A 70,481-nucleotide genomic window follows, 5' to 3' on the forward strand; every position below is an offset into this window, starting at 1 on the left:
CTGTTGCTGTGCTTGGAGGCTGCTGTCCTTGAGACCAGATGAACTCACTCCTGCCACCCTGCCTGGCAGTTCATTCCATCCGTGTCACAGCTCTGTCTGCAGCACTGACAGCTCCAGCTCCCCAGTCAGGTCCCTGGCTGAGGACATGGCCTCACATCTGGGCTGAAACGCTCCAGCTGTGGCACCAGCCCAGCTCTGACCTGCCACAAGAAACCTGGTACCAAGTGTCCAAGAGCCCTTGTGTGCAAAGGCTTTGCTGCAGAGTACAGACATGACGTCCAAAGACTGATTAAAGTCTCTCTAGACCTAGGAGTATAAAACCAGAAAAAAAATGCCTGAATACCTGAATTTATTCAACTGAAGATATTCCTCCCTTGTTTGGAGTTATTAGATGCTTTGCTGTAATATTGCCGGTGCCCTGTCTAATGATGGGACAAGAAAAGTTGCTTCTCATACTAATTCATTGTTTAATACAAAGAACACAATGACGTGTCTCTGAAGAGGAGAGAAAAATCAACATCACTGATTAATTGAGGTTGTCTCAAAGGATGTGCCTCTGGAGCCCCAGGGACACCTGGAGGAGCCCAGAGGGGACAGAGAAAGGGACATCATGGGCTGCTCCTGTGCTGCTGAGCTGGGCTGGGCTCCTGGGACACAGGGAGCTCATGGCAGCGGCAGCGCTGCAGAGAGACAGCTCTGCCCAGGAGCAGCTCCTCTGCACACGCAGCAGGGCTGAGGGCTCTGCCTGCAGCACCGAGGGCACAGGAGCCAGGCACAGAGAGGGAAACGCAGTCTGGGCTGGGAGGATGCTGAGAGGTCACTGGAAATGAAATCCTCTCTGATATGAAGCCTGTGGCTGCAGGGCATTGCATCTGCAAATCTTGGTAGGATCTCAGAAAGCTGTCACATTGCAGAGTCTGCGAGAGATGTAAGTAGAGCTCTCAGAGGTTCTCTGATCAGAGGGGAGGATGTGCTGCAGAGCAGGGATTGCCTTCTGCACTGTCAGTGACAAGACGTGAATGCTGCGTTCTCCCCAGGGTGGCTGTGGGGTGTAAATGTCAATGTGCAGGCAGGGGTGCCCAGGGCTGTCCTGCAGAGCAGGGTCCCTGCACCCCAGGGCTATGCCGGGCAGGGACTCTGCCGCCTGCCAGGGTCAGCGCTCAGCCTGCCCGGGAGATCCCAGCAACACTGAGGGGAGAAGCTGTGGTGGAAGGAGCAAACCCTATTGGGCAGGAAAGATCCTTCTGCTGTGGAGAGGGTGCTGTGTGGGTCAGGGCTTCTCACACATCCACACATCCAGATCACACCCAGGATTTTTCCAAGGGGATGCCTCAACAAGATGATCAATGCAAGGATTAGCAGACAGATAAGGAGCTTTGCTGAGTCTGTCTTTTTAGTTTCTTCTCCCAAGGGGTGGGGGGTGCAGGAAAGGATAAAATAAAAATGAGCCCTCATGCTGAAACAAGTCACTGAGACTCCTGAACTGCAACTCTGAGTGATCAGTACATCTGCCAGAAGGCTCATGACATCCCTTCCCCACCCCTCTGCCTGTGCACAGCAGGGTCCCCTTTGCTGGGCCCATCAGCCTTAGTCTGACCTGTCCTGTTTTCCAGCCTGCAGACAGGAAGATGCCCCCAGGCAGTGCCCTGTGAACAGGCAGGATCTGTAGGGCCAGGGGGAGGGCACAGAGGGTGGGATGGTCTGTGAGCACTGACAGGGAACAGACATGGACAGGGAAACACCTCCCAGGGGGAGAATCTCCAGGCAGCAGGGATACAATCTGGGAAGGAGAGGAAATCTAATCCAGATATATTGTGGGAGGGAGAACAGAGACAATTCAATATGATCCCCTGCAGGTCAGATCCCTGCTGTGAGCAGCCCCCTGGCCTCCTGTCCCACCCAGCAAAGCCTCTGCCCTCAGGGCCGGGGGCTCCAAGGCATGAAGCATCTCCTGTGCAGCCAGAGCTGCAGTTCCTCTGCAGAGCACAGGGGCTGAGAGCAGCTGCCCGGCACTGTTGGTGTCTGGGAGGTGGCTGCACAGCTGGGGAAGGGGGACGCTGTCTGAGTGCCCGGCTGCCTCTGCCCTGGCCTCTCTCACCCCCACCCTCACCGCATTTTCCTTCTTGCTCCCCTGCTCTGGGTCACTGCTCTTGGGATCTTGTTCTTGCTGTCAGGCTCTCTGGGGATGGCAGTTTCAGCTGCAGAGTCACAGCCTGATCTTGGGGATCCTTTCCTGCAGGTGTGTCCATGGGCACACGTGTCCCAGCTTTGCTCTCACCTGTGGGCTGTGGGCAATGCAGTCTGTGGGGCTGGGGACTGAGCTGAGTCTCCCTCAATCAAATGCCATCATCTGTCTTTACTATCGCCTTGAGGTTTCCTTCCAAGCTGTGAAATTCCCTCCAGGATGCAAACTTGTCTTACAGCATCTTTGTTTTATCTGAAAGCCCTATAGAGGAGCAAAGAGATGCTGTGCAGAGAAAATAAAAGGTTTTTGAAAGGAGTCGTGGGTGTCGTTGGCCAAACATGGGGTGCTCAGCCCTTAGGAAAGGTGATACATGTTGTGGCTCCATCTGACAAAGCTGAACCCCAGTTTGGTCCCCTGCCCCCCATTCCCATGCCCCCTGCTGCAGAGCAGGGGTGACTCCTCGGCAGGCAGCGGGCACAGGCCCTGCTCATCACGGCATCTCCAGCCAGCACCACCCAGGGCTCAGACACCGAGCTGGAGGAAGGTCTGGAAAAGGACAAGGGGGTGGAGCAGGGGAGGGTGTGTGAGAAATGGCTTTGATTTTGCTCAGAGAAATCTCCCCTATCTAGTCACTGTCTCTTCTTCTTTGGTCAGTGCTCTGTGTCCAGAGGCTGCAGATGTCCAACAGCAGCTCCATCACCCAGTTCCTCCTCCTGCCGTTCACAGACACACGGGAGCTGCAGCTCTTGCACTTCTGGCTCTTCCTGGGCATCTACCTGGCTGCCCTCCTGGGCAACGGCCTCATCATCACCACCATAGCCTGGGACCAGCACCTGCACACCCCCATGTACTTCTTCCTCCTCCACCTCGCCCTCCTTGACCTGGGCTCCACCTCCACCACTCTCCCCAAGTCTATGGCCAATTCTCTGTGGGACAGCAGGACCATCTCTTACATAGGATGTGCTGCACAGGTCTTCCATGTATCTTTCTTCTTTGGTGCAGAGTATTCTCTTCTCACCATCATGTCGTACGACCGCTACGTTGCCATCTGCAAACCCCTGCACTACGGGACCCTCCTGGGCAGCAGAGCTTGTGTCCACATGGCAGCAGCTGCCTGGGCCACTGGGTTTCTCAATGCTCTGCTGCACACGGCCAATACATTTTCACTGTCCCTGTGCAAGGGCAATGCTCTGGGCCAGTTCTTCTGTGAAATCCCCCAGATCCTCAAGCTCTCCTGCTCACACTCCTACCTCAGGGAACTTGGGCTTCTCATGTTTAGTGCATCTTTTTTTGAGGGATGTTTTTTGTTCATTGTGGTGTCCTATGTGCAGATCTTGAGGGCCGTGCTGAGGATCCCCTCTGAGCAGGGACGGCACAAAGCCTTTTCCACCTGCCTCCCTCACCTGGCCGTGGTCTCCCTGTTCATCAGCACAGGCATCTTTGCCTACCTGAAGCCCCCCTCCATCTCCTCTCCATCCCTGGACCTGTTAGTGTCTGTTCTATACTCGGTGGTGCCTCCAGCAGTGAACCCCCTCATCTACAGCATGAGGAACCAGGAGCTCAAAGTGGCGCTGAAGAAGCTGATTCAGTCATTTTTCTTTCAGCAACAATGAGTTACTCATGTCTCTTCAGAAGTGACTTCCAGTTCATCTCAGAAATCTCCTGTGCATTGAGCATTTCATCTGTGATAACCATGTTGGTCAAGGAATTTCTTCACCCACGACACTTCTCCAGAGCAGTGACTCAGAGGCCTGTCTACCTGTTTCTGGGGCCCTGTTACAGCTGGTGTCCTGTGTCACATCTCTGTAATACAGGTGTGGACCCATTTTGACATCACTGTATTTCTGAAATTGGGGCCATCTTTTTGAAACACCCCACAAAAGGGGATTTCCTCAGTCTCAGTATTTGGAGCTTGGGCTCTTCTTCCAAAGCTGTGGTCAGCCTGAATAAATTTCCCCCACAAGGCCATGCTGCTGTGCTTGTGTTTTTCATGGCTCAGGGGAGGACATGGGGCACCATGTTACGTCATGGTGCTGGTCTGAGTGTCCATCTGTGGGTGCCCAGTGTTCCTGGAGATGGTGAAGGACCTTCCGTGATCTGTCTTGGACTGTCTTGCTGTGGTTTCCAGGCACCACAGCCTGCTCCCTGTGCTCTGTGCTTCAACAGGGGAATGAATGACCCACAGAACCCTGTTTCTGCATTCCCCAGCTCAGGGCAGGCTGCTCTGTCACTGCGGTAGCAGGAGCAGCATGAAGAGCTCCTGGCCAGGAGTCGTGTGCTGATGAGAGGGGCTGGCACAGGAGGAAACCAGAGCAGAGGACAAAGTGAGGCTGGCCTTGCTTCCATCATGCCATGGCTGGCCCCAGCACTTAGGCTGATAGGCTGATCCCCCTCTCTGTCCCACTCCATCTATCTATCCACCCATCTGTCCATCCATCCATCCCAGTACTCCATCTGAGAGAGCTGCCCCCTGCCCCATCACGTTTCTCATCCCAAAGAGATCATATAATAATTTAAGTTGGGAGAGACTCTAAAGATCATTGAGTCCAATTATTAACCTAACTCTGGCACTAAACCATGTCCCTAAGAACCTCATCTATATGTCTTTTAAACACCTCCAGGGATGGTCACTCAACCACTCCTTGGGCAGCCTGTTCCAATGCCTCACAAACTCTTCCATGAAGAAACTTTTCCTAATATATGAACTGAATATTCCCAGGTGCAACTTGAGGCCTTTTCCTCTCCTTTTATCACTTGCTACATTGGAGAACAGACCAACACCCTCCATGTTCCAACCTCCTTTCAGGTAGCTGTAGACAGCAATAAGGTCTCCCCTCAGCCTTCTTCTCTCCAGGCTAAATAGCCCCACTTACCTCCACTGCTCCCCGTCTGACTTGTTCTCCAGATCCCTCACCAGCTTAGTTGCCCTTCTCTGAACTCACTCCAGCACCCCAAGGTCTTTCTTGTAGTGAGGAGCTCAAAACTGAACACAGGATTTGAGGTGCATCCTCACCAGTGCCAAGAACAGAGGGATGATCACTTGCCTGGTCCTGCTGGCCACACTGTTCCTGATGCATGCTGGGATGCTGGTGGCCTTCTTGGCCACCCGGGCACACGCTGGCTCATGTTCAGTCACTGTCCATCAACACCCCCAGGGCCTTTTCCATTGGGCAGATTTCCAGCCGCTCTTCCCTGAGCCCGTAGTGCTGCCTGGGGTTGTTGTGACCCAAGTGCAGGACCCAGCACTGGGCATGAAATTGAACAAGTCCAAGAGTTGGATTGTTCACCTGGGATAGAGTAACACTGAGTGCAAGTGTAGATTGGGAGAGAGCGGCTGGAGAGCAGCCCTGCAGAAAGGGATCTGGCGTGATGGTTGGCCACAGGGTCAACAGGAGGCAACACTGTCCCCCAGCAGTCAAGACAGTAACCCCCATCCTGGGGTGCATCAAACACAGCATGGCCATGTGGTCAAAAGAGGTGACTATGCAGCTGTATTCAGCATTAGTGCGGCCTCATCTTGAGAGCTGTGTGCAGTTCTGGGCCCTACATGTTTTTACAACAAGGACGTAAAGGTCCTTGAATGCATCTAGACAATCCCCAAGCCCATTGGAGGCCCTTAGGAAGAGTTCCTCTCTCCAAATATCCAGCCCAGCTTGTTGCTGCATGAACAACCAGGAGAAACTGCCCCTGGACCCTCATTCCAGACTCCATCTCCTCCACCCCACACAGGCAGTGCTCTCCCCCTTGGCACTGAGGTGGTTCCAGGGACCCAAGAGACACCTGTAGGAGGAGATGTTGGGTGGGGATACGGTGTCCTTCAGTGCTCCTCATGGTGCCTCCTGCTGGGCTTTGTGCCACTGGTCACAACCCTCTGAGCCTGGATGTTCAGCCAGTTCTCAGTGGTGCTGAGCAGGAACATGCCCACGAGCACATTGGGCTGCACTGGGAGGAGCGTGGCCACCCAGACAAGGGCAGTTATTGCCCATCGTGACTCAGCACTGGTGTGGTCACATCTGGAGCCGAGTGTCCCAGTGTGAGGTTCCCCATTCTGGAGGAACAGGAGGAGCTGTCGTGTGGCCAGAGAAAGTCTGGGTCATGTGTGGAGTAGTAGTAGTAGTGTGTACTACTGGTGTACTACAACCAGTGTGTAGCCTGGTTAAGTGGAGCGTGAGGAAACGTGCTGTTTCTACTGAAATTGAGTTGATTTTCTTCATGGATTTTGAACCACTGTCCTTCACAGCCAGTACAGTCTTTTGTTTAGATTTACTATGAGAATAATGAGGTTACGCTGTTTCTTCCCTGGGATAGAGTTCATTTTGTCTTTTAGCAGCTTTACAGTGTTTGCCATTTGCTATGAAAGGAATGTCAGAACTCACTGGTATCTCGGCTGTTGTCAGGAAAACCAAGGACTTCTTTGGCCATCCAGCTGTGGATGCAGATTGGCGGGAGGGGACACAGACAGGACAGCACCTGGATTGACATGCAGGTCAATCAAGGAGCTATTCTCTACCATTAGCGTCATGCTCGGTATAAAGCTGGAGATGCCGTTTCCAGCCCATTAGTTTTGGTTTTCTCTCTGCTTTGCTTAGCTGTGTTCGGAAGTTCCATTCTATTGGGAGTTCAGTGTTAGTTCAGTTTTACGATGTTTTCCAGTTTTTCAGTTGGCCCTTGGGCCTCTCTGCCTTTTGCACTTGTACTTTCTCTTGCTGGGATCAGCTGTTCAGGACCAGGGTGCTCTCTTCTTTTGGGCTGCCTCTTCAGCACAACTGGAGTTCTATGGGGGATTGCACTGAGTGTCATATACTTAACTTTGTGTATTTTAGTATAAGTATAATATTACTAGTAGCGTATTATTTTCATTGTCTTATTATTTTTTTTTTCTAAATCCACAAGTTTCTCCCTTCCTATTCAGTTGTCTCCCTTATCCCACTTGGGGACTGGGAGCAGGATGTGAGCAGCTCTCATGGTCTTGGTTGGTGGGTGTGGTAAAACCATGACAAGAAAGGGCAGTAGTAGCTTCAGAAATCTTGAAAATCACTTTCCAAGATGATGGGAGCAGAGAAACAGCATGAGGAAGGAAACCATCAGAAACTGCAGCTCTGGAGGTCCAGAGTGTAGCTCAGGATCAAGAAATGTCATTCTGAGCGCAGTCCTGTGGTCATTCAGAGGGACTCTGGATCAGTCATGATTCTGTGTTTCCAGGAACAGCTGGTGAGGATGGAGAGACAGCAGCACAGGTGGGGACACACTGGGCTGAGAACAAGGTGGGGAAGCGCATGGGGTGTCTGCAGCCTGTGGGGAAACAGCCACAGGCCTGGGACAGTGCAGGATGGACCATGGTGGACATGGCCAAGGGCGCTGGCAAGGCTGGATGTCCCTGAAAGAGCCAAGGTCTTTGTCCCCTTGGCTATGGCTGATGTCCCTGCCAGCGAGGCCTAAGAGGAGACACATGGTTTTCATGGCCATGGCACCCCATTGCCTCCTTGCACCCCCAGGGAGTGTCACACCATTGTCCTGCACTGGGCATCGCACTCCCCACAGCCCCAGGAAGAGCCCTGAGCCACACGTGAGGGACAGGATCTCCCTTCCAGGGGCAGGGGCTCAAGGCTTGGCCATTGTCCTTCATCAGACAAACCAAGAGCTTTCTCAGCATCAGAGCTGCTGCACTTGGCCTGTGCCTGATGCAATCACTGCCTCCAATTATCTGCTCTAACGAGTCCCTGGGAGGCTTTGTCAGTAACAGCCCTCAGTGGGGCCCATTAATGCTTCAAGGCACTTTGGAGTTTGTTCTGGCTTGGACTTCTTGAGCAGATTCTTCAGTCTGTGCTTGGTATTTGACGTTCATGGACTCAGCACCAAATACACCATGGGGCTCATTAAAACACAGAAAGCCCTAATGAGCAATGTTTCTTTCTGTAATTTTCTTTAAACCTTCTAGACTTGTAGAACTAACTGTAGAGGTTTCAATGGGACACTTGCTGATGAAGGTTTCAAAGAAGATTTCATGAAGGAGGGTTTTTTCTTTCCAGGGTATTTTCTGTCATGTTTTAAGTGTATAGAAGAAGTGACAGCAGCATTCTACACTGGACATTGATCCCGAGGTTCTCCTGGAGACATCTGGACAGGCAGGAGAACAGTCCCTGAGGCTGGACACTGCATGGACAACCTGGCTCCTCACCCCCACCCCCAGTCTGCCGGGTTCCTCATTGGCCACCAGAGATTGCATCACTTTTCCTGCATCAGACTTCTCCACTGAGCTCTGCAGGAGATGCTGCAGCTCCTGTGCACCAGCTCCACCTGCTCTCCTGTGCAAACACTGCACAGTTCAATCAACAGCAAAACACTTTCCTCAGCTGTGTGTGTAAGTGGATCTGGTGAGGTCCAGCATCCACAAGGGACACCCACACAAGAACTGCTTTAGACAGAGAGACAGGAGAGGATAGAAATAAACACAATGAACGTGTTGACTGCCATGTCAATTAGAGCTCTGAAGAACGGGGCAAGTTTGTAACTCCCTGAAGCTCAAAGCAGAAACCAGACAGTTGAGAGGCCACTGAATGACCAAAGAGCAAGTGGAGGAGAAACCTGAGAGCACTGGGAAGGGCAAACATCCAGACAGGGCTGGAAAGTTGTCCTTGGACAGGGACATTTAATCAGGAGAGGTGGGAACTCCTGAATGACGAGGGAGATGAAATTATAGAGTGTTGGTAATAGAAGTACAGGGGAAGATCAATATTTCTTCTCCTACCCTTAATACATCTTTCATCAGCTGTCTCACCATAAACAGCCAGGGCCATTTTAGGGCCCCAGTGTACCTGAGGTGCTGGCCTGGGATTGACATCTGTCATACAGGACCTGGGGAGACCAGAGCACCGTGCAGTGCAGGTGGAGCCTGGGCAGGGGTTCCCGGGGCATCTACACTGGCATCAGGTGTTTGTGTCCATGGAGCTGAAGACATTTGTGTCCTAAATCCATGCCCAGTTCTGGAGAACTCTTTCCTTTCCAAAGAAAAGTAACTCCCTGATAAAGACGTTAAAATTAATTAATTAATTAATTAAAAATATGTTGACACCTTCCTTTGCTTTGGATCTTTGACTTCAGTTCTTCTTATTTCAATTGTCATTGACATCAACTGACATCTGATGGGCCTGCAGGCATGAAGCCAAGATCACGTTGTGTCTTGCACAGCGCCCCATGCCCTCTGAACCTGCCCTGCCCAGGACTCCTCACACGTTGCCCAGAGCGAGTCACACTGAGGTGTTGGCTGGTTCCCTGGCTGGGATGTTGGTTTAGATGGTCACCTACAGCACAGGTGGGTCCTGCCCCATCATCGCCTGCTCTGCTCCGGTCTGAAACAGAGCCCAGCATCACAATGGGATCATGAGAGAACTGAGGCTGAAGGGACCTCAGGAGTCTGCAGTCCAACCCGTCACCAACTGAGTCACACCAAGGTGTTCAAGCCTTGATTCAATCAGAGCTTTAGCAGGACTAGAGAAGTGATCATCCCTTTGTAGTGGGCACTGGTGAGGCTGCACCTTGAATCCTGAGGTCAGTTTGAGGCCCCTCATGGCAAGGAAGACATTGAGGTGCTGGAGAGAGTTCAGAGGAGGGTGACAAGGCTGGTGAAGGGTCTGGAGCAACAGTCTTACGAGGAGCGATTGAGGGAGCTGGGGCTGTTCAGCCTGGAGAACAGGAGGCTGAGGAGAGACCTTATTACTCTCTACAGCTGCCTGTAAGGAGGTTTTATCATGGAGGGCGTTGGTCTCTTCTCCCAAGTAGCAAGTGATAGGACAAGAGGAAATGGCCTCAAGTTGCACACGGAGAGGTTTAGATTGGATATTAGGAAGAAATTCTTCAGGGAAAGGGTTTTGAAGCAATGGAGCAGACTGCCCAGTGAGGTTGTGGAGTCCCAATCACTGAAGGTGTTTAAAACACAGATAGATGGGGCTCTTAGGGACATGGTTTAGTGCCAGATTTAGGTTATGGTTGGACTCAATGATCTTAAGGGTCTCTTCCAAGCACAATTATTCTATGATTCTGTGATAAGTCATTTTTGCTATTTTCTTTCTCAGAGGACCATGCAGCTTCCCTGAGAGCCAGGACTTTTCTGAGGTGTTGGAGAGAGGTCTCACAGTCACACCAGCCAGTTCCACCAGCCCCTGTCTGTCCCTTCCCAGACCAAACCTTTTCTCCATATCCCGACCTTCCAGGCGAGTTTCTGGGACACAGCAAATGCTATCCAGGTCCTCTGGGCCTGTTCAGAGAGAGCAGCTTGCCAACATGGTGATGGGCTCTCTGTGCACCTCAAAGCTTTCCTGACCATTTTTCTCAATACCCTACTTGTACCCAACATTTCTGGTCCTTGAGCTGTACATGAGGGGATTGAACAAGGATGTGGGGATGGTGTAGAAAAAATACTTTTTCAAACTGTCTTGTGAGGGCTTTTCTGGGCATCCCACAGTCCAGGATGAGGGTGCGGTAGAAACCAATGACATTGGTAAGAGGTCCAGGTGGAGAAGGCCTTGTGCCTGTCTACACTGGAGCAGAGCAGTGATGCATTGATGGGATGCCCATGTGAACAGGAAGGGGACAAATGGCTCTAAAATGCCTTCCAGCCAGTTCTTTACCCATTGCACATACACCATCCAGGCCACGAGCTGCAGCTTCTCCAGGAGATGCTGTGGGACACGGTGTCAAAGGCTTCACTGCAGTCTAAGGACACAACACCCACAGCCCGTGTGGCGCGTTCACTCCCCACGACAGACTTTCCCTCATCTGCTCAGCGGTCACCTTGTCACAGAAGGAGATCAGGCTGGTCAAGCAGGACCTGCCTTTCATCAAGCCATGCTGATTGGGCCCCATTGCTCGCCTGTGTGTGTGACCTCACAGTCCTTTCTAGCCATGTTCCTGCTGTTGGCCAATCCCCTGCAGAGGCAGAAGTGACCTCACAGTGCCCTCCACACCCATTGGTTCCTACTGGACTATGAGTTCCTGAGACACAGTGACCACACGGCATCGTACCCACCATCCCCCTCCTTGTGGTCCAGTGTGTGAGCAGATCAAACTGAGCTGCTTTCATCATGTTTATCAAATACATTCCCTATCAAGGGTTTGAGTGGAGAAACGTTCCTCAGAGGAGCTGCTGTATTTACTCTGGGACATTTGACATCTCTGCTTCTGCCTCTGCTTTTGTTCTCCTTCCTCTGTCTATTCTGACATGAAAGAGCTCTCCAAGGAAAAGATTCATGGAATCCTACAATAACACAGGTTGGAAGAGACCCCTGAACACCATCTCTGTCCCACTGACCTTTATGGCACCCCAAGGAACAGCTGATGGCATTTGTGCTCCCTTGGGTTCATCTCACCACATGCACACACTGGACATGCACATGATGTGTGTGTTTACATCTCATCTGGACAATGAAAACAGGGACTTATGACCTAGTGTTTCATAGAATCATAGAATGTTCTGAGTTGGAAGGACTCACAAGGATCATGGAGTCCAAGTCCTGTCCCTGCACAGGACACCGCACAGGTCACCCCGTGTGTCTGAGGACGTTGTCCAGTCTCTTCTTGAACACTGTCAGGTTGGGGCCGTGACACCTCCCTGGGGAGCCTGTTCAGTGTCCAGCACCTCTGGGGGAAGGACGTTTTCATCATGTCCAACCTAAACCTCCCTTGGGACACCCTTCTTCCATTCCCTTGGGTATTGTTATCGGTCACCACAGAGAACAGATCAGTACCTTCCTTTACTTCTCCCCTTGTGAGGAAGCTGTAGCCACCATGAGGTCTCCTTTGAGTCTTTTCTTCAGCTCTGATGCTCAGAAACCCCTTGGTTTGCTTTCTGCAGCGGAAAGGAGAAGCCATGAGCTCCAGGCAATGGGAAGGGGGATCCTGTCCCTCACACACGGCTCAGGGCTCTTCCTGGGACCGTGGGATGTGTGTGTGCAAGGCCCAGGGAAGGACAACACTGGGACAACAACCTCCAGCTTCCCCATGGGGCTGCAAGGAGGCAGCGAGGCCCCAGTGCCATGAGGACAACATGTCTGCTCCTGGGGTCAGTGGCAGAGACAACTGCCCTGGCCAAGGGGACAGAGACCTGGCTTCTGTGGGTCCCTTCCAGCCTTACAGCGCCCTTTGCCATCTCCACCACAGGCTGTTCCACACGGTGCTGCCCCTGCCCCTCTTTCCCTGCAGGCTGCAGACACCCATCTCACTTCCCACCTGCTCTCAGCCCAGCATTTCTACACCTTCACTGCTGTGTCTGCACCCTCACCGGCTGCTCTTTGGCACACAAACCATGGGCTGATCCAGCTCCCTCTGGGTCACTTCTTGCACCACAGCACTGCCCTTCCAGTGACATTTCTTACTGCTCATATCCTGTTTGCACTTCCCAATCTGCACTTGGTAGCCACAAGGAGACCATGTCTGAGCCTTGAAAACAGCCTGTACACAACATGCCTTTCTTTCCCCTGTCCATTCTGGTTCAGCAATCCCTTTCTTGTCCTTCACATTCCTGGACATGGCTGCAGGAGGACGTCTCCCAACACCTTCCCAGGGAGCAAGGTAGGGTGGCCAGCCTGTAATGCTCCCAGTTCCTATTTCTGCTCTTCTTCAAGATGGGTTTGAGGTCTGCGGTTTCTAAGGACCCCAGAACCATTCTGGTTTCTATGGCACTTTTGAGAACACAATCCAGAATCACGGTCAAGGGTGATGTAGCAGACAGGAGCACTTGCAATGAGCCTGTCCAAGGCAGCTGAGATGAATCTCAGTGGGCCTGTGGAGTTTGTTCCTGGAGTCACACACAGAAATGTCAGAGTTTCATCAAGCATCCACAAGTGATCCTACCTCATGGGCTCCTTATGCACCCAGGGATGTTCAGAGACAGAGTCTGTCCCTTTTACACACAGAGGCAGGAGTGACAGTGTCCCTCTGGCCTCCTGTTGCCATTCAAAGGGATGGGAGGCACCTCAGCCCTGTGGCGTGTCACATGCTCTGCACTCATCTGACATGTCCCACATCATGAGGAATGGACACAGGGAGCTCAGTTCAAGGAAGAAGATCCCAGTGGGTGGTTTCCCATGAGCTGTTACTCCTAACGTGAAGTGACCTCGAGAAACTGTCTGTCCCACAGGCCTTCATGGAACGTCCAGGAATAGCTGATGGAATTTTTCCTCACTCAGGTTCATGTCACCTCACATACATGATGTGTGTGCTCACATCTCATCTGAACAGTGCAAACATGGATTTCTGACCTACTCATTCAGGGTCCCTCAGTGGAGGGAAGAACAACCTCTGTGAGATGGGGAAATAGGCCAGGGCTGCAAATGGTGGTTGTGAGGGGCCAGTCCATGATGACTGACCTGAGGCTCCTTCCACGGGGTGTCCAGTGCACAGGGGCACAGTCCAGCCCCTGCTCTGCTGGTCCTGCAGGTCTCTGGCAGGAGCCTGGCTGTGAGAGGACACTGCTGTGTGCCAGCCCTGCACACACACTCTGATCAGCTGTACACTGGGGTTACATCTGTGAGACACTTTTGTACTCATATGCTTGAAGACATAAACCATCATGTTCTGTACATAGGAGATCACCTTTCTATCTGGAAAGGCTGTTGTGAGGCCAGCTCTGTCACAGCAGTGCCCATTGCCTGTCCCTGCCTGCACCCACAGCACTGACACACAGCAGGACGGTGACCAAGCTGCCAGAGCACTCAGGCCTTGCACCAACACCAGGGATGAGAAGGAGAGTGTGGAGTGGAAACCAGAACAGCTCTGGAAGAACAAGCGCTGCTGCTCCCTGGCACAGCTGCCATACTGGACATGATTCCCCTACTCCAGTCACAGAAACTGTCCCTGCAGCTCCAGAAAGGCCTTGGAGTTACAATGTCAGTAGAAAAAAAATTGTGGAAAGTCCCTTTATTTTGCTCAAACACAGAGAGCATGAATTTGTCACTGACACAGCCACTCAGTGAGAAAAGCAGGCAGTGAATTACAAAGAAAATTAAAACTTTCTCACAATAAACAAACACAAGGAGAAACAAAAAATACTGCACACAGGATGAACCTGCAATGAGTTGGCCTATAACTCTTATGTAGAAGAACTTAGAGACAGTTTATAGCTTCTGAAGAAATCCAGTCATCTGTTTCCTCAGGGCATCCTTGAGCTCCTGGTTCCTCATGCTGTAGATGAGGGGGTTCACTGCTGGAGGCACTGAAGAGTACAGAACAGACACCACCAGGTCCAGGGATGGGGAGGACATGGAGGGGGGCTTCAGGTTGGCAAACATGCCTGTGCTGACAAACAGGGAGACCACGGCCAGGTGAGGGAGGCAGGTGGAAAAGGCTTTGTGCCGGCCCTGCTCAGAGGGGATCCTCAGCACGGCCCTCAAGATCTGCACGTAGGACACCACAATGAACACAAACAGCCAAAAGTTAAACAGGCACTGACCAAAATAAGCCCAAGTTCCCTGAGGTAGGAGTGTGAGCAGGAGAGCTTGAGGATCTGGGGGATTTCACAGAAGAACTGGCCCAGGGCATTGCCCTTGCACAGGGGCAGTGAAAATGTATTGGCCGTGTGCAGCAGAGCAGTGAGAAACCCAGTGGCCCAGGCAGCTGCTGCCATGTGGACACAAGCTCTGCTGCCCAGGAGGGTCCCGTAGTGCAGGGGTTTGCAGATGGCAATGTAGCGGTCGTACGACATGACAGTGAGGAGACAGTATTCTGCTACTACCAAGAAGGTAAAGAGAAAGAGCTGTGCAACACATCCTGTGTAGGAGATGTTCCTGGTGTCCCAGAAGGAATTGGCCATGGACTTGGGGACAATGGTGGAGATGGAGCCCAGGTCCAGGACAGCGAGGTTGAGCAGGAAGAAGTACATGGGGGTGTGGAGGTGCTGATCCCAGGCTATGGTGGTGATGATGAGGCCGTTGCCCAGGAGGGCAGCCAGGTAGATGCCCAGGAAGAGCCAGAAGTGCAAGAGCTGCAGCTCCCGTGTGTCTGTGAAGGGCAGGAGGAGGAACTGGGTGATGGAGCTGCTGTTGGACGTTTGCTGCCTGTGGGCATGTGGCACTGTGAAAACAGGAGAGCACGTAAAGAAATCAGGATAGAGTTCTCCCAGAAAATCTCTTCCCCTCCTCAACCAACATCCCTCTTCTACTCCCACCTGTGCCACCACATACAGAAATGTAAATTGTTCTCTCCTTTTTGGCAGCCGCTGTGGTCATGTCCCTGGCTGGAGCGTTGGTTTGTGCTTTCTGATTGTGCTGTGAGGATCAGGGCCTCTTCCTGTGGGCTCCCAAGGTGTCAACCCTGCCCTACAGCACCGGGACCTGGGAAAGGGAGGGAGTTCTTGTGTTTATACACAATTATAATCTACTTATATCGTAATCATAATTCACAATATCATGCCAGGGAAGCACTGGGGTGTCCTAAAGCTGTTCTGACTGGGATAGAATGGGCTCATTCCCCAGCCCCACACATAGCACATCCCAGAGCCCCAGAGGGCATGATGGGCTTAGGGAATTTGCTCCCACAGAGACATCTGCATGGCAGGACTTGCAGCATCAGTATCTGATCTTCAGCTGAAAGCCCAGCTGCAGAGAGTTTGAGGGAAGAACACAGGCAGCGGAGTCACCAAGTGGACAAGGAGACATGGCCCAGCGCTTCTGCTGAGAGAGAACAGGGAGACACGGACAGGCCCTGAGGAGCTTCTCCTTCTTGGAAGCTGGGCTGCCAAGGAAGTGCCTCAGCTCAAGACACCACAGACTTGAGGACAGAAGCTGTGGTGGGTGGGAGAGGAGCCTGGCAGCACTGCTAAGGGGTAGACATCAACACTGCAGGGGATGGCAGGGAGGTGCCCAAGTTCCCCCTGTGATGGCACTTTTGGCAGAAGGTCCCTCTCTCCCCCTGCCCAGGTCTCCACTGCCTGGAGCTGTTCCTGCCGGGAGCTCTTTCTCTGTCCCCATGTCTCCTCCCTGTCACTGCTCTCAGTGTCAGTCTGTCCCACCCCCTGTGTGCTCAGCTCTTCCCTGCACAAACTTCCTGGCAGCTCAGCACTGCCCAGGAACATCTCTATGTGTGTGCGGATTCTGCTGATAACATCATACCAGCCCTAAAGGGGCTGTAAAGGAGATGTTGCTGCTCTGTGAGCCAGAGTGTGTTGAATTGCGCTCTCAGAGAAAAATAAATATCTGGAGTTTCAGCACTTGCCCCGTAACTGAAAGACACATTTTCATCTTCCCTTTCCTAGCCAGCCAGCCAAGAATAGAGGACAAAAGGCAATAATTGCTTCCCTTTCAGATAATCCCTGCCTTGTTGTCCCTCTTGGAATGTCCCTGGGGGTGAGTTGTCAGCAACTCTGATCCACACAGCACCCTCTCCACAGCACAAGGACCCTGTCCTGCCTGGGATCACTCCTTCCCCCCACAGCTTCTCCCCTCCTTGTTGTTTGGATCTCCACGGGCAGGCTGAGCGCTGACCCTGGCAGGCGGCAGAGTCCCTGCCCGGCACAGCCCTGGGGTGCAGGGACCCTGCTCTGCAGGACAGCCCTGGGCACCCCTGGGTGCTCACCCGGCTTCACAGCTGTTCAACATGGCCTGACAAGAGCCCCATCCTTACAGATCCCACAAGCTGTGCCTGTGCCAGTTTCAGGAGATGCCTCCAGGAGCTACAGCTGCACTGCCCTGCACCAGAGACTTACCATGACAAGGCTGCAAAGGTTTCTCCTCCAGTGAGCTCTCAGTCATCCTCCAGTCCTGAGCACCTTTAATCTCTCTGTGCCTTGCTCGTCTGCTGAGATCTCCAGGCAGAGCCCTCAGCCCTGCTGCGTGTGCAGAGGAGCTGCTCCTGGGCAGAGCTGTCTCTCTGCAGCGCTGCCGCTGCCATGAGCTCCCTGTGTCCCAGGAGCCCAGCCCAGCTCAGCACCACAGGAGCAGCCCAAGGCACTTTAATGACCCCTCTGGTGGGTTTGGTGCTGAGTCCATGAACCTGAGACCCTGAGGGGAAGCTGAAGAAACTTCTCAAGAAGTCAAACTCAGATGCAAACTCCAAAGTTTCCTGTAATATACACGGGTCCCACTGAGGGACAGAACTGAAGAACTGACCCCAGAGTTTGGTTAGAGCAGAAAACTGGAGGCAGTGATGACAGGTCAGGAAAAGCAATGTAAATGTGTCTCTGATGCTCAGTAAACCTGAATGTGTTTCGTTAACCAAAGGACTAAGTCCTGACCCCCAACCCTGGGGAGTCAGATCCTGTCCCTCCCACATTGCCCAGGGCCCTTCCTGGGACAGTGTGATGTTGGTCTGTACAAGGCCAAGGGCAGGACTATGGTCCCACATCTCCCAGGTTCCTGACTGGGGACAAGGAGGGGTTTGGAGCTCATTGACAACGTCTTCCTAACACAGGTGACTGAGGAGTCAGTGGGGTGAGGTGCCCTGTGGGACTTCACACTTACAAACCAGAAAGAGTTGGTCAGGATGGAACAGTCAGGGATGGGAAAGTGGAGCTGAGGCTCCTGGGAGATGAGAACAAGGCCAAGAGCAGGATTTCAGGAGAGCAGGATTTGGCCTGCTGAGGGACCTGCTTGGGTCCTATGGGATATGACCTTGGTGTCTGCGGTGCTTTTTGCTCACATCTCCTCCCTTCTCTCTATCACCTGCTGTTGTGCAGCGTTTTTTACCCTTTCTCAAATAAATATCCCAGAGGTGCTGCCAGCATCACTGAGTGGCTCAGATTGGGCAAGGAGTGGGTCCATCTTGGAGCAGCTAAATCAGCTCTGTCTGACATTGGTCAAACTCCTGTTGTCTTCTCAGAGAGGTGACAACTGTAGCACACCCACACTCAGCCCCAGTCCCAAGTCTTTGCCATGTAAGCCCAGTACAGGGTGACAATATGTTGGGTGTTACAAACTACTTGATCATGGAGAAGAAATGGAAAAGATCTTCTGTCAGTAACCTGAGGAAGTCACCAGTCAACGAGTACGTTCCTATCGGGAACTGTAATTGCCCTGACATTCACTGGCCAGGAAAAGCTGGAGGTACCGAAATTCCAGAGGATCTTGGGACAAATTCTTAACATGTCTGCCTGGTGGGTTAACAAGGGTGATGCTCACCTGGATCTGGAACTGGAAAAAAAGGAGTAACTGGTGAGGGATGTTAACATCAGTGTCCACCTTGACTGTTGTGACCAGGACACAGTGGGGTCCCAGGCACCAGAGGGGAGGGAGGAAGGCCAGCAGCAGAGCACAGGCTGGTGGGATCCAGAGGGGAAGACTTTGACATACTGGGGGATGGTGGGCAAAGTGGAGACATGGAAGTAGATCTGTAGGGTGATGGAGGTCAGGAAATCTGATAATCCTTACAGGACAGGCTGCTCCAAGCACAAGAATGATCCCTCCACTTGAGGTGCTGATGCCACCTGTTCTGGAAAGGGAGGGAAGGGCGAGCAGGGAAGGGAATAGAAGAAATTTGGCTTTATTGCTCTTTGTTGTGGAAATTGTCTCGGTTTTGCAATTCCTGAAATCCCCCTAATTATCCACACGACACTTGAAGCCTTTAGGAAAATGATGCAAAGAGCCTTTGCTTGTAAGAGCATTTTTGATGTTCATGAGCCCTCTGCTGCCATGATCCTGAACTGCAACTACTGAAAGAGTGAACAAACCTTTAATGAAGTGAAAGGCAGAAGCAAATCCCAAGTTTCTGAGGGTGTTTGGACCCCATGAAGGGCCATCACTGACACAGCTGTGAAGGAAACAACCAGTGCAGGTCCCTGTCCCTGGAGGCTGGTGAAGGAAAGACTTGGAGACACTGGTTCCAGGCGGTGAGGGCCATGTGGAGGTGGCTCTGATGCCATGACAGCCCTTGATGCTTGTTCATCACCAGAATGGCTGAGCCCTGACCCCTGGGACCTGGTAGATCTTTCTGAACTGTTTTTCAAGGCTTTTCCTGTGGTCAGTGTGAGTGTTTTGTGTTTTGGGGGTGGTGTTTATTTCAAGTGCTGTTGCTTTAACTGCAAGGCTCTGGTTTTCTGTGGAGTTGGAAATGCCTGTGAATTCCTCACAACTCATCCAGCTTCTTTCATACACCTGGCAATGGTCACCAGTCACGTCAATGTCCCAGTCCCACACTTGCTTGAATCCTCTATTTGGATCCAAACCGCATCACTCCAGGAGGTTCATGGATCCACCAGGCTCATGGATGATTCCTGAGGACCATCCAAGTGTGGGCAGTGTAAGAGAGGAGCAGAGCAGGGTCAGCTCATGGGCCATGACTGAGCACAGCCACCCCAGCAGCAGCCGTTCCCCATCTCCCAGGCACAGCCATGCCCACAGCATGCAAATGGCACTGCCATACATGATTAGCCCAAGAGAGGCCTTTCTTCCTTCCATATTCCCAGCAAAATCTTCCTCTTGTTCCTCCCCCACCTGCAGACATCAACTGCTTTCCATTGCTGGGCTCAGACATGGCTGGAAGAGTTCACTGAAGCCATCAGCCTTCTCATTGCTTCTCCCTGACATGCCCTGACCCTCTCCCACACCTACAATGGCCAATCACGGCTGCTCAGGCCTCCCGCTCTTCAGAAGAGGCCTCGAGCTTCTTGGTTCTTCCTGGTGCTTATTATAAACTTCCTCGCTCTCTCCAGAGTTCACGGTTACATTTCTTGTCCATAACAGCCCCTTTATGACCATGTCTCACTAAATGGTTGTGTTTGTATGATCATTTGTGCAGAAAGGGCAGTCACAGGACAGCACCCAATATGTCAAAACTGATGCCCAGTGAAATGCCGTAAAGCCCCGATGAGTTCCCCTGTGTCTGTGTCTCTCCTGGAAGGAGTCTGTCCCGAGAAGGGGATCCAGCTCCTGCCACTCTCTGCAGAGGCACATGAGCAGTGTCCATCACCTGGGGACACAAAGGGTGACGTTTGCCAGACCACCCGTCATCTGAACCACTTAGATGTGTGCTTGTGGATGGGGTATGGAGCCTTATAGTGCAAATACCTATTTAATTGTCATTGCCAGAGGGGCTACCAGACATGTGGAGCATTATTTTACAGATATTTAAACATAAGCATATAAAACTGACATTCCTAGACAAATTACACAAACATTTGAAGGACTTTTCATGCCTTTTAGCATGATTGTCGACAAAAGGCCCACCAGCTTTACATCTCAGGAAATGGGATCCAGAGTCCAAGGGCAGGATGGTTTGGGCTCTGTGCTGGGATCTGGAAACTGAAACGTGCTCCCATCTCCCAGCCTCCTGCCCTCCTCAGTGAGGGTGTGAGACATTCTGCCAGCCAGGGCTGAACTCACAGCCATGACCAGTATCTTATGTCCAACTGCAGCCAATGGTGTCCTGCCAGCTCAGGATTGGAGCTGCCATTGCTGGAGGTGTTTAAAAGATGTGCAGATGTGGCACTTAGGGATATGGTTTATTGTTGGAGTTCTTATGTGGAGTTCTTACGTTGGAGTTCCATGTTCTTATGTGTCTTTTCCAAACTAAATGATTCTATAACGCTGTGATTCTATGATTGGAGTTTAAATAATTTCAATCCTCACTAACCGTAGCTTCTGTCCAGGGTGGCTCTTGTGTGGCACAACTGTCCTGGCTCTCCAGGCAGGTTGGGCACTGGTTTGGTGCCTGCACTGAAAGTTTTTCCCTTCCTTGGGTAAAAGACTTGGGTCACAGATGTTTGAAGCAGTCCTGTCAAACACTGAGCGGACTGAGCTTTGGAGCCAAGGCATCACAGCGACGTTTTCAAGGATGTTTTTGAATAGTAGTTCTATCACTAATAACCATAACAGAACACTCCGTATTCTTGGTTATGGTGAGGAACTAAAGCTCCCAGCAGTCATTCTCACTTCTCAAAATATATGTTGCGTTACAGTAGTTGACCTCTTGTGTGAAGTTCTTAGAACAGTGCTTTTTCCCACTTCCACCTTTTTTTTATTGAAAGAATGCACCTCTTGGTCAGAATTTTTTCCCAAATCATCCCTATTCCATACATTTTCTCCTTTCTTTCTCTGGTATGAGGGGCAGGCGGCATAGAGGAGTTGTTTCCTTTGTAGCCATAGAAAGCCAAGGAACAGATCCCAGCTTATTGAAAAGGCACAAAGGAAGTCAGAATCTTTATGTGGTGTGCACTGACACAACATCATTCCCTATATTTCTAATCTCTGAAGTCCCAACTGTGCAGCAGAGATTGGAGTTATAAGCCCCATTTGTCTGCCCTGTTTGGCACCATGTAAAATGGAACTACCCCAGTCAAGAAGTTGGTTTTGATTCTCTTCACAGCCTGAAGCACCACATGGGTCAGGAGATGAACCAGGATGCTCAGAGAGGACTAAAAATTCTCGCTTTCCTTAAGTTCAAGTGTTCCCTGGAATCTCAGCAGACAAGTTGTGCCAATTGCTCGGTTCAAATTGCTTGTCAAGAGCCTCGTCTCCATTTCTATAATGATGGATTTGATGTCTGGCTGTTGTGCAGACTCTGTACATGGATGCTGACACCTCTTGAACAACCTGCTCTGAAAGGGTTACCAAGATGAGCAGTTCTTTCTGGAAAGGCATTAGGACAAGAAAAAAGAAGATCTTGGCTCAGGGCAAAAGAAAAAGGATGCAAAAGTTGTGGTCAGGGCTGTTTGGAGGCACTTGTAATGCAGCCCTAGACCTTCTCTGAATTATTCCTGTGCTCAGGGAGAACCTGAGAGCTGTCCCTAAATGGACAACATGAAGAAGAAGGAAGGACAGCGTTATTCAGGCTCCAAGGGAGCTCAGGAGGTGTCTTGACCAACCTCCTGCTCACAGCAGGGTCAGACCAGATTGCTCAGGGCTTTATCCAAACACATCTTGGTCATTTTCTGGGACAGAGTGAGTGCGCACTCCTGGGAAACAGCTTCCAGTGCTGGACTGTCCTCAGGACTGGAAAGTTTCTCCTTTTACCTACTGTCCTTCTAAGCCCAACCATCCAGCTTGCTTTATAGTCATTTACTTGAACATCAAAGCAGACCATAATATCCTGCCTTGGACACATGAATATTGCAGGGGATGATGATGGATGCCTTGCTGACTTGCAAGTAAAATACCATAACTATTGTCCCTACATCCAGCAACCCTGTCGTTTCCTCACAGAAAGCAAAGAGGATGGACAGACACAATGCACCCTGCATAAACCTCTTTACACGTTTAGACTGGGCTTTGATCTGGACTGTTGCTGCTGTCCTTGTAGACCAGATGAACTAACTCCTGCCACCCTGCCTGGCAGTTCATTCCATCCGTCTCTCATGGCAGCGGCAGCGCTGCAGAGAGACAGCTCTGCCCAGGAGCAGCTCCTCTGCACACGCAGCAGGGCTGAGGGCTCTGTCTGCAGCACCGAGGCCACAGGAGCCAGGCACAGAGAGGGAAACGCAGTCTGGGCTGGGAGGATGCTGAGAGGTCACTGGAAATGAAATCCTCTCAGATGTGAAGCCTGTGGCTGCAGGGCATTGCATCTGCAAATCATGGTAGGATCTCAGAAAGCTGTCACATTGCAGAGCATGCAAGAGATGTAAGTACAGCTCTCAGAGGTTCTTTGATCAGAGGGGAGGATGTGCTGCAGAGCAGGGATTGCCTTCTGCACTGTCAGTGACAAGACGTGAATGCTGCGTTCTCCCCAGGGTGGCTGTGGGGTGTAAATGTCAATGTGCAGGCAGGGGTGCCCAGGGCTGTCCTGCAGAGCAGGGTCCCTGCACCCCAGGGCTGTGCCGGCCAGGGACTCTGCCGCCTGCCAGGGTCAGCGCTCAGCCTGCCCGGGACAGCCCAGCAACACTGAGGGGAGAAGCTGTGGTGGAAGGAGCAAACACTATTGGGCAGGAAAGGTCCTTCTGCTGTGGAGAGGGTGCTGTGTGGGTCAGGGCTTCTCACACATCCACACATCCAGATCACACCCAGGATTTTTCCAAGGGGATGCCTCAAAAAGAAGATCAATGCAAGGATTAGCAGATAGATAAGGAGCTTTGCTGAGTCTGTCTTTTTAGTTTCCTCTTCCAAGGGGTGGGGGGTGCAGGAAAGGATAAAATGAAAATGAGCCCTCATGCTGAAACAAGTCACTGAGACTCCTGAACTGCAACCCTGAGTGATCAGCACATCTGCCAGAAGGCTCATGACATTCCTTCCCCACCCCTCTGCTTGTGCACAGCAGGGTCCCCTTTGCTGGACCCATCAGCTTTAGTCTGACCTGTCCTGTTTTCCAGCCTGCAGACAGGAAGATGCCCCCAGGCAGTGCCCTGTGAACAGGCAGGATCTGTAGGGCCAGGGGGAGGGCACAGAGGGTGGGATGGTCTGTGAGCACTGACAGGGAACAGACATGGACAGGGAAACACCTCCCAGAGGAGAATCTCCAGGCAGCAGGGAACTGATAAGTAATGACAGGAAACCAAACTCGGAATTGTTATGGGAGGGAGAAGAGAGAAAAGTCCCTGTGACCCCCTGCAGGTCAGATCCCTCCTGTGAGCAGCCCCCTGGCCTCCTCTCCCACCCAGCAAAGCCTCTGCCCTCAGGGCCGGGGGCTCCAAGGCATGAAGCAGCTCCTGTGCAGCCAGAGCTCCAGTTCCTCGGCAGAGCACAGGGGCTGAGAGCAGCTGCCCGGCACTGTTGGTGTCTGGGAGGTGGCTGCACAGCTGGGGAAGGGGGACGCTGTCTGAGTGCCCGGCTGCCTCTGCCCTGGCCTCTCTCACCCCCACCCTCACCGCATTTTCCTTCTTGCTCCCCTGCTCTGGGTCACTGCTCTTGGGATCTTGTTCTTGCTGTCAGGCTCTCTGGGGATGGCAGTTTCAGCTGCAGAGTCACAGGCTGATCTTGTGGGTCCTTTCCTGCAGGTGTGTCCATGGGCACACGTGTCCCAGCTTTGCTCTGACCTGTGGGCTGTGGGCAATGCAGTCGATGGGGCTGGGGAATGAGCTGAGTTTGTCCTGGCCTAAACGTTGGGTGCTGACACCTTAGGAAAGAGTGAGACCTGTCATGGTCTCAGGTGGGTCCCTCTGCTCTCAGCAGTGCCTGGTGGCTCTTCAGGGTAACGTGGGAGTGTGATCAGCCCCTATCTCAGAAAGGTGCCAGCCCAGGGCAGCTGGAGCAGGACAGAGGGACAGAGCAGCTGCCCTCACTCTGCACTGACCCACAGGCACCCTCTGGTCTCACAGGACTCGCTCTGTTCTCCCTGAGTGCAGCAGAAATGCTGAGGGTTTCTGACACCCAACAACACTCCCCAGGGTAGGAGGGGAGAAGGAGCTGTAGAAACGCGAAACCTCTCAAACTCATTTTCTCAGGCTTGGGGGTGCAGATGCTGACAGTCCCTTCTGCACCAGGAGCGGTTCCAGTTGACAAAGCTGAACCCCAGGACTGGCCCCTGCCCACCCGATCACACAGGGTCAGGGAGAGTCCTCAGGAGCCCCTGGGCAGAGACGCTGCTCTTCATTGCACACTCATCAAGCACCGACGAGGGCTCAGCCAGGACGTTCTCCTGGAAAAAGAAAAGTGTCTCTTTGTGTGACGGGGTGTGAGGGTCTGTGGGAAATGGCTTTGTTTTTTCCCAGAAAATTCTCAGTCTAAACCTTTTCCTCCTTGCACAGGTTCTCATGCCCACAGCAGCAAATGTCCAACAGCAGCTCCATCACCCAGTTCCTCCTCCTGCCCTTCACAGACACACGGGAGCTGCAGCTCTTGCACTTCTGGCTCTTCCTGGGCATCTACCTGGCTGCCCTCCTGGGCAACGGCCTCATCATCACCACCATAGCCTGGGACCAGCACCTGCACACCCCCATGTACTTCTTCCTGCTCAACCTCGCCTTCCTTGGCATGGGCTGCATCTCCACCACTGTCCCCAAGTCCATGGCCAATTCCCTCTGGGATTCCAGGGCCATCTCATACTTGGGATGTGTGACACAGCTCTTTTTGTTTCTCTTCTTGATCACAGCAGAGTATTGTCTCCTCACTGTCATGTCATACGACCGCTACATTGCCATCTGCAAACCCCTGCACTACGGGACCCTCCTGGGCAGCAGAGCTTGTGTCCACATGGCAGCAGCTACCTGGGCCACTGGGTTTCTCAATGCTCTGCTGCTCACGGCCAATACATTTTCACTGCCCCTGTGCAAGGGCAATGCCCTGGGCCAGTTCTTCTGTGAAATGCCCCAGATCCTCAAGCTCTCCTGCTCACACTCCTACCTCAGGGAACTTGGGCTTATTGTGGTCAGTGCCTGTTTAGCATTTGGGTGTTTTGTGTTCATTGTGGTGTCCTACGTGCAGATCTTGAGGGCCGTGCGGAGGATCCCCTCTGAGCAGGGACGGCACAAAGCCTTGTCCACCTGCCTCTCTCACCTGGTCGTGGTCTCCCTGTTTGTCAGCACAGGCATGTTTGCCAACCTGAAGCCCCCCTCCATCTCCTCCCCATCCCTGGACCTGGTGGTGTCTGTTCTGTACTCTTCGGTGCCTCCAGCAGTGAACCCCCTCATCTACAGCATGAGGAACCAGGAGATCAAGGATTGCCTCTGGAAACTGATGACTTGATTTCTTCTGAAGCTATAAACTGTCTCTATCTTCTTCTACATAAGAGTATATCTCATTAGAGTTTCATCCTGTGTGCAGTATTTTTTGTGGCTATTTGTGTTTTTTTTTTTTTTTATTAAGATAATATTTTAATTCCCTTTGTAATTCACTGCCTGCTTTTCTTTTCACACCGAGTGGCTGTATCAGTGTGGAATTGTGTTCTCTGTGTTTAAGCAAAATAAAGGGTCCTTCACCATTTTTTTTCACCGGCATTGTTTCTCCGGGATCTTTCTGGAGCTGCAGGGATAGATCGTGTGTGCATGGGTGAGAGGGAAAGGAGCTCTCGCATGGCAGCCCTGCCAGGGAACAGCAGCGCTTGATCTTCCAGAGCTGTTCTGGTTCCACTTCACACTCTCCTTCCTATCCCTGGTGTTGGTGCAAGGCCTGAGTGCTCTGGCACTTGGTCACCGTCCTGCTGTGTGTCAGTGCTGTGGGCGCAGGCAGGGACAGGCAATGGGCACTGCTGTGACAGAGCTGGCCTCACAACAGCCTTTCCAGGCAGAAAGATGATCTCCTCAGGGCAGGGACTGAATGTTTAGATCTTCTTACAAAGTTTATCTCAAGCATATTCCTACAAAAGTCACCCACAGATGAAACACCATTGTACATCTGCACAGTGTGTGTGTGCAGGGCTGGCACACAGCAGTGTCCTCTCACAGCCAGGCTCCTGTCAGAGACCTGCAGGACCAGCAGAGCAAGGGCTGAGCTGTGCCCCTGTGCACTGGACACACCACAGAAGCTGCCCCAGGCCATCGTCATGGACTAGGCCTCACAACCACCATTTCCAGCACTGGCTTCTGTCCCCAGCTCACAGACATTGCTCTTCCATCCATGGAGGTACACTGAATGAGCAGGTCAGAATTTCATGTTTGCATTGTTCAGATGAGATGTGAGCACGCACACCCTGTATGTGAGGTGAGATGAACCCAAGTGAGCATAAACAGCATCAGCTATTCCTGAGAGTTCCATGAAGAGAGTTCTGTGGGACAGACAACGTCTCGAGGTCACTTCATGTTGGGAGAAACATCCTATGGGAAACCACCTGAATGCAGCACTGGGTTGCGCATCCTCCAACTGTGATCCCCGTGTCCATTCCTCGTGACGTGGGACATATCAGGTGAATGCAGAGCAGGTGACACAGTGCAGGGCTGAGGTGTCTCCCGTCCTTTGGGAGTGGCAACAGGAGGCCAGAGAGAAACTGAGACTACGGCCTCTATGCGTAAAAGGGACAGACTCTGTCTCTGAGCATCCCTGGGTACAGAAGGAGTCCACGAGGCCAGCTCAGACATGGATGCCTGACAGAACCTGACATTTGTGTGTGTGACTCCAGGAACAAACCCCACTGCACCAGTGAGACTGATCTCAGCTGCCTTACACAGGATCATTGCCAGGGCTCTAGTTTGCTCTGTCACCCTTGCCTGGGATTCTGGATTGTACTCTCATAAGAACCAGGGTAATTAGGGAGGTCCTGGGGTCCTTGGAAAAGGCAGAAATTAAAACTATGTTCAAGGAAGGCAAGCAAAGGCATTGGGAGCCTGGTCAGCCTTTCTCTGTCTCTGGGAAGAGATCGGACACGTCCTCCTGTAGAATGCGATTTTAACTCTTTTGGGGGTGATGCAAAGATGGGTCAAGGCCTTAAACAGGACAGTGTTCACCCAGCCTTGAGCAGGACAGGGAGACAAGATGAGTGAGACAAGGGCTCTCTTCAAGCAAGGCAAGGAAGTGAGATGGGTGTCTACAGCCTGTAGGGAAAGGGGGGCAGGTGTAGGACTATGTAGAGCACCGTTCAGTCTTGGTGAGGTCCTGGGTGCTAAGGAGGGGGATGGATGGGTTCGGTGTTATGAGGTCAGTTGGGTCTCAGACACTCATAATCCAGTCAGAATCATGTGGCTCTGAAGGGGACAGTGAGGCCAGTTGTGTCTCTGGAGGTGACAGCCCAGCAGCAGGGACATGGCTGGGAAAGAACCTCAGCCTAAGTCTGACAGATCCTACCCAGGAAGAGATCTTGAAGAGAGGTTGTCACATCCATCTCACCTGAGAACATGACGGGACAGCAGCAGGGACATGGTCGTGTGTATCAGAGAAGTTGAAAGGCCAGCAGCACTTGTGGGATTTAGGAGATCATGGTGAGGTTACTTCTCTCTGGTCAAGTGCAAGAAGACTAGAAGAATAACAGGTTGGATCTCTGCTTGATGGGCAGTTTCTGAGGTGGTAAAGCTTCGAGAAAAAAACCCAAAGCCACCAAGGGCAGATTGGGAAGTAGAGACTGGTTATCAGGAGTAAATGTCACGGAAAGGCAGTGCTGTGGTACAAGAGGTGACCCAGAGGGAGCTGGATCAGCCCATGGTTTGTGTGCCAAAGAGCAGCCAGTGAGGGTGCAGACACAGCAGTGAAGGTGCAGAAATGCTGGGTGAGAGCAGGTGGGAAGCGAGATGGGTGTCTGCAGCCTGCAGGGAAAGAGGGGCAGGGGCAGCACCGTGTAGAACAGCCTGTGGTGGAGATGGCAAAGGGCGCTGTAAGGCTGGAAGGGACCCACAGAACCCAGGTCTGTGTCCCCTTGGCCAGGGCAGTTGTCTCTGCCACTGACCCCAGGAGCAGACATGTTGTCCTCATGGCACTGGGGCCTCGCTGCCTCCTTGCAGCCCCATGGGGAAGCTGGAAGTTGTTGTCCCAGTGTTGTCCTTCCCTGGGCCTTGCACACCCACATCCCACGGTCCCAGGAAGAGCCCTGAGCCATGTGTTTACATCTCATCTGTACAATGAAAACAAGGACTTTTGACCGAGTGTTTCATAGAATCATAGAATGTCCTGAGTTGGAAGGACCCACAGAACCATGGAGTCCAACTGCTGTCCCTGCACAGGACACCCCACAGGTCACCCCGTGTGTCTGAGGACGTTGTCCAGTCTCTTGTTGAACACTGTCAGGTTGGGGCCGTGACACCTCCCTGGGGAGCCTGTTCAGTGTCCAGCACCTCTGGGGGAAGAACCTTTTCCTCATGTCCAACCTGACCCTCCCCTGGCACATCTTCCTGTCATTGAGTGGAGCAGCAATTTCAAGGATGTTTGAGGAGGTGCCTTTAAGATTTCACAAGTCTATGTTCTATAAAGACAGAGGTTCAACTTGTGAAGCACACAAGGCTAAACCTAAATTAGTGTGATTTGTGTTTTCTAAACTCTGGGTACAGTCACTTAAGCGTATTTACAAATCTCCTTCTTGCCAATCTTCCCTTATATTCCCACATCTACAATTAGTGTCATGCTCAGTATAAGCTGGAGCTGACATTTCTGTCTGGTTACTTCCGTTAGGTCAGATTTGCCAGGTACTTTGGTTAGTTTAGTTTGGAAGTTCCGTTCTGCTGGGAGTTTTGGGTGAGTTTTTTGCTGTTCTGCCATTTTGCAGCTGGCCCTTGAGCCTTTTTGCTCTGTCTTGCTGGGATTGGTTGTTTGGGACCAAGGTGCTCCTTTCTGCGGGACAGGCTGTTCCGTGTGACTGGAGTTACATGACAGATTGCACTGAGTATATTTTCTTAATTTAATTTAGTTTGATTTTTTATATTTCATTTTAATTTTTAAATGTCATTTCATTTAATTATATACATAGCAGTAGTAGTATATTATACTATATTTATTGTCTTATTAAAATGCTATGTCTGAACCCACGGGTTTCTCCATTCCCTTCAGTTATCTTCCATATCACACTTAATAGGTTGGGGGAGTACGTGAGCAGCTGTTGTGGTCTTAGTTGCTGGCTGGGGTAGAACATTGACAGGGAAGGATAGTAGTGGCTCAAGAACTCTTGAGAATCACTTTCCAAGACGATAGCACTTTTTCTTTTTTGGTAGTGGGAAACAGCAAGAGAAAGGAAAATCATCAGAAACTGCAGCTCTGGAGGTCCAGAGTGGAGCTCAGGATAAAGAAATGTCATTCTAAGCACAGTGCTGTGGTCATTCAGAGGGACTCTGGATCAGCTATGGCTTTGTGTTTCAAGGAACAGCTGGTGAGGATGGAGAGACAGCAGCACAGGTGGGGACACACTGGGCTGAGAACAAGGTGGGGAAGCGCATGGGGTGTCTGCAGCCTGTGGGGAAACAGCCACAGGCCTGGGACAGTGCAGGATGGACCATGGTGGACATGGCCAAGGGCACTGGCAAGGCTGGATGTCCCTGCAAGAGCCAAGGTCTTTGTCCCCTTGGCTATGGCTGATGTCCCTGCCAGCGAGGCCTAAGAGGAGACACATGGTTGTCATGGCCATGGCACCCCATTGCCTCCTTGCACCCCCAGGGAGTGTCACACCATTGTCCTGCACTGGGCATCGCACTCCCCACAGCCCCAGGAAGAGCCCTGAGCCACACGTGAGGGACAGGATCTCCCTTCCAGGGGCAGGGGCTCAAGGCTTGGCCATTGTCCTTCATCAGACAAACCAAGGGCTTTCTCAGCATCAGAGCTGCTGCACTTTGCCTGTGCCTGATGTAATCACTGCCTCCAATTATCTGCTCTAACGAGTCCCTGGGAGGCTTTGTCAGTAACAGCCCTCAGTGGGGCCCATTAATGCTTCAAGGTACTTTGGAGTTTGTTCTGACTTGCACTTCTTGAGCAGATTCTTCAGTCTGTGCTTGGTATCTGAGGTTCATGGACTCAGCACCAAACACACCATGGAGCTCATTAAAACACAGAAAGCCCTAAGGAGCGATGTTTCTTTCCCTAATTTTCTTCAAATCTTCCAGACTTGTAGAACTAACTGGAGAGGTTTCAATGGGACACTTGCTGATGAAGATTTCAAAGAAGTTTTCATGAAGGAGGGTTTTTTCTTTCCAGGGTATTTTCAATCATTTTCCAGTGTATGGAAGAAGTGACAGCAGCATTCTACACTGGACACTGATCCCGAGGGTCTCCTGAAGACATCTGGACAGGCAGGAGAACAGTCCTTGAGGCTGGACACTGTATGGACAACCTGGCTCCTCACCCCCACCCCCAGTCTGACGGGTCCCTCATTGGCCACCAGAGATTGCATCACTTTTCCTGCATCAGACTTCTCCACTGAGCTCTGCAGGAGATGCTGCAGCTCCTGTGCACCAGCTCCACCTGCTCTCCTGTGCAAACACTGCACAGTTCAATCAACAGCAAAATACTTTCCTCAGCTGTGTGTGTAAGTGGATCTGATGAGGTCCAGCATCCACAAGGGACACCCACACAAGAACTGCTTTAGACAGAGAGACAGGAGAGGATAGAAATAAACACAATGAACGTGTTGACTGCCATGTCAATTAGAGCTCTGAAGAACGGGGCAGGTTTGTAACTCCCTGAAGCTCAAAGCAGAAACCAGACAGTTGAGAGGCCACTGAATGACCAAAGAGCAAGTGGAGGAGAAACCTGAGAGCACTGGGAAGGGCAAACGTCCAGACAGGGCTGGAAAGTTGTCCTTGGACAGGGACATTGAATCAGGAGAGGTGGGAACTCCTGAATGACGAGGGAGATGAAATCAGAGAGTGTTGGTAATAGAAGTACAAAGGAAGACTGATATTTGTTCTCTTACCCTTAGAACATCTTTCATCAGCTGTCTCACCATAAACAGTCAGGGCCATTTTAGGGCCCAGTGTACCTGAGGTGCTGGGCTGGGATTGGCATCTATCACACAGGACCTGGGGAGACCAGAGCACCTTGCAGTGCAGGTGGAGCCTGGGCAGGGGTTCCCGGGGCATCTACACTGGCACCAAGTGTTTGTGTCCCTGGAGCTGAAGACATTTGAGCGCTAAATCCATCCCAAGTTCTGGAAAACTCTTTCCTTTTCAAAGAAAAGACACCACACCAAACAAACAAACAAAAAGTATGTTGTCACCTTCCTCTGCTTTGGATCTCTGTGTTCAGTTCCTCTTATTTTAATTGTCATTGACATCAACTGACATCTGATGGGCCTGCAGGCATGAAGCCAAGATCATGTTGTGTCTTGCACAGCGCCCCATGCCCTCTGAACCTGCCCTGCCCAGGACTCGTCACACGTTGCCCAGAGCGAGTCACACTGAGGTGTTGGCTGGTTCCCTGGCTGGGATGTTGGTTTAGATGGTCACCTACAGCACAGGTGGGTCCTGCCCCATCATCGCCTGCTCTGCTCCAGTCTGAAACAGAGCCCAACATCACAATGGGATCATGAGAGAACTGAGGTTGAAGGGACCTCAGGAGTCTGCAGTCCAACCCATCACCAACTGGGTCACACCAAGGTGTTCAAGCCTTGATTCAATCAGAGCTTTAGCAGGACTAGAGAAGTGATCACCCCTTTGTAGTGGGCACTGGTGAGGCTGCACCTTGAATCCTGGGGTCAGTTTGAGGCCCCTCATGGCAAGGAAGACATTGAGGTGTTGGAGAGAGTTCAGAGGAGGGTGACAAGGCTGGTGAAGGGTCTGGAGCACCAGTCTGACGAGGAGCGGTTGAGGGAGCTGGGGCTGTTCAGCCTGGAGAACAGGAGGCTGAGGGGATACCTTGTTGCTGTGTACAGCTGCCTGAAAGGAGGTTTTGTCATGGAGGGTGTTCGTCTCTTCTCCCAAGTAGCAAATGATAGGACAAGAGGAAATGGCCTCAAGTTGCACACGGGGAGGTTTAGATTGGACATTAGACAGAAATTCTTCATGGAAAGGGTTTTGAAGCAATGGAGCAGACCGCCCAGTGAGGTTGTGGAGTCCCCATCACTGAAGGTGTTTAAAACACAGATAGATGGGGCTCTTAGGGACATCGTTTAGTGCCAGATTTAGGTTATGGTTGGACTCGATGATCCCCTTAAGGGTCTCTTCCAACAACACTTGTTCTATGCTTCCATGATAAGTCATGTTTGCTATTTTCTTTCTCAGAGGACCATGCAGCCTCCCTGAGAGCCAGGACTTTTCTGAGGTGTTTGGGAGACGTCTCACGGTCACACCAGCCAGTTCCACCAGCCCCTGTCTGTCCCTTCCCAGACCAAACCTCTTCTCCATATCCCAACCTTCCAGGCGAGTTTCTGGGACACAGCAAATGCTGTCCAGGTCCTCTGGGCCTGTTCAGAGAGAGCAGCTTGCCAACATGGTGATGGGCTCTCTGTGCACCTCAAAGCTTTCCTGACCATTTTTCTCAATACCCTACTTGTACCCAACCTTTCTGGTCCTTGAGCTGTACATGAGGGGATTGAACAAGGATGTGGGGATGGTGTAGAAAAAATACTTTTTCAAACTGTCTTGTGAGGGCTTTTCTGGGCATCCCACAGTCCAGGATGAGGGTGCGGTAGAAACCAATGACATTGGTAAGAGGTCCAGGTGGAGAAGGCCTTGTGCCTGTCTACACTGGGGCAGAGCAGTGATGCATTGATGGGATGCCCATGTGAACAGGAAGGGGACAAATGGCTCTAAAATGCCTTCCAGTCAGTTCTTTACCCATCGCACATACACCATCCAGGCCACGAGCTGCCGCTTCTCCAGGAGATGCTGTGGGACACGGTGTCAAAGGCTTCACTGCAGTCTAAGGACACAACACCCACAGCCCGTGTGGCGGATTCACTGCCCACGACAGACTTTCCCTCATCTGCTCAGCGGTCACCTTGTCACAGAAGGAGATCAGACTGGTCAAGTAGGACCTGCCTTTCATCAAGCCATGCTGATTGGGCCCCATTGCTCGTCTGTGTGTGTGACCTCACAGTCCTTTCCCAGCCATGTTCCTGCTGTTGGCCAATCCCCTGCAGAGGCAGAAGTGACCTCATAGTGCCCTCCACAGCCATTGGTTCCTACTGGACTATGAGTTCCTGAGACACAAGTGACCACATGACATCGTACCCACCATCACCCTCCTTGTGGTCCAGTGTGTGAGCAGATCAAACTGAGCTGCTTTCATCATGTTTATCAAATACATTCCCTATCAAGGGTTTGAGTGGAGAAACGTTCCTCAGAGGAGCTGCTGTATTTACTCTGGGGCATTTTACATCTGTGCTTCTGCCTCTGCTTTTGTTCTCCTTCCTCTGTCTATTCTGACATGAAAGAGCTCTCCAAGGAAAAGATTCATGGAATCCTACAATAACACAGGTTGGAAGAGACCCCTGAACACCATCTCTGTCCCACTGACCTTTATGGCACCCCAAGGAACAGCTGATGGCATTTGTGCTCCCTTGGGTTCATCTCACCACATGCACACACTGGACATGCACATGATGTGTGTGTTTACAACTCATCTGGACAATGAAAACAGGGACTTATGACCTAGTGTTTCATAGAATCATAGAATGTTCTGAGTTGGAAGGACTCACAAGGATCATGGAGTCCAACTCCTGTCCCTGCACAGGACACCGCACAGGTCACCCTGTGTGTCTTAGGACGTTGTCCAGTCTCTTCTTGAACACTGTCAGGTTGGGGCCGTGACACCTCCCTGGGGAGCCTGTTCAGTGTCCAGCACCTCTGGGGGAAGGACGTTTTCATTATGTCCAACCTAAACCTCCCTTGGGACACCCTTCTTCCATTCCCTTGGGTATTGTTATCGGTCACCACAGAGAACAGATCAGTACCTTCCTTTACTTCTCCCCTTGTGAGGAAGCTGTAGCCACCATGAGGTCTCCTTTGAGTCTTTTCTTCAGCTCTGATGCTCAGAAACCCCTTGGTTTGCTTTCTGCAGCGGAAAGGAGAAGCCATGAGCTCCAGGCAATGGGAAGGGGGATCCTGTCCCTCACACACGGCTCAGGGCTCTTCCTGGGACCGTGGGATGTGGGTGTGCAAGGCCCAGGGAAGGACAACACTGGGACAACAACCTCCAGCTTCCCCATGGGGCTGCAAGGAGGCAGCGAGGCCCCAGTGCCATGAGGACAACATGTCTGCTCCTGGGGTCAGTGGCAGAGACAACTGCCCTGGCCAAGGGGACACAGACCTGGGTTCTGTGGGTCCCTTCCAGCCTTACAGCGCCCTTTGCCATCTCCACCACAGGCTGTTCCACACGGTGCTGCCCCTGCCCCTCTTTCCCTGCAGGCTGCAGACACCCATCTCGCTTCCCACCTGCTCTCACCCCAGCATCTCTGCACCTTCACTGCTGTGTCTGCACCCTCACCGGCTGCTCTTTGGAACACAAACCATGGGCTGATCCAGCTCCCTCTGGGTCACCTCTTGCACCACAGCACTGCCCTTCCAGTGACATTTCTTACTCCTCATATCCTGTTTGCACTTCCCAATCTGCACTTGGTAGCCAGAAGGAGACCATGTCTGAGCCTTGAAAACAGCCTGTTCACAACATGTCTTTCTTTCCCCTGTCCATTCTGGTTCAGCAATCCCTTTCTTGTCCTTCACATTCCTGGACATGGCTGCAGGAGGACGTCTCCCAACACCTTCCCAGGGAGCAAGGTAGGGTGGCCAGCCTGTAATGCTCCCAGTTCCTATTCCTGCTCTTCTTCAAGATGGGTTTGAGGTTTGCGGTTTCTAAGGACCCCAGAACCATTCTGGTTTCTATGGCACTTTTGAGAACACAATCCAGAATCACGGTCAAGGGTGATGTAGCAGACAGGAGCACTTGCAATGAGCCTGTCCAAGGCAGCTGAGATGAATCTCAGTGGGCCTGTGGAGTTTGTTCCTGGAGTCACACACAGAAATGTCAGAGTTTCATCAAGCATCCACAAGTGACCCTACCTCATGGGCTCCTTATGCACCCAGGGATGTTCAGAGACAGAGTCTGTCCCTTTTACACACAGAGGCAGGAGTCACAGTGTCCCTCTGGCCTCCTGTTGCCATTCAAAGGGATGGGAGGCACCTCAGCCCTGTGGCGTGTCACATGCTCTGCACTCATCTGACATGTCCCACATCATGAGGAATGGACACAGGGAGCTCAGTTCAAGGAAGAAGATCCCAGTGGGTGGTTTCCCATGAGCTGTTACTCCTAACGTGAAGTGACCTCGAGAAACTGTCTGTCCCACAGGCCTTCATGGAACGTCCAGGAATAGCTGATGGAATTTTTCCTCACTCAGGTTCATGTCACCTCACATACATGATGTGTGTGCTCACATCTCATCTGAACAGTGCAAACATGGATTTCTGACCTACTCATTCAGGGTCCCTCAGTGGAGGGAAGAACAACCTCTGTGAGATGGGGAAATAGGCCAGGGCTGCAAATGGTGGTTGTGAGGGGCCAGTCCATGATGACTGACCTGAGGCTCCTTCCACGGGGTGTCCAGTGCACAGGGGCACAGTCCAGCCCCTGCTCTGCTGGTCCTGCAGGTCTCTGGCAGGAGCCTGGCTGTGAGAGGACACTGCTGTGTGCCAGCCCTGCACACACACTCTGATCAGCTGTACACTGGGGTTACATCTGTGAGACACTTTTGTACTCATATGCTTGAAGACATAAACCATCATGTTCTGTACATAGGAGATCACCTTTGTATCTGGAAAGGCTGTTGTGAGGCCAGCTCTGTCACAGCAGTGCCCATTGCCTGTCCCTGCCTGCACCCACAGCACTGACACACAGCAGGACGGTGACCAAGCTGCCAGAGCACTCAGGCCTTGCACCAACACCAGGGATGAGAAGGAGAGTGTGGAGTGGAACCAGAACAGCTCTGGAAGAACAAGCGCTGCTGCTCCCTGGCACAGCTGCCATACTGGACATGATTCCCCTACTCCAGTCACAGAAACTGTCCCTGCAGCTCCAGAAAGGCCTTGGAGTTACAATGTCAGTAGAAAAAAAATTGTGGAAAGTCCCTTTATTTTACTCAAACACAGAGAGCATGAATTTGTCACTGACACAGCCACTCAGTGAGAAAAGCAGGCAGTGAATTACAAAGAAAATTAAAACTTTCTCACAATAAACAAACACAAGGAGAAACAAAAAATACTGCACACAGGATGAACCTGCAATGAGTTGGCCTATAACTCTTATGTAGAAGAAGTTAGAGACAGTTTATAGCTTCAGAAGAAATCCAGTCATCTGTTTCCACAGGGCATCCTTGAGCTCCTGGTTCCTCATGCTGTAGATGAGGGGGTTCACTGCTGGAGGCACCACTGAGTACAGAAAGGACAAAACCAGGTCCAGGGATGGGGAGGAGATGGAGGGGAGCTTCAGGTAGGCAAACATGCCTGTGCTGACAAACAGGGAGACCACGGCCAGGTGAGGGAGGCAGGTGGAAAAGGCTTTGTGCCGTCCCTGCTCAGAGGGGATCCTCAGCACAGCCCTCAAGATCTGCACATAGGACACCACAATGAACACAAAACAGCCAAAAGCGAAAGAAAAGCCGACTATAAGAAGCCCAGCTTTCCTGAGGTAGGAGTGTGAGCAGGAGAGCTTGAGGATCTGGGGGATTTCACAGAAGAACTGGCCCAGGGCATTGCCCTTGCACAGGGGCAGTGAAAATGTATTGGCCATGTGCAGCAGAGCAGTGAGAAACCCAGTGGCCCAGGCAGCTGCTGCCATGTGGACACAAGCTCTGCTGCCCAGGAGGGTCCCGTAGTGCAGGGGTTTGCAGATGGCAACGTAGCGGTCGTAGGACATGATGGTGAGAAGACAATATTCTGCTACTACCAAGAAGGTAAAGAGAAAGAGCTGTGCAACACATCCTGTGTAGGAGATGTTCCTGGTGTCCCAGAAGGAATTGGCCATGGACTTGGGGACAATGGTGGAGATGGAGCCCAGGTCCAGGATAGTGAGGTTGAGCAGGAAGAAGTACATGGGGGTGTGCAGGTGCTGGTCCCAGGCTATGGTGGTGATGATGAGGCCGTTGCCCAGGAGGGCAGCCAGGTAGATGCCCAGGAAGAGCCAGAAGTGCAAGAGCTACAGCTCTCGTGTGTCTGTGAACGGCAGGAGGAGGAACTGGGTGATGGAGCTGCTGTTGGACGTTTGCTGCCTGTGGGCATGTGGCACTGTGAAAACAGGAGAGCACGTAGAGAAATCAGGACAGAGTTCTCACAGAAAATCTCTTCCCCCCCTCAACCAACATCCCTCTTCTACTCCCACCTGTGCCACCACATACAGAAATGTAAATTGTTCTCTCCTTTTTGGCAGCCGCTGTGGTCATGTCCCTGGCTGGAGCGTTGGTTTGTGCTTTCTGATTGTGCTGTGAGGATCAGGGCCTCTTCCTGTGGGCTCCCAAGGTGTCAACCCTGCCCTACAGCACCGGGACCTGGGAAAGGGGGGGAGTTCTTGTGTTTATACACAATTATAATCTACTTATATCGTAATCATAATTCACAATATCATGCCAGGGAAGCACTGGGGTGTCCTAAAGCTGTTCTGACTGGGACAGAATGGGCTCGTTCCCCAGCCCCACACATTGCACATCCCGGAGCCCCAGAGGGCATGATGGGCTTAGGGAATTTGCTCCCACAGAGACATCTGCATGGCAGGACTTGCAGCATCAGTATCTGATCTTCAGCTGAAAGCCCAGCTGCAGAGAGTTTGAGGGAAGAACACAGGCAGCGGAGTCACCGAGTGGACAAGGAGACATGGCCCAGCGCTTCTGCTGAGAGAGAACAGGGAGACACGGACAGGCCCTCAGGAGCTTCTCCTTCTTGGAAGCTGGGCTGCCAAGGAAGTGCCTCAGCTCAAGACACCACAGACTTGAGGACAGAAGCTGTGGTGGGTGGGAGAGGAGCCTGGCAGCACTGCTAAGGGGTAGACATCAACACTGCAGGGGATGGCAGGAAGGTGCCCAAGTTCCCCCTGTGATGGCACTTTTGGCAGAAGGTCCCTCTCTCCCCCTGCCCAGGTCTCCACTGCCTGGAGCTGTTCCTGCCGGGAGCAGTTTCTCTGTCCCCATGTCAACTCCCTGTCACTGCTCTCAGTGTCAGTCTGTCCCACCCCCTGTGTGCTCAGCTCTTCCCTGCACAAACCTCCTGGCAGCTCAGCACTGCCCAGGAACATCTCTATGTGTGTGCGGATTCTGCTGAGAACATCATACCAGCCCTAAAGGGGCTGGAAAGGAGATGTTGCTGCTCTGTGAGCCAGAGTGTGTTGAATTGCGCTCTCAGAGAAAAATAAATATCTGGAGTTTCAGCACTTCCCCGTAACTGAAAGACTCATTTCCATCTTCCCTTTCCTAGCCAGCCAGCCAAGAATAGAGGACAAAAGGCAATAATTGCTTCCCTTTCAGATAATCCCTGCCTTGTTGTCCCTCTTGGAATGTCCCTGGGGGTGAGTTGTCAGCAACTCTGATCCACACAACACCCTCTCCACAGCACAAGGACCCTGTCCTGCCTGGGATCACTCCTTCCCCCCACATCTTCTCCCCTCCTTGTTGTTTGGATCTCCACGGGCAGGCTGAGCGCTGACCCTGGCAGGCGGCAGATTCCCTGCCCGGCACAGCCCTGGGGTGCAGGGACCCTGCTCTGCAGGACAGCCCTGGGCACCCCTGCGTGCTCCCCCGGCTTCACAGCTGTTCAACATGGCCTGACAAGAGCCCCATCCTTACAGATCCCACAAGCTGTGCCTGTGCCAGTTTCAGGAGATGCCTCCAGGAGCTGCAGCTGCACTGCCCTGCACCAGAGACTTACCATGACAAGGCTGCAAAGGTTTCTCCTCCAGTGAGCTCTCAGTCATCCTCGAGTCCTGAGCACCTTTAATCTCTCTCTGCCTTGCTCGTCTGCTGAGATGCCCAGGCAGAGCCCTCAGCCCTGCTGCGTGTGCAGAGGAGCTGCTCCTGGGCAGAGCTGTCTCTCTGCAGCTCTGCCGCTGCCATGAGCTCCCTGTGTCCCAGGAGCCCAGCCCAGCTCAGCACCACAGGAGCAGCCCAAGGCACTTTAATGACCCCTCTGGTGGGTTTGGTGCTGAGTCCATGAACCTGAGACCCTGAGGGGAAGCTGAAGAAACTTCTCAAGAAGTCAAACTCAGATGCAAACTGCAAAGTTTCCTGTAATATACACGGGTCCCACTGAGGGACAGAACTGAAGAACTGACCCCAGAGTTTGGTTAGAGCAGAAAACTGGAGGCAGGGATGACAGGTCAGGAAAAGCAATGTAAATGTGTCTCTGATGCTCAGTAAACCTGAATGTGTTTCGTTAACCAAAGGACTAAGTCCTGACCCCCAACCCTGGGGAGTCAGATCCTGTCCCTCCCACATTGCCCAGGGCCCTTCCTGGGACAGTGTGATGTGGGGCTGTGCAAGGCCAAGGGCAGGACTATGGTCCCACATCTCCCAGGTTCCTGGCTGGGGACAAGGAGGGGTTTGGAGCTCATTGACAACGTCTTCCTAACACAGGTGACTGAGGAGTCAGTGGGGTGAGGTGCCCTGTGGGACTTCACACTTACAAACCAGAAAGAGTTGGTCAGGATGGAACAGTCAGGGATGGGAAAGTGGAGCTGAGGCTCCTGGGAGATGAGAACAAGGCCAAGAGCAGGATTTCAGGAGAGCAGGATTTGGTCTGCTGAGGGACCTGCTTGGGTCCTGTGGGATATGACCTTGGTGTCTGCGGTGCTTTTTGCTCACATCTCCTCCCTTCTCTCTATCACCTGCTGTTGTGCAGTGTTTTTTACCCTTTCTCAAATAAATATCCCAGAGGTGCTGCCAGCATCACTGAGTGGCTCAGATTGGGCAAGGAGTGGGTCCATCTTGGAGCAGCTAAATCAGCTCTGTCTGACATTGGTCAAACTCCTGTTGTCTTCTCAGAGAGGTGACAACTGTAGCACACCCACACTCAGCCCCAGTCCCAAGTCTTTGCCATGTAAGCCCAGTACAGGGTGACAATATGTTGGGTGTTACAAACTACTTGATCATGGAGAAGAAATGGAAAAGATCTTCTGTCAGTAACCTGAGGAAGTCACCAGTCAACGAGTACGTTCCTATCGGGAACTGTAATTGCCCTGACATTCACTGGCCAGGGAAAGCTGGAGGTACCGAAATTCCAGAGGATCTTGGGACAAATTCTTAACATGTCTGCCTGGTGGGTCAACAAGGGTGATGCTCACCTGGATCTGGAACTGGAAAAAAAGGAGTAACTGGTGAGGGATGTTAACAGCAGTGTCCACCTTGGCTGTTGTGACCAGGACACAGTGGGGTCCCAGGCACCAGAGGGGAGGGAGGAAGGCCAGCAGCAGAGCACAGGCTGGTGGGATCCAGAGGGGAAGACTTTGACATACTGGGGGATGGTGGGCAAAGTGGAGACATGGAAGTAGATCTGTAGGGTGATGGAGCTCAGGAAATCTGATAATCCTTACAGGACAGGCTGCTCCAAGCACAAGAATGATCCCTCCACCTGAGGTGCTGATGCCACCTGTTCTGGAAAGGGAGGGAAGGGCGAACAGGGAAGGGAATAGAAGAAATTTGGCTTTATTGCTCTTTATTGTGGAAATTGTCTCGGTTTTGCAATTCCTGAAATCCCCCTAATTATCCACACGACACTTGAAGCCTTTAGGAAAATGATGCAAAGAGCCTTTGCTTGTAAGAGTATTTTTGATGTTCATGAGCCCTCTGCTGCCATGATCCTGAACTGCAACTACTGAAAGAATGAACAAACCTCTAATGAAGTGAAAGGCAGAAGCAAATCCCAAGTTTCTGAGGGTGTTTGGACCCCATGAAGGGCCATCAATGACACAGCTGTGAAGGAAACAACAAGAGCAGGTCCCTGTCCCTGGAGGCTGGTGAAGGAAAGACTTGGAGACACTTTTTCCAGGCGGTGAGGGCCATGTGGAGGTGGCTCTGATGCCATGACAGCCCTTGATGCTTGTTCATCACCAGAATGGCTGAGCCCTGACCCCTGGGACCTGGTAGATCTTTCTGAACTGTTTTTCAAGGCTTTTCCTGTGGTCAGTGTGAGTGTTTTGTGTTTTGGGGGTGGTGTTTATTTCAAGTGCTGTTGCTTTAACTGCAAGGCTCTAGTTTTCTGTGGAGTTGGAAATGCCTGTGAATTCCTCACAACTCATCCAGCTTCTTTCATACACCTGGCAATGGTCACCAGTCACCTCAGTGTCCCAGTCCCAAACTTGCTTGAATCCCCTATTTGGATCCATACCCATCACTGCAGGAGGTTCATGGATCCACCAGGCTCATGGATGATTCCTGAGGACCATCCAAGTGTGGGCAGTGTAAGAGAGGAGCAGAGCAGGGTCAGCTCATGGGCCATGAGTGAGCACAGCCACCCCAGCAGCAGCCGTTCCCCATCTCCCAGGCACAGCCATGCCCACAGCATGCAAATGGCACTGCCATACATGATTAGCCCAAGAGAGGCCTTCCTAACTTCCATATTCCCAGGAAGATCTTCCTCCTGTTCCTCCTCCACCTGCAGACATCAACTGCTTTCCATTGCTGGGCTCAGACATGGCTGGAAGGGTTCACTGAAGCCATCAGCCATCTCATTGCTTGTCCCTGACATGCCCTGACCCTCTCCCACACCTACAATGGCCAATCACGGCTGCTCAGGCCTCCCGCTCTTCAGAAGAGGCCTCGAGCTTCTTGGTTCTTCCTGGTGCTGATTATGAACTTCCTCGCTCTCTCCAGAGTTCATGGTGAGCTTTCTTGTCCATAACAGCCCCTTTATGACCATGTCTCACTAAATGGTTGTGTTTGTATGATCATTTGTGCAGAAAGGGCAGTCACAGGACAGCACCCAATATGTCAAAACTGATGCCCAGTGAAATGCCGTAAAGCCCCGATGAGTTCCCCTGTGTCTGTGTCTCTCCTGGAAGGAGTCTGTCCCGAGAAGGGGATCCAGCTCCTGCCACTCTCTGCAGAGGCACATGAGCAGTGTCCATCACCTGGGGACACAAAGGGTGACGTTTGCCAGACCACCCGTCATCTGAACCACTTAGATGTGTGCTTGTGGATGGGGTATGGAGCCTTATAGTGCAAATACCTATTTAATTGTCATTGCCAGATTGGCTACCACTGATGCAGTGTACTACTTTATAGATATTTACATATAAGCATATAAAACTGACATTCTTAGACAAATTACAAAAACACTTGAAGGATTATTCATGCCTTTTAGCATGATTGTCGACAAAAGGCCACCAGCTTTGCATCTCAGGAAATGGGATCCAGAGTCTAAGGGCAGGATGGTTTGGGCTCTGTACTGGGATCTGGAAACTGAAACGTGCTCCCATCTCCCAGCCCCCTGCCCTCCTCAGTGAGGGTGTGAGACATTCTGCCAGCCAGGGCTGAACTCACAGCCATGACCAGTATCTTATGTCCAACTGCAGCCAACGGTGTCCTGCCAGCTCAGGATTGGAGCTTCCATTGCTGGAGGTGTTTAAAAGACAGAGAGATGTGTCACCTTGGGACATGGTTCAGTGGTGGTCTTGGCAATGTTTGACTTACAGTTGGACTCCATGTTCTTAATGGTCTTTTCCAGCCTAAATGATTCTATGATTCTATGATTTGGTTTGAAACCATTTCAATCCCATCACCTCCATGTTCCCTCAGAGGCGGCTGTTGTGTGGCACAACTGTCCTGGCTCTCCAGGCAGGTTGGGCACTGGGTTGGTGTCTGCATTGGCAGTTTTCCCCTTCCTGGGGTTAAAGGCTGTTGAGCAGAGACAGTTGTAGAGATTTGGGTCACAGAGTTTGCAGCAATCCTGTCAAACTCTGAGCAGGATGAGCTTTGGAGCTCAGGAAAAATGGAGATGCTCTGAAGGGTGTTTGTGAACAGTGGTGCTGTCACTATTAACAGTAACAGAGTACTCTGTATTCTTGATTATGTTGATGAATTAAAGCTCTTTAATTTCCCTCCCAGCAGTTATTCTCACTTCTCAAAATACATATTGCATCTCAGTAGCTTGCCTCTTGTATGAAGTCCTTGGAACAGTGCTTTCTCCCACATCCACCTTTTTTATCATTGAAAGAATACACCTGTTGGTCAGAATTTCTCCCAGTTCATCCCTCTTCCATCGATTTTCTCCTTTCTTTTTCTGGTGTGAGGGGCAGGTGGCATAGGGGAGTTGTTTCCTTTGTAGTTAAAGAAAGCCAAGGAACAGATCCCAGCCTAGTGAAAAGGCACAAAGGAAGTCAGAATCTTTATGTGGTGTACACTGACAATACATTGTTCCCTATATTTCTAATCTCTGAAATCCCATCTGTGCAGCAGAGATTGGAGTTATAAGCCCCCTTCATCTGCCCTGTTTGGCACCATGTAAAATGCAACTAGCCCAGTCAAATGGCTGGTTTGGATTCTCTTCACAGCCTGAACCACCACATGGGTCAGGAGATGAACCAAGATGCTCAGAGACGACTAAAACTTCTCGGTTCTTAAAGTTCTGGTGTTCCCTGGCATCTCAGCAGACATGTCACACTGATATCTGGGTGCAAGGAGCTGGTCAAGAGCCTCGTCTCCATTTCTATAATGATGGATTTGTGTCTGGCTGATGTGCAGACTCTGTGCATGGATGCTGACACCTGTTGAGCAACCTGCTCTGAAAGGGTTAACAACACAGGCTGTTCTTTCCGGAGAGGCATTAGGACAGCAAAAAATAAGATCTTGGCTCCGGCAAAAGAAAAAGATGGAAAAGATGTGGTCAGGACTGTTTGGGGGCACTTGTAAAGCAGCCCTGCACCTCATGTGAATTACTTCTGTGATCTGGGAGAACCTGAGAGCTCTCCTTAATTTGAAAACATGAAGGGGAAGGAAGGACAGCGTCATTCAGGCTGGATCGGACGTCGGGAGGTGTCTTGACCAACCTCCTGCTCACAGCAGGGTCAGACCAGATTACTCTGGCTTGATCCAGACACATCTTGGACACTTGGCTTTTTACCCATCTATTTACACACTGACACAGACCATAATATCCTACCTTGGACACAATAATGCTACAGGAGATGACAATGTATGCCTTGCTGACATTCACGTACCAGATCATCGTTGTTACCCCAGATCCACAACCTTGTCCTTTCCTCACAGAAAGCAAAGAGGATAGACAGGCACAACCTACCCTGGGCAAACCCCGTCACCTTCTCTTCCAGACACCCTGAAATGGGGTCCCAGTGGCCATGCTCTGGGGCACAGCCCTTAGTTCCCCTGCTCACCCATGGGCCATTTTGAAAAGTGCACACACTGTGTGGGAGCTGCCAGTGCTCAGGGAGTCCCCCCAGTCTCCATGAGCTTTCACAGATGGTGGAGAGTGGCCTCACTGTGACATGGTCCTGCTGTCCCAGCTCCTGGGATGCTGCCCCTGCTGTCCCATAGACTGGAGAGGATTGTGTTAGTTCCAGTGACCCCAACTTGATTCCCATCCACTGCTGGTTGTTCTGCCTCCAGCCACAGAGGTCTGGGAGACCTTGCTGGTGAAGAGGGAGGACAAGAGGACACTGATTCTCATCTCTTATTAAATTCGTCAGTGTCTGCACAGTGTCTTTGTTTCTCCTTTAACTGTTCCTGCAGTAGTAACAGCTCATTATGGGCCCTTGAATTGCCTTTCAGGTCTGGACTGAGTTCTGATCTGCACTGTTGCTGTGCTTGGAGGCTGCTGTCCGTGAGACCAGATGAACTCACTCCTGCCACCCTGCCTGGCAGTTCATTCCATCCGTGTCACAGCTCTGTCTGCAGCACTGACAGCTCCAGCTCCCCAGTCAGGTCCCTGGCTGAGGACATGGCCTCACATCTAGGCTGAGCCACCCCAGCTGTGGCACCAGCCCAGCTCTGACCTGCCACAAGAAACCCGTTACCAAGTGTCCAAGAGCCCATCTGTGCAAAGGCTTTGAATCAGAGCACAGACATGACATGGCCAAGGGCTGATGAATGTCTCTCTAGACCTGGGAGTATAAAACCAGAATAAAATGCCTTAACTCATTTAACTGAAGATATTCCTTCCCCGACTTGGAAGAATTAGATCCTTTGCTGTAATATTGCTGGTGACCTGTCTAATGATGGGACAAGAAAAGTTGATTCTCATACTAATACATTGTTTATTACAAAGAACACAATGATGTGTCTCTTCAGAGGAGAGAGAATAAACGTCTATGATTAATTGAGGTTGTTTCAAAGGATGTGTCCCTGGAACCCCAGGGACACCTGGAGAAGCACAGAGGGGACAGTGAAAGGGACATCATGGGCTGCTCCTGTGCTGCTGAGCTGGGCTGGGCTCCTGGGACACAGGGAGCTCATGGCAGCGGCAGCGCTGCAGAGAGACAGCTCTGCCCAGGAGCAGCTCCTCTGCACACGCAGCAGGGCTGAGGGCTCTGCCTGCAGCACCGAGGGCACAGGAGCCAGGCACAGATAGGGAAAGGCAATGTGGGGAGAGGACTGCTGTGACTTCACAAGGAGAGACAGTAAGTCTGTGGCTGCACGTTATTGCATTTGTAGATTATGGTGGAATTTCCTAACGCTGGTACATTAAACGAGATATGTAAGTAAAAATATCAGAGACTTTCTTTTATAGATAAGGAGCACCTGCAGCAGAGCAAGGATTTCCTCCTTAAACCATCAGAGCCATAACACATGGCAGCTGCCTCCTGCTGAGGATGACTTCAGGTGTGAGAAGCTGTTTGCACAGGCAGGGGTGCCCAGGGCTGTCCTGCAGAGCAGGGTCCCTGCACCCCAGGGCTGTGCCGGGCAGGGACTCTGCCGCCTGCCAGGGTCAGCGCTCAGCCTGTCCGGGAGATCCCAGCAACACTGAGGGGAGAAGCTGTTGGGTGGAAGGAGAGACCACTATCAGGACAGGAAAGGTGCTTCTGCTGTGGAGATGGTGCTGTGGGTCAGCACTGCTCACAGCTCCAGGTCACCCCCAGCATTTTTTCAAGCAGATGCCTCAAGCAGAAGATCAATGCAAGGATTACCAAACAGATAAGGAGCTTTCTTGGGCCTGTCTTTTCAGTTTCCTCTCCCAAGGGGTGGGGGGTGCAAGAAAGGATAAAATGAGAATGAGCTCTAATGCTGAAACAAGTCACTGAGACTCCTGAACTGCAACTCTGAGTGATCAGCACATCTGCCAGGAGGCTCATGACATCCCTTCCCCACCCCTCTGCCTGTGCACAGCACCTGCATCACCTTGGCTGGACCCGTCAGCCTTAGTCTGACCTGTCCTGTTTTCCAGCCTGCAGACAGGAAGATGCCCCCAGGCAGTGCCTGTGAACAGGCAGGATCTGTAGGGCCAGGGGGAGGGCACAGAGGGTGGGATGGTCTGTGAGCACTGACAGGGAACAGACATGGACAGGGAAACACCTCCCAGGGGAGAATCTCCAGGCAGCAGGGAAATGATCAGAAATGAGAGGAAACCGAACCCGAAATGGTTATGGGAGGGAGAAGAGAGAAAAGTCCCTGTGACCCCCTGCAGGTCAGATCCCTCCTGTGAGCAGCCCCCTGGCCTCCTGTCCCACCCAGCAAAGCCTCTGCCCTCAGGGCCGGGGGCTCCAAGGCATGAAGCAGCTCCTGTGCAGCCAGAGCTGCAGTTCCTCTGCAGAGCACAGGGGCTGAGAGCAGCTGCCCGGCACTGTTGGTGTCTGGGAGGTGGCTGCACAGCTGGGGAAGGGGGACGCTGTCTGAGTGCCCGGCTGCCTCTGCCCTGGCCTCTCTCACCCCCACCCTCACCGCATTTTCCTTCTTGCTCCCCTGCTCTGGGTCACTGCTCTTGGGATCTTGTTCTTGCTGTCAGGCTCTCTGGGGATGGCAGTTTCAGCTGCAGAGTCACAGCCTGATCTTGGGGGTCCTTTCCTGCAGGTGTGTCCATGGGCACACGTGTCCCAGCTTTGCTCTGACCTGTGGGCTGCGGGCAACGCAGTCTGTGGGGCTGGGGAATGAGCTGTGTGTGTCCTGGGCTAAACGTTGGGTGCTGACACCTTAGGAAAGGGTGAGACCTGTCATGGTCTGAGGTGGGTCCCTCTGCTCTCAGCAGTGCCTGGTGGCTCTTCAGGGTAATGTGGGAGTGTGATCAGCCCCCATCTCAGAAAGGTGCCAGCCCAGGGTAGCTGGAGCAGGACAGAGGGACACAGCAGCTGCCCTCACTCTGCACTGACCCACAGGCACCCTCAGGTCTTGCAGGATTCGCTCTGTTCTCCCTGACTGCAGCAGAAATGCTGAGGCTTTCTGACACCCAGCAACACTCTGCAGTGAATATGGGGGGATATGTAAAAAAAGATGGAACTCCTAAACTGCCTTCACCATCTCTGTTCCCTGTCACTGGGAAAGCAAGTGCTGACAGCCCTTCTGTGTTAGCAGAACCAGGACAGTCCCCACCGTTCCCTGGCCCCACTTCTGCAGAGCTGGGCTGACTTATCGACGGCCCATGGGCAGAGGCCCTGCTCTTGGTTGCACATTTTCCAGCCCCAAGCAGGGCTGCAGCCACAGTGCTGAAAAAGGTACTCCTAGAAAAAAACGAGAGTGTCTGTGTGTGACAGGGGAGGGTCTACGGGACTTAGTTTGATTTTTGTCAGAGAACTCTGCCCTGGATTCTCATTTTCTTTTTTTTTTTTTTTCTTTTTCTCATGACAGTGCCCCATGTTCAGGAAAAGCAAATGTCCAACAACAGCTCCATCACCCAGTTCCTCCTCCTGCCATTCACAGACACACGGGAGCTGCAGCTCTTGCACTTCTGGCTCTTCCTGGGCATCTACCTGGCTGCCCTCCTGGGCAACGGCCTCATCATCACCACCATAGCCTGGGACCAGCACCTCCACACCCCCATGTACTTCTTCCTGCTCAACCTCGCCCTCCTCGACCTGGGCTGCATCTCCACCATTGTCCCCAAATCCATGGCCAACTCTCTGTGGGACACCAGGGCCATTTCCTATGCAGGGTGTGCTACACAACTCTTTCTGTTTGTCTTTTTAATTTCAGCAGAGTTTTATCTCCTCACCATCATGTCGTACGACCGCTACGTTGCCATCTGCAAACCCCTCCACTACAGGACCCTCCTGGGCAGCAGAGCTTGTGTCCACATGGCAGCAGCTGCTTGGGCCACTGGGTTTCTCAGTGCTGTGCTGCACACGGCCAATACATTTTCACTGCCCCTGTGCAAGGGCAATGCCCTGGGCCAGTTCTTCTGTGAAATCCCCCCGATCCTCAAGCTCTCCTGCTCACACTCCTACCTCAGGGAACTTGGTCTTATCATGTTTAGTGTATCTTTTTTTGAGGGATGTTTTGTGTTCCTTGTGGTGTCCTATGTGCAGATCTTGAGGGCCGTGCTGAGGATCCCCTCTGAGCAGGGACGGCACAAAGCCTTTTCCACCTGCCTCCCTCACCTGGCCGTGGTCTCCCTGTTCCTCAGCACTGCCATGTTTGCCCACCTGAAACCCTCATCCATCTCCTCCCCATCCCTGGACCTGGTGGTGTCTGTTCTGTACTCGGTGGTTCCTCCAGCAGTGAACCCCCTCATCTACAGCATGAGGAACCAGGAGCTTAAAGTGGCACTGAAGAAGCCAATTCAGTCATTTTTCTTTCAGCAACAATAAGTTACCCATATCTCTTCAGAAGTTATTTCCAGTTCATCTCAGATAGCTCCTGTGCATTGAGCATTTCTTCTGTGATAACCGTGTTTGTGAAGGAATTTCTTCACCCACGGCCCTTCTCCAGAGCAGTGACTCAGAGGCCTGTCTGCCTGTTTCTGGGGCCCTGTTACAGCTGGTGTCCTGTGTCACATCTCTGTAATACAGTTGTGGACCCATTTTGAAATCACTGTATTTCTGAAATTGCAGCCATCTTTTTGAAACACCTCACAAAAGGGGATTTCCTCAGTCTCAGTCTTTGGGGCTCGGGCTCTTCTTCCAAAGCTGTGGTCAGCCTGAATAAATTTCCCCCACAAGGCCATGCTGCTGTGCTTGTGTTTTTCATGGCTCAGGGGAGGACATGGGGCACCATGTCACGTCATGGTGCTGGTCTGAGTGTCCATCTGTGGGTGCCCAGTGTTCCTGGAGATGGTGAAGGACCTTCCGTGATCTGCCTTGGACTGTCTCGCTGTGGTTTCCAGGCATCACAGCCTGCTCCCTGTGCTTTGTGCTTCAACAGGGGAATGAATGACCCACAGAACCCTGTTTCTGCATTCCCCAGCTCAGGGCAGGCTGCTCTGTCACTGCGGTAGCAGGAGCAGCATGAAGAGCTCCTGGCCAGGAGTCGTGTGCTGGTGAGAGGGGCTGGCACAGCAGGGCTGCCAGCAACAGGTGTAAAGGCTCTCTTGGAAACCAGAGCAGGGGACAAAGAGGGGCTGGCCGTGCTTCCATCGTGCCATGGCTGCCCCCAGCACTTAGGCTGATAGATTGATCCCCCTCTATGTCCCAACCCATCTCTACAACCATCCATCCATCCACCCATCCATCCATCCATCCATCCATCCATCCATCCATCCATCCATACCAGTACTCCATCTGGGAGAGTTGCCTCACCATGGTTCCCATCCCAATGAGATCACAGAATCATTTAGGTTGAAGGAGACCCTCAAGATCACTGTGTCCAACCATTAACAGAACTCTGGCACTAAACCATATTCCTAAGAACCTCATCTATATGTCTTTTAAACACCTCCAGGGATGGTCACTCAACCACTCCTTGGGCAGCCTGTTCCAATGCCTCACAAACTCTTCCATGAAGAAACTTTTCCTAATATATGAACTGAATATTCCCAGGTGCAACTTGAGGCCGTTTCCTCTCCTTCTACCACTTGCTACATTGGAGAATAGCCCAACACCCTCCATGTTCCAACCTCCTTTCAGGTAGCTGTAGACAGCAATAAGGTCTCCCCTCAGCCTTCTTTTCTCCAGGCTAAACAGCCCCAGTTACCTCCACTGCTCCCCGTCTGACTTGTTCTCCAGACCCCTCACCAGCTTTGTTGCCCTTCTCTGAACTCACCCCAGCACCCCAAGGTCTTTCTTGTAGTTAGGGGCCCAAAACTGAACACAAGATGTGAGGTGCATCCTCACCAGTGCCAAGAACAGAGGGATGATCACTTGCCTGGTCCTGCTGGCCACACTATTCCTGATGCATGCTGGGGTGCTGGTGGCCTTCTTGGCCACCCAGGCACACGCTGGCTCATGTTCAGTCACTGTCCATCAACACCCCCAGGGCCTTTTCCATTGGGCAGATTTCCAGCCGCTCTTCCCTGAGCCCGTAGTGCTGCCTGGGGTTGTTGTGACCCAAGTGCAGGACCCAGCACTGGGCATGAAATTGAACAAGTCCAAGAGTTGGATTGTTCACCTGGGATAGAGTAACACTGAGTGCAAGTGTAGATTGGGAGAGAGCGGCTGGAGAGCAGCCCTGCAGAAAGGGATCTGGCGTGATGGTTGGCCACAGGGTCAACAGGAGACAACACTGTCCCCCAGCAGTCAAGACAATAGCCCCCATCCTGGAGTGCATCAAACACAGCATGGCCATGTGGTCAAAAGAGGTGACTATGCTGCTGCATTCAGCATTAGTGCGGCCTCACCTTGAGAGCTGTGTGCAGTACTGGGCCCTACATATTTTTACACCGAGGTCTTAAAGGTCCTTGAATGCATCTAGACCATCCCCAAGCCCATTGGGGGCCCTTAGGAAGAGTTCTTCTCTCCAAATATCCAGCCCAGCTGGTTGCTGCATGAACAACCAGGAGAAACTGCCCCTGGACCCTCATTCCAGACCCCATCTCCTCCACCCCATACAGGCAGTGCTCTCCCCCTTGGCACTGAGGTGGTTCCAGGGACCCAAGAGACACCTGTAGGAGGAGATGTTGGGTGGGGATATGGTGTCCTTCAGTGCTCCTCATGGTGCCTCCTGCTGGGCTTTGTGCCACTGGTCACAACCCTCTGAGCCTGGATGTTCAGCCAGTTCTCAGTGGTGCTGAGCAGGAACATGCCCACGAGCACATTGGGCTGCACTGGGAGGAGCGTGGCCACCCAGACAAGGGCAGTTATTGCCCATCGTGACTCAGCACTGGTGTGGTCACATCTGGAGCCGAGTGTCCCAGTGTGAGGTTCCCCATTCTGGAGGAACGGGAGGAGCTGTCGTGTGGCCAGAGAAAGTCTGGGTCACATGTGGAGATGTTGAGAGACCCAAACTTCTTTAGCCTGGTGAAGGGGAGCCTGAGGAAACGTGCTGGTTTTACTGAAACTGAGTTGATTTTCTTCATGCATTTTGAACCTCTCTCCTTCACAGCCAGTACAGTCTTTTGTTTAGATTTACTATGAGAATAATGAGGTAACGCTGTTTCTTCCTTGGAATAGAGTTCATTTGTCTTTTAGCAGCTTTACAGTGTTTGCCATTTGCTATGAAAGGAATGTCAGAACTCACTGATATCTTGGCTAGAAGGGATACAGACAGGACAGCACCTTGATTGACATCCAGGTCAATCAATGAGCTATTCTCTACCATTAGTGTCATGCTCAGTATAAAACTGGAGATGCCTTTTCCAGCTAGTTAGTTCAGATTTTCTGGCTACGTTGGTTGGTTCTGTTCATTCTGTTGGGAGGTCAGTGTTAGTTCAGTTTTATGACATTTTGTTGTGTTTAAGTTGGCCGTTGGGCCTTTCTGCCTTTCACATTTTTGTTTTCTCTTGCTGGGATCAGCTGTTCAGGACCGGGGTGCTCCCTTCTTTTGGGTTAGCTATTCCACATGACTGGAGAGCTGTGAGGGATTGCACTGAGTATCATTTATTTTATGTATAGTTTAGTATCTGTACAAAAGTAGTAGTAGTACTTTATAATTACTTTTATTGTCTTATGAATTTTATTTTCTAAGCCCATCAGTTATTCTCTTCCCTTTCAGTTCTCTCCCTTGTCCCACTTTGGGGATTAGGGGCAGAATGTGAGCAGCTATCAGGGTCTTAGTTGGTGGCTATGGTAACACCATGACAAGAAAGGGCAGTAGTAGCTTCAGAAATCTTGAAAATCACTTTCCATGATGGTGGCAGTTTAGGTTTTTTGCTTGTTGTTTATTTGTTTGTTTTGTTTTTGTTTTTTGTTTGTTTGTTTGTTGGTTTGTTTGTTTTTAGTGGAGGAAAACAGCATGAGAAAGGAAAACCATCAGAAACTGCAGCTCTGGAGGTCCAGAGTGGAGCTCAGGATCAGGAAATGTCATTCTGAGCGCAGTGCTGTGGTCATTCAGAGGGAGTCTGGATCAGTCATGACTCCGTGTTTCCAGGAAAAGCTGGTGAGGATGGAGAGACAGCAGCACAGGTGGGGACACACTGGGCTGAGAACAAGGTGGGGAAGCACATGGGGTGTCTGCAGCCTGTGGAGAAACAGCCATAGGCGTGGGACAGTGCAGGATGGACCATGGTGGACATGGCCAAGGGTGACACTGGATGTCCCTGCAAGAGCCAAGGTCTTTGTCCCCTTGGCTCTGGCTGATGTCCCTGCCAGCGAGGCCTAAGAGGAGACACATGGTTGTCATGGCCATGGCACCCCATTGCCTCCTTGCACCCCCAGGGAGTGTCACACCATTGTCCTGCACTGGGCATCGTACTCCCCACAGCCCCAGGAAGAGCCCTGAGCCACACGTGAGGGACAGGATCTCCCTTCCAGGGGCAGGGGCTCAAGGCTTGGCCATTGTCCTTCATCAGACAAACCAAGGGCTTTCTCAGCATCAGAGCTGCTGCACTTTGCCTTTGCCTGATGCAATCACTGCCTCCAATTATCTGCTCTAACGAGTCCCTGGGAGGCTTTGTCAGTAACAGCCCTCAGTGGGGCCCATTAATGCTTCAAGGTACTTTGGAGTTTGCTTCTGGCTTGGACTTCTTGAGCAGATTCTTCAGTCTGTGCTTGGTATCTGAGGTTCATGGACTCAGCACCAAATACACCATGGGGCTCATTAAAACACAGAAAGCCCTAAGGAGCAATGTTTCTTTCTGTAATTTTCTTTAAACCTTCTAGACTTGTAGAACTAACTGTAGAGGTTTCAATGGGACACTTGCTGATGAAGGTTTCAAAGAAGATTTCAGAAGGGAGGGTTTTTTCTTTCCAGGGTATTTTCTCTCATTTTCCAGTGTATGGAAGAAGTGACAGCAGCATTCTACACTGGACATTGATCCCGAGGGTCTCCTGAAGACATCTGGACAGGCAGGAGAACAGTCCTTGAGGCTGGACACTGTATGGACAACCTGGCTCCTCACCCCCACCCCCAGTCTGACGGGTCCCTCATTGGCCACCAGAGATTGCATCACTTTTCCTCCATCAGACTTCTCCACTGAGCTCTGCAGGAGATGCTGCAGCTCCTGTGCACCAGCTCCACCTGCTCTCCTGTGCAAACACTGCACAGTTCAATCAACAGTAAAACACTTTCCTCAGCTGTGTGTGTAAGTGGATCTGATGAGGTCCAGCATCCACAAGGGACACCCACACAAGAACTGCTTTAGACAGAGAGACAGGAGAGGATAGAAATAAACACAATGAACGTGTTGACTGCCATGTCAATTAGAGCTCTGAAGAATGGGGCAAGTTTGTAACTCCCTGAAGCTCAAAGCAGAAACCAGACAGTTGAGAGGCCACTGAATGACCAACGAGCAAGTGGAGGAGAAACCTGAGAGCACTGGGAAGGGCAAACGTCCAGACAGGGCTGGAAAGTTGTCCTTGGACAGGGACATTTAATCAGGAGAGGTGGGAACTCCTGAATGACGAGGGAGATGAAATCAGAGAGTGTTGGTAATAGAAGTACAGGGGAAGACCAATATTTCTTCTCCTTCCCTTATTAAACTTCCCCATAATTCCCTTTTTGCCTTTTTTCTTTTAAATTTTAATATGTTGAAAAAACAACTAAACAAAAATCTCCAATCAAAGAAAATAACAAACCAAACACAATAAACAAAAACACCCACAAAACCAAAGCAAAACAAAAACCAAACCAACCAACCAAGAACAACAACCAAAAAGAAAACCCAAACCAACCAACGAACCAACCAAACAAAAATACCAAAACAAAAAAACAACAACAAAAAAGTGGAGATTTCCAGGCAGACGTCAGTCATCAGCTGTCTCACCATAAACAGCCAGGGCCATTTTAGGGGCTCAGCGTACCTGAGGTGCTGGCCTGGGATTGACATCTATCACACAGGACCTGGGGAGACCAGAGCACCTTGCAGTGCAGGTGGAGCCTGGGCAGGGGTTCCCGGGGCATCTACACTGGCACCAGGTGTTTGTGTCACTGAAGCTTAAGACATTTGTGTCCTGAATCCATGCCCAGCTCTGGAAAACTCTTTCCTTTTCAAAGAAAAGACACTACACCAAAGAAACAAAAAAAAAGTATGTTGACACTTGCCTCTGCTTTGGATCTTTGTCTTCAGTTCCTCTTATTTTAATTGTCATTGACATTAACTGACATCTGATGGGCCTGCAGGCATCAAGCCAAGATCATGTTGTGTCTTGCACAGCGCCTCATGCCCTCTGAACCTGCCCTGCCCAGGACTCCTCACACGTTGCCCAGAGCGAGTCACACTGAGGTGTTGGCTGGTTCCCTGGCTGAGATGTTGGTTTAGATGGTCACCTACAGCACAGGTGGGTCCTGCCCCATCATCGCCTGCTCTGCTCCAGTCTGAAACAGAGCCCAACATCACAATGGGATCATGAGAGAACTCGATGATCCCCTTAAGGGTCTCTTCCAGCAACACTTGTTCTATGCTTCCATGATAAGTCATGTTTGCTATTTTCTTTCTCAGAGGACCATGCAGCCTCCCTGAGAGCCAGGACTTTTCTGAGGTGTTTGGGAGACGTCTCACGGTCACACCAGCCAGTTCCACCAGCCCCTGTCTGTCCCTTCCCAGACCAAACCTCTTCTCCATATCCCAACCTTCCAGGCGAGTTTCTGGGACACAGCAAATGCTGTCCAGGTCCTCTGGGCCTGTTCAGAGAGAGCAGCTTGACAACATGGTGATGGGCTCTCTGTGCACCTCAAAGCTTTCCTGACCATTTTTCTCAATACCCTACTTGTACCCAACCTTTCTGGTCCTTGAGCTGTACATGAGGGGACTGAGAAGGGATGTGGGGATGGTGTAGAAAAAAGGCTTTGTGAAACTGTCTTGCAAGGGCTGTTCTGGGCATCCCACAGTCCAGGATGAGGGTGCTGGAGAAACCAGTGGGATTGGTGAGAGGTCCAGGAGGAGAAGGCCTTGTGTCTGTCTACACTGGGGTAGAGCAGTGCTGCATTCATGGGATGCCCATGTGAACAGGAAGGGGACAAATGGCTCTAAAATGCCTTCCAGCCAGTTCTTTACCCATCGCACATACACCATCCAGGCCACGAGCTGCAGCTTCTCCAGGAGATGCTGTGGGACACGGTGTCAAAGGCTTCACTGCAGTCTAAGGACACAACACCCACAGCCCGTGTGGCGCATTCACTCCCCACGACAGACTTTCCCTCATCTGCTCAGCGGTCACCTTGTCACAGAAGGAGACCAGGCTGGTCAAGCAGGACCTGCCTTTCATCAAGCCATGCTGATTGGGCCCCATTGCTCGTCTGCGTGTGACCTCACAGTCCTTTGCCAGCCATATTCCTGCTGTTGGCCAATCCCCTGCAGAGGCAGAAGTGACCTCACATGACCCTCCACACCCATTGGTTCCTACTGGACTATGAGTTCCTGAGACAAGTGACCACACGACATCGTACCCACCATCACCCTCCTTGTGGTCCAATGTGTGAGCAGATCAAACTGAGCTGCTTTCATCCAATGTATCTGATAGATTTCCTATCAAGGGTTTGAGTGGAGAAACGTTCCTCAGAGGAGCTGCTGTATTTACTCTGGGGCATTTTATATCTCTAAGGAAAAGATTCATGGAATCCTACAGTAACACAGGGTGGAAGAGACCCCTGAACACCATCTCTGTCCCACTGACCTTTATGGCACCCCATGGAACAGCTGATGGCATTTGTGCTCCCTTGGGTTCATCTCACCACATGCACACAGTGGACATGCATATGATGACCTAGTATTTCATAGAATCAAGGAATCTCCTGAGTTGGAAGGACTCACAAGGATCATGCAGTCCAAGTCCTGTCCCTGCACAGGACACCCCACAGGTCACCCCGTGTGTCTGAGGACGTTGTCCAGTCTCTTCTTGAACACTGTCAGGTTGGGGCTGTGACACCTCCCTGTGGAGCCTGTTCAGTGTCCAGCACCTCTGGGGAAAGAACCTTTTCCTCATGTCCAACCTGAACCTCCCCTTGCACACCCTTCTTCCATTCCCTTGGGGACTGTAATTGGTCGTCAGAGCGTAGAGATCAGTACCTTCCCCTCCTTCTCCCCTTGTGAGGAAGCTGTAGTCACCATGAGGTCTCCTTTGAGTCTTTTCTTCAGCTCTGATGCTCAGAAACCCCTTGGTTTGCTTTCTGAAGCAGAAAGGAGGAGCCATGAGCTCCAGGCAATGGGAAGGGGGATCCTGTCCCTCACACTCGGCTCAGGGCTCTTCCTGGGACCGTGGGATGTGGGTGTGCAAGGCCCAGGGAAGGACAACACTGGGACAACAACCTCCAGCTTCCCCATGGGGCTGCAAGGAGGCAGCGAGGCCCCAGTGCCATGAGGACAACATGTCTGCTCCTGGGGTCAGTGGCAGAGACAACTGCCCTGGCCAAGGGGACACAGACCTGGGTTCTGTGGGTCCCTTCCAGCCTTACAGCGCCCTTTGCCATCTCCACCACACGCTGTTCCACACGGTGCTGCCCCTGCCCCTCTTTCCCTGCAGGCTGCAGACACCCATCTCGCTTCCCACCTGCTCTCACCCAGCATTTCTGCACCTTCACTGCTGTGTCTGCACCCTCACCGGCTGCTCTTTGGAACACAAACCATGGGCTGATCCAGCTCCCTCTGGGTCACCTCTTGCCCCACAGCACTGCCCTTCCAGTGACATTTCTTACTCCTCATATCCATTCCTCACCTTCCAAGTAGACTCCTTTTTTCTCTTTCCTGCTTCTTCCCACTATCAAGAAAAGCTCGACCATCTCATAAACTGCCCTTCATGCAGGGAACCCAACCCTTTAGGCTTTTTGTGGTCTTTACCTGACCAGAAAAAAGTCACCTCGCCATGATCTTCTAAACCCCATGAGTGCTGCTGGCCTTTCAGCTTCTCTGACAGACACGACCATGTCCCTGCCCATGTCCCGTCATGTTCTCAGGTGGGATGGACATGACAACCCGTCTCTCTTCCTGGGTAGGGCCTGTGGGCCCTTGGGCAGAGGTTCTTTCCCAGCCATGTCCCTGCTGGGCTGTCACCTCCAGACACAGAACTGGCCTCACTGTCCCTTCGCAGCCACATGATTCTGACTGGATTATGAGTGTCTGAGACCCAACTGACCTCATAATACAGAACCCATCCATCCCCCTCCTTAGCACCCAGGACCTCACCAAGACTGAACGGTGCTCTACATAGTCCTACACCTGCCCCCCTTTCCCTACAGGGTGTAGATACCCATCTCACTTCCTTGCCTTGCTTGAAGAGAGCCCTTGTCTCACTCATCTTGTCTCCCTGTCCTGCTCAAGGCTGGGTGAACACTGTCCTGTTTAAGGCCTTGACCCATCTTTGCATCACCCCCAAAAGAGTTAAAATCGCATTCTACAGGAGGACGTGTCCAATCCCTTCCCAGGGACAGAGAAAGGCTGACCAGGCTCCCAATGCCTTTGCTTGCCTTTCTTGAACATGGCTTTGATTTCTGCCTTTTCCAAGGACCCCAGGACCTCCCTAATTACCCTGGTTCTTATGAGAGCACAATCCAGAATCCCAGGCAAGGGGATCTGGCAATGATCCTGTGTAAGGCAGCTGAGATCAGTCTCACTGGGGCAGTGGGGTTTGTTCCTGGAGTCACACAAACAAATGTCAGGTTCTGTCAGGCATCCATGTCTGAGCTGGCCTCGTGGACTCCTTCTGTACCCAGGGATGCTCAGAGACAGAGTCTGTCCCTTTTACACATAGAGGCCGTAGTCCCAGTTTCTCTCTGGCCTCCTGTTGCCACTCCCAAAGGACGGGAGACACCTCAGCCCTGCGCTGTGTCACCTGTTCTGCACTCATCTGACATGTCCCACGTCACGAGGAATGGACACGGGGAGCTCAGTTCAAGGAAGCACAACCCAGTGCTGCATTCAGGTGATTTCCCATAGGTTGTTCCTCCCAATATGAAGTGACCTCAGGACCTCGCCTGTGCCACAGGCCTGCACGGAATGGAAAGGAATAGTTGATGGTGTTTGTGCTCACTCAGGTTCATGTCACCTCACGTACATGATGTGCGTGCTCACATTTCATCTGTACAAGGCAAATATGGACTGATGAACTATTCATTGAGTGTCCATCCATGGATGGAAGAAAAACCTCTGTGTGTGAGAGGCCAGTGCTGGAAATGGTGGTCGTGAGGGGCCAGTCCATGGTGATTGACCTGGGGCTCCATGGGGTGTCCAGTGCACAGGGGCACAGCCCAGCCCTGCTCTGCTGGTCCTGCAGGTCTCTGGCAGGAGCCTGGCTGTGAGAGGACACTGCTGTGTGCCAGTCCTGCACACGCACACTGTTCAGCTGTACAATGGTGTTTAATCTGAGGGTTACTTTCTTGGACACGTTATTGAGAAAAACTTTGTAGGAAAATGAAGACTTGAACCTTCCAGCTCTGCCCATAGGAGATCACCTTTCTATCTGGAAAGGCTGTTCTGGGGCCAACTCTGTCACAGCAGTGCCCATTGCCTGTCCCTGCCTGTGCCCACAGCACTGACACACAGCAGGACGGTGACCAAGCTGCCAGAGCACTCAGGCCTTGCACCAACACCAGGGATGAGAAGGAGAGTGTGGAGTGGAACCAGAATAGCTCTGGAAGAACAAGCGCTGCTGCTCCCTGGCAGGGCTGCCAGGATGGACTCTTTTACCCTCCTCTCATGAACACAGGAACCATCCCTGCAACTCTAATAAGGGCTTGCAGGAAGGATATAGTGAAAAACAAGTCATTAAAGAGCCCTTTATTGTGTTTAGACACAGCCAACAGTTATAAAAGAAAAGCTGACAGTGAATTAGAAAGGGGATGACAACATTATCACAATAAGAAAACAACTAATAACAACAAAAAATCCAGATGAAAGCTGGACCTGTAATTAGCTACATTAAAACACCTATGTAGAAGCAGATTGGCAGTTTATTGCTTTACAAAAAATAATATATGAGTTTACACAGGGCATCCTTGAGTTCCCTGTTCCTAATGCTGTAGATGAGGGGGTTCACTGCTGGAGGCACCACTGAGTACAGAACAGACACCATCAGATCCAGGGATTGAGAAGAAATGGAAGGGGGCTTCAGGTAGGCAAACATGGCAGTGCTGATGAACAAGGAGACCACGGCCAGGTGAGGGAGGCAGGTGGAAAAGGCTTTGTGCCGTCCCTGCTCAGAGGGGATCCTCAGCACGGCCCTCAAGATCTGCACATAGGACACCACAATGAACAAAAAACACCAGAGGTCTAAACATACAGTAACCACAAGAAGCCCAAGTTCCCTGAGGTAGGAGTGTGAGCAGGAGAGCTTGAGGATCTGGGGGATTTCACAGAAGAACTGGCCCAGGGCATTGCCCTTGCACAGGGGCAGTGAAAATGTATTGGCCGTGTGCAGCAGAGCATTGAGAAACCCAGTGGCCCAGGCAGCTGCTGCCATGTGGACACAAGCTCTGCTGCCCAGGAGGGTCCCGTAGTGCAGGGGTTTGCAGATGGCAACGTAGCGGTCGTACGACATGATGGTGAGAAGGTAAAACTCTGCTGAAGCTAAAAAGACAAACAGAAAGAGCTGTGTAGCACATCCTGTGTAGGAAATGACCCTGGTATCCCAGAGAGAGTTGGCCATGGACTTGGGGACAATGGTGGAGATGGCACCCAGGTCGAGGAGGGCGAGGTTGAGCAGGAAGAAGTACATGGGGGTGTGCAGGTGCTGGTCCCAGGCTATGGTGGTGATGATGAGGCCGTTGCCCAGGAGGGCAGCCAGGTAGATGCCCAGGAAGAGCCAGAAGTGCAAGAGCTGCAGCTCCCGTGTGTCTGTGAAGGGCAGGAGGAGGAACTGGGTGATGAAGCTGCTGTTGGACATTTGCTTTTCCTGAACATGGGGCGCTGTCATGTGAAAGAAAAAGACAGTGTGAAGCCAGGGAAGTGTTCTCTGACAAACATCAAACCAACTTCCACAGACCCTCCCCTGTCACACACAGACACCCTTTTGATTTTCTAGGAGAACATCTTCAGCACTGTGGCTGCAGCCCTGCTTGGGGCTGGAAAATGTGCAATCAAGGGCAGGGCCTCTGCCCATGGGCCGTCGATAAGTCAGCCCAGCTCTGCATAAGTGGGGCCATGGAACGGTGGGGACTGTCCTGGTTCTGCTAACACAGAAGGGCTGTCAGCACTTGCTTTCCCAGTGATAGGGAACAGAGATGGTGAAGGCAGTTTAGGAGTTAAAGGTTTTTTTACAAATCCCCCCATATTCACTGCAGAGTGTTGTTGGGTGTCAGAAACCCTCAGCATTTCTGCTGCACTCAGGGAGAACAGAGCAAGTCCTGTGAGACCAGAGGGTGCCTGTGGGTCAGTGCAGAGTGAGGGCAGCTGCTCTGTCCCTCTGTCCTGCTCCAGCTGCCCTGGGCTGGCACCTTTCTGAGATGGGGGCTGATTACACTCCCATGTTACCCGGAAAAGCCACCAGGCACTGCTGAGAGCAGAGGGACCCACCTCAGACCATGACATGTCCCAACCTTTCCTAAGGTCTCAGCACACCACGTTTAGCCCAGAACACACACGGCTCATTCCCCACCCCCACAGACTGCATTGCCCACAGCCCACAGGTCAGAGCAAAGCTGGGACACGTGTGCCCATGGACACACCTGCAGGAAAGGACCCCCAAGATCAGGCTGTGACTCTGCAGCTGAAACTGCCATCCCCAGAGAGCTTGACAGCAAGAACAAGATCTCAACAGCAGTGACCCAGAGCAGGGGAGCAAGAAGGAAAATGCGCTGAGGGTGGGGGTGAGAGAGGCCAGGGCAGAGGCAGCCGGGCACTCAGACAGCGTCCCCCTTCCCAGGCTGTGCAGCCACCTCCCAGACACCAACAGTGCCGGGCAGCTGCTCTCAGCCCCTGCGCTCTGCAGAGGAACTGCAGCTCTGGCTGCACAGGAGCTGCTTCATGCCTTGGAGCCCCCGGCCCTGAGGGCAGAGGCTTTGCTGGGTGGGACAGGAGGCCAGGGGGCTATTCACAGGAGGGATCTGACCTGCAGGGGGTCACAGGGACTTTTCTCTGCTCTCCCTCCCATAACAATTCCGGGTTCAGTTTCCTCTCATTTCTGATCATTTCCCTGCTGCCTGGAGATTCTCCCCTGGGAGGTGTTTCCCTGTCCATGTCTGTTCCCTGTCAGTGCTCTCAGACCATCCCACCCTCTGTGCCCTCCCCCTGGCCCTACAGATCCTGCCTGTTCACAGGCACTGCCTGGGGGCATCTTCCTGTCTGCAGGCTGGAAAACAGGACAGGTCAGACTAAGGCTGACGGGTCCAGCCAAGGTGATGCAGGATCTGTGCACAGGCAGAGGGGTGGGGAAGGGGTGTCATGAGCCTTCTGGCAGATGTACTGATAACTCACAGTTGCAGTTCAGGACTCTCAGTGACTTGTTTCAGCATGAGAGCTCATTTTCATTTTATCCTTTCCTGCACCCCCCACCCCTTGGGAGAGGAAACTGAAACGACAGGCTCAGGAAATCTCCTTATCTGTCTGCTAATCCTTGCATTGACCTTGACATTGAGGCATCTCCTTGGAAAAATGCTGGGGGTGATGTGGTTGTGTGAACAGCCCCAAGCCACACAGCACCGTCTCCACAGCAGAAGCACCTTTCCAGCCCAATAGGGTTTGTTCCTTCCCTCCACATCTTTTCCCCTCCTTGTTGATGGGCTCTCCCGGGCAGGCTGAGCGCTGACCCTGGCAGGCGGCAGAGTCCCTGCCCGGCACAGCGCTGGGGTGCAGGGACCCTGCTCTGCAGGACAGCCCTGGCCACCCCTGCCTGCACGAAGAGCTTCTCACACCTGGAGTCATCCTCAGCAGGAGGCAGCTGCCATGTGTTATCCCTCTGTTGGTTTAAGGAGGAAATCCCTGCTCTGCTGCAGGTCCTCCTTATCTATACAAGAAAGTCTTTAATAGTTTTACTTACGTATCTCGTTTGATGTACCAGCGGTAGGAAATTCCACCAAAATCTACAGATGTAATAATGTGCAGCCACAGACTTACTGTCTGTGAAGATTTCACTCCTTGTGAACTCACAGCAATCCTCCCCCCACATTTCCTTTCCTCTTTCTCTGCCTGGCTCCTGTGCCCTCGGTGCGGCAGGCAGAGCCCTCAGCCCTGCTGCGTGTGCAGAGGAGCTGCTCCTGGGCAGAGCTGTCTCTCTGAAGCGCTGCCGCTGCCATGAGCTCCCTGTGTCCCAGGAGCCCAGCCCAGCTCAGCAGCACAGGAGCAGCCCATGATGTCCCTTTCTCTGTCCCCTCTTGGCTCCTCCAGGTGTCCCTGGGGCTCCAGTGGCACAACTTCGAAGTTGTAGTAATCAGTGATGTTGATTCTCTCTCCTCTTCAGAGACACTTCTTTCCAGCATTGTATTTTTCATTTTAAAAAATGAATTGGTATGAGAATCATATTTTCTTGTCCCATCATTAGACAGGACACCACAAATATTACAGGAATGTATCTAATTTCTGCAAACTGGGGAAGGAATAGCTTCAGTTAAAAGAATTTAAGCATTTTGTTCTGGTTTCATACTCCTAGGTCTAGAGAGACATCCATCAATTTTTGGCCATGTCATGTCTGTGTTCTGATTCAAAGCCTTTGCACACATGGGCTCTTGGACACTTGGTACCAGGTTTCTTGTGCAGGACAGAGCTGGGCTGGTACCACGGCTGGGGTGGCTCAGCCCAGATGTGAGGCCATGTCCTCAGCCAGGGACCTGACTGGGGAGCTGGAGCTGTCAGTGCTGCATACAGAGCTGTGACACGGATGGAATGAACTGCCAGGCAGGGTGGCAGGAGTGAGTTCATCTGGTCTCAAGGACCGCAGCCTCCAAGCACAGCAACAGTCCAGATCAGAACTCAGTCTAGACCTGTGAGGCAATTCAAGGGCCCATAATGAGCTGTTACTACTGCAGGAACAGTTAAAGGAGAAACAAAGACACTGTGCGGACACTGATGAATATAATAAGAGGTGAGAATCCCTGTGTCCTCTCGTTCTCCCTCTTGTCCAGCAAGGTCTCCCAGGCCTCTGTGACTGGAGGCAGAATAACCAACAGTGGATGGGGATCAAGTCAGGGCTCACTGGAACTAACACAATCCTCTCCAGTCTATGGGACAGCAGGGGCAGCATCCCAGGAGCTGGGACAGCAGGACCATGTCACAGTGAGGCCACTCTCCACCATCTGTGAAAGCTCATGGAGACTGGGGGGACTCCCTGACCACTGGCAGCTCCCACACAGTGTGTGCACTTTTCAAAATGGCCCATGGGTGAGCAGGGGAACTAAGGGCTGTGCCCCAGAGCATGTCCACTGGGACCCCATTTCTGGGTGTCTGGAAGAGAAGGTGACGGGGTTTGCCCAGGGCAGGTTGTGCCTGTCCATCCTCTTTGCTTTCTGTGAGGAAAGGACAGGGTTGTGGACGTGGGGAGAACATTGATGGTCTGTTACCAGTGGTGGACTGATACTTGGAAGTCAGCAAGGCATTCAGTGTCACCCCCTGCAATATTTTTGTGTCCAAGGTAGGATATTATGGTCTGTATTAGTGTGCAATTAGATGGGTAAAAAGCCATCTGGATGTTTGGGCTTGGAAAGGTGCTGTAGAAAGGGAGAAACTTTCCAGTCATGAGGACAGTCCAGCACTGGAAGCTATTTCCCAGGAGTGCGCACCCACTTTGTCCCATAAAGTGACCAAGATGTGTCTGGATAAAGCCCTGAGCAATCTGGTCTGACCCTGCTGTGAGCAGGAGGTTGGTCAACACACCTCCTGAGGTCCCATCCAGCCTGAATGATGCTGTCCTTCCTTCCCCTTCATGTTTTTAAATTAGGGACAGCTCTCAGGTTCTCCCTGACCACAGGAATAATTCAAAGAGGTGCAGGGCTGCTTTACAAGTGCCCCCAAACAGCCCTGACGCACATCTATTGCATCCTTTTTCATTTGCCCCAACCCAGGTTCTTCTTTTTCGCTCATTTCATTCCCATCTTGTTGATCCTTTCCGAATAGGTTACTGAAGAGGTGTCAGCATCCATTTACAGAGTGTGCACAGCAGCCAGGCAGCAAAGCCACCGTTACAGAAATGGAGACAAGGCTCTTGACCAGCTCCTTGCACCCAGATATCAGCATGACATGTCTGCTGAGATTCCCGGGAACACCTGAACTGTAAGAGCAGAGCATGTGAGTCCTGGTTGGGTATCCTGGCTTGTCTCCTGACCCATGTGGTGCTTCAGGCTGTGAAGAGAATCAAAACCAGCCATTGGACTGGGGTAGTTCCATGTTACACGTGTCACACAGGGCAGATGAGGGAGCTCAGAACTCCAGACTCTGCGGCACTGTTGGGACTGCAGAGACTGGAAATGCAGGTGACAGTGTGTGTCAGTGCACACACATACAGATTCTGGCTTCCTTTGGGCCTTTGCACTGACCGGGGATCTGTTCCTTGGCCACCTTTGTCTCAAAAAGAAACTGTTCTCCTATGCAACCTTCACATCACACCACATAAGAAATAATTAAAAGGTAGAAAAATAATGAAAGAAACACAATTTTGGGGTAATTCTGTCCAAGAGGTGTACCCTTTAAATGATTAAAACAAAGAAGAAGCAAGAGAAAAAGCATTGTTCTAAGAACTTCTTTCAAGATCAAACTGCTTAGGTGTAGTAGATGTTTTGAGAAGTAAGAATGACTGTAGGAAATGAAATTAAAGAGCTTTAGCTTATCATGATCATCAGTGAGAATAAGGAGTTCCCTGTTACTGTTAATAGTGACAGCACCACTGTTCACAAACACCCTTCAGAGCATCTCCATTTTTCCTGGGCTCCAAAGCTCATCCTGCTCAGAGTTTGACAGGATTGCTGCAAAACCCCTGTGACCCAAATCTCTGCAACTGTCTCTGCTCAACAGCCTTTTACCCCAGGAAGGGGAAAACTGCCAATGCAGACACCAACCCAGTGCCCAACCTGCCTGGAGAGCCAGGACAGTTGTGCCACACAACAGCCGCCTCTGAGGGAACCTGGAGGTGATGGAACTGAAATGGTTTCAACCCAAATCAGAGAATCATAGAATCATTTAGGCTAGAAAATACCCTTAATAACACAGCATCCTACCATAAATCAAACACTGCCAAGTCCACCACTAAACCATGTCCCAAAGTGCCCCATCTCCATGTCTTTGAAACACCTCCCGCAATGGCAGCTCCAATCCTGAGCTGGCAGGACACCATTGGCTGCAGTTGGACATAAGATACTGGTCATGGCTGTGAGTTCAGCCCTGGCTGGCAGAATGTCTCACACCCTCACTGAGGAGGGCAGGGGGCTGGGAGATGGGAGCACGTTTCAGTTTCCAGATCCCAGCACAGAGCCCAAATCATCCTGCCCTTGAACTCTGGATCCCATTTCCTGAGATGCAAAGCTGGTGGGACTTCTGTGGATACTCATGTTAAAAGGCATGAATAATCCTTCAAGTGTTTTTGTAATTTGTGTAGGAATGTCAGTCCTATATGCTTATATTTAAAGATATGTAAAACAGTGCTCTGCATCAGTGGTAGCCCCTCTGGCAATGACAATTAAATAGGTATTTGCACTATAAGGCTCCATACCCCATCCACAAGCACACATCTAAGTGGTTCAGATGACGGGTGGTCTGGCAAACGTCACCCTTTGTGTCCCCAGGTGATGGACACTGCTCATGTGCCTCTGCAGAGAGTGGCAGGAGCTGGATCCCCTTCTCGGGACAGACTCCTTCCAGGAGAGACACAGACACAGGGGGAACTCATCGGGACTTTACAGCATTTCACTCGGAATCAGTTTTGACGTATTGGGTGCTGTTCTGTGACTGCCCTTTCTGCACAAATGATCATACAAACACAACCATTTAGTGAATCATGGTCATAAAGGGGCTGTTATGGACAAGAAATGTAACCATGAACTCTGGAGAGAGCGAGGAAGTTCATAATAAGCAGCAGGAAGAACCAAGAAGCTCGAGGCCTCTTCTGAAGAGCAGGAGGCCTGAGCAGCCGTGATTGGCCATTGTAGGTGTGGGAGAGGGTCAGGGCATGTCAGGGACAAGCAATGAGATGGCTGATGGCTTCAGTGAACCCTTCCAGCCATGTCTGAGCCCAGCAATGGAAAGCAGTTGATGTCTGCAGGTGGAGGAAGAACAGGAGGAAGGTTTTCCTGAGAATATGGAAGGAAGAAAGGCCTCTCTTGGGCTAATCATGTATGGCAGTGCCATTTGCATGCTGTGGGCATGGCTGTGCCTGGGAGATGGGGAACGGCTGCTGCTGGGGTGGCTGTGCTCAGTCATGGCCCATGAGCTGACCCTGCTCTGCTCCTCTCTTACACTGCCCACACTTGGATGGTCCTCAGGAATCATCCATGAGCCTGGTGGATCCATGAACCTCCTGCAGTGATGGGTATGGATCCAAATAGGGGATTCAAGCAAGTGTGGGACTGGGACATTGAGGTGACTGGTGACCATTGCCAGGTGTATGAAAGAAGCTGGATGAGTTGTGAGGAGCTCACAGGCATTTCCAACTCCACAGAAAACCAGAGCCTTGCAGTTAAAGCAACAGCACTTGACATAAACACCACCCCCAAAACACAAAACACTCACACTGACCACAGGAAGAGCCTTGAAAGACATTTGAGAAAGATCTACCAGATCCCAGGGGACAGGGCTCAGCCATTCTGGTGATGAACAAGCATCAGGGGCTGACATGGCATCAGAGCCACCTCCACATGGCGCTCACCACCTGGAACCAGTGTCTCCAAGTCTTTCCTTCACCAGCCTCCAGGGATAGGGACCTGCTCTGGTTGTTTCCTTCACAGCTGTGTCAGTGATGGCCCTTCATGGGGTCCAAACACCCTCAGAAACTTGGGGTTTGCTTCTGCCTTTCTCTTCATTAGGGGTTTTTCGTTCATTCAGTATCTGCAGTTCAGGATCATGGCAGCAGAGGGCTCATTAACATCGAAAATGCTCTTACAAGCGAAATCTCTGTGCATCATTTTCCTAAAGGCTTCATGTCTGTTGTGGATGATTAGAGAGATTTCAGGAATAGCCAAACAGAGACCATTTCTATAATAAATAGGAACAAATCAGTATTTCGTCTATTTCATTCTCTGTTCACCCTTCACTCCCTTTTCAGAACAGGTGGTATCCGCAACCTGCTGTATATATTAATGTGATACCTCTCCTAATAAAGTCTAAATATATCAGAAAAGTGGGTGACTAAAATACCATGTGAGTGAGGAGACAGGCCAGGACACCTCAAGAGGAGTCACACTCCTCTGGACCAAGAGGTGGGTGTCCCTGGCAATCTTAGGTGCCACAGCACAGCGATACTTGTGTTCAGGAGCTGGTCAAGTGACCCATCTCCTGTTCTGTAACGGTGTCTGAGTTTGCTCAGGTCACCCCTGACTTGAGCCCCATCCACTGCTGGGTGTTCTCCAGACTCCTGCCTTCAGGAACCAAGTCCCAGGAGACCTTGCTGGTGAAGATGGAGGCAAAGAAGCCATGAAGAACCTCAGTCCTGTCTGATTCTACTCTTATGAAGTTCAGCAGCAGGCCCACATTCACCCTGTCTGTTCTTTCACTGCAAGTGAAGCTTTGTCAGCTCATCTTGCTGCCCTCAGCCTCCTCTGCAGGCATCAAGTGCAGGGCAGCTTCGTCATCATCCCCACATCCATGGACAAGGTTTCTAAATTCCTCCTTTGCAGCTTCCCCTGCTCCCACCTCCTGTGTGCTGTCTTTTGCCCTGCAGCTCCATCAGTGCAGAGGAGCAGCCTCATGAGATAAATGTTTCTGTTCATGGGTACTTGGAGAGATCATTCTTGTGCTTGGAGCAGCCTGTCCTTTAAGGCTGTTCATATTTCCTGAGCTCCTTCACCCTTCAGATCTACTTCCATGTCACCACTTTGCCCACCATTCCCCATTATTTCCAAGTTTTCTCCTCTGGATTCCACCAGCCTGTGCTGTGCTGCTGGCCTTCATCCCTCCCCTCTGGTGCCTGGGACCCCACTGTGTCCTGGTCACAACAGCCATGGTGGACACTGACGTTCACATCCCTTACAAGCTCTTTTTTTTTCTCAGTTACAGATTCAGGTGAGCATCACCCTTGCTGGCCCACCAGAGAGCCACATTAAGAAGTTGTCCCAAGATCCTCTAGAATGTTGGCACCTACAGCTTTGCCTGGCCAGTGAATGTCAGGACAATTACAGTTCTCCATAGGAACCTGCTCGGAGTACAGCTGAACAGTGTGTGTGTGCAGGGCTGGCACACAGCAGTGTCCTCTCACAGCCAGGCTCCTGCCAGAGACCTGCAGAACCAGCAGAGCAGGGGCTGGGCTGTGCTCCTGTGCACTGGACACCCCATAGAAGGTCAGTCATCATGGACTGGCCCCTCACAACCACCTTTTCCAGCACTGACCACTCACCCACAGAGGTTGTTCTTCCCTCCATGGATGGACACTCATTGGATAGTTCAGCAGTCCATGTTTGCCTTGTACAGATGAGATGTGAGCATGCACATCATGTATGTGAGGTGACATGACCATGAGCCAGCACTGTGCCCTTGTGGCCAGGAAGGCCAATGGCATCCTGGGGTGTATTAGAAGGGGATGGTCAGTAGATCGAGAGGTTCTCCTTCCTCTCTACTCTTCCCTGGTGAGACCACATCTGGAATATTGTGTCCAGTTCTGGGCCCCTCAGCTCCAGCAGGACAGGGAACTGATGGAGAGGGTCCAGCGTAGCGCAACAAAGATGATTAAGGGAGTGGAGCATCTCCCTTATGAAGAATGGCTGAGGGAGCTCGTTCTCTTTAGTCTGGAGAAAAGGAGACTGAGGGGTGACCTTATTAATGCTTATAAATATATAAAGGGTGAGTGTCAGGAGGATGGAGCCAGGCTCTTCTTGGTGGCAAACAATGATAGGACAAGGGGTAATGGGATCAAGCTGTAACACAAGAGGTTCCACTTAAATTTGAGAAAAAACTTCTTCTCAGTAAGGGTGACAGACACTGGAACAGGCTGCCCAGGGGGTTGTGGAGTCTCCTTCTCTGGAGACATTCAAAACCCGCCTGGACATGTTCCTGTGTGACCTCATCAAGGCGTTCCTGCTCCAGAAGGGGGATTGGACTAGATAATCTTTTGAGGTTCCTTCCAATCCCAAACATACTGTGACACTGTGATACTGTGATACTGTGCTGTTGCCTATTGGAATGGGTCTGTGTGGTGTGGGCTGTTTCCATCTTTGTTTCCCTGCAGACACCTGGATTTAGTGCTTTGCCATGGGCTGACTCCACCTTGGGCCATGTCTCACTCTGTGGGCTCCAGTCACTGCCCACCTCAGGCACACACCGTCCATGTGTATCTCATGGGCTCTCCAGACAGCTCCAGATTCCTCTCCTGGAGGATTATCCTCTGTCCCATCATGCTCTGGGACAGCCCAGCCTGACTATCTCATGACCACTCCCCTTCTTCACTGTCAACAGACAACAAGGGTTGTGTCTTAAACCACAACTCTGTTGTCTATGAGCTACCAACGTGACAACGAGCTTTGACCTCAGGCCTTTTTGAGTGAAATTCCTGGGCCTGCTGTTGAGATCAGCTTTAGAAGAACAACCAAATATTGAGCAACTGCATAGAAGAGATGTCATTTTATTACAGAGATTCTATGGGAGACCAAGCTCTGGCACAGTGTTAGGAAAACATTTATACAGGTTTCAGGTATTTTAAAAATATTGATAATGGCTACATGTTTC

At 51.6% G+C, this 70,481-nt stretch overlaps 3 protein-coding genes and 2 pseudogenes across 5 annotated transcripts; 2 read left to right on the top strand and 3 right to left on the bottom strand.

The window, feature by feature from the left end:
* Positions 1 to 2,862: 2,862 nt before the first annotated feature.
* On the top strand, positions 2,863 to 3,798 carry LOC308050675 (olfactory receptor 14J1-like; the record flags this gene model as incomplete). Its single annotated transcript, XM_080360828.1, has 1 exon — positions 2,863 to 3,798. One exon carries the CDS (start codon positions 2,863 to 2,865, stop codon positions 3,796 to 3,798), a length of 936 nt encoding a protein of 311 aa, XP_080216954.1.
* Positions 3,799 to 14,295: 10,497 nt separating this feature from the next.
* Positions 14,296 to 15,218, bottom strand: LOC308050676 (olfactory receptor 14J1-like; annotated as a pseudogene). Its single transcript has one exon. The product of its transcript is annotated as an olfactory receptor 14J1-like (transcript).
* A 21,418-nt stretch (positions 15,219 to 36,636) lies between these two features.
* LOC308050677 (olfactory receptor 14J1-like) lies at positions 36,637 to 37,747 on the bottom strand (annotated as a pseudogene). The gene is made up of 2 exons: positions 37,687 to 37,747; positions 36,637 to 37,592 (listed from the first exon to the last, which is right to left on the bottom strand). The product of its transcript is annotated as an olfactory receptor 14J1-like (transcript).
* Positions 37,748 to 47,947: 10,200 nt separating this feature from the next.
* LOC308050678 (olfactory receptor 14A16-like) lies at positions 47,948 to 49,038 on the top strand (the record flags this gene model as incomplete). The annotated part of the gene is made up of 1 exon (XM_080360829.1): positions 47,948 to 49,038. The coding sequence occupies exon 1, from the start codon at positions 48,073 to 48,075 to the stop codon at positions 49,036 to 49,038; it is 966 nt and encodes a 321-aa protein (XP_080216955.1). The 5' UTR covers positions 47,948 to 48,072.
* A 10,611-nt stretch (positions 49,039 to 59,649) lies between these two features.
* Positions 59,650 to 60,573, bottom strand: LOC308050679 (olfactory receptor 14A16-like; the record flags this gene model as incomplete). Its single annotated transcript, XM_080360830.1, has 1 exon — positions 59,650 to 60,573. One exon carries the CDS (start codon positions 60,571 to 60,573, stop codon positions 59,650 to 59,652), a length of 924 nt encoding a protein of 307 aa, XP_080216956.1.
* Between the last annotated feature and the right edge of the window lie 9,908 nt (positions 60,574 to 70,481).

Source organism: Nesoenas mayeri (assembly GCF_963082525.1).
Source record: "Nesoenas mayeri genome assembly, chromosome: 29".
NCBI classification, from domain to species: domain Eukaryota; kingdom Metazoa; phylum Chordata; class Aves; order Columbiformes; family Columbidae; genus Nesoenas; species Nesoenas mayeri.